General features: G+C 35.2%; 1 pseudogene; it reads left to right on the forward strand.

Annotated features, from left to right (window-relative positions):
* The first annotated feature begins 33,246 nt into the window (after nt 1-33,246).
* LOC111720657 lies at nt 33,247-37,862 on the forward strand (annotated as a pseudogene).
* Nucleotides 37,863-72,089: the final 34,227 nt, after the last annotated feature.

A 72,089-nucleotide genomic window follows, 5' to 3' on the forward strand; every position in this document is an offset into this window, starting at 1 on the left:
CTCACAGTATTGAAAAACAGAACTTAACAACTGGTTAGAAAGAAAAATTAATTATAAGAGAAGGTTTTTACATGTCAGGCTGGAGTAAAGTATTCCTCCATCCTGCTCTACTTTCCAACCAATGACTTTACACAGTTGTGTCATGGTCTCTGGATAAGCTTTCTACAACTTGCTCCTGACATCATTTGCCCAAGGTACAAAACTTCCTAGTTGTGATTTTTATAAGAGTTTCCTAATCCTCATGTTATGGTTTATCAAGGTTCTTAGATTGATTCTTTTATGAAAGCAAAAATAGTCTCAATTCTAACCTAACTTTTAATTACTGAATGGATGTTTACCCAAACAAACTGAGTGCTGGGGAAAATTTTAGTTTAAAAAGACCAGAGTCTCCCCATTGCAACTGGGGTCATCACCAATTGTCTAAAATCTAAGTTTTGTCACTGGATTCTGATGACTTTGAAGGAGAGAATGAGTTTACAAGTGGATACCTCACTTAAATCCAATTCACTTGCAAATCAAGACATCACCTTCATAACGTCATTAATCCTTTTTGAGAATGAAGTATGAACACATGGCTGCCTAGATTAGCAAGGACCAACATAGTGTATGATCGGTTGGAGCATTTTTCAAGTCAAGTAGAAAAAGAATGGGGGGGAGGGGGAGAAGAGGGGTTGGAAACAAATCCAGTCCTCTAATTCATATTTTGAATAATTCATGATATTTTTCAGCCCACAAACTTTACTATAGTCTCCCCCTTTTAACCAGTCCCTTACTCCTACTTCTTCCCTAGTTCCTTCAGAAGCACTAGATTTGTGTTAATCTAAAAGAACATATTCACTAAACCCCAGCATGAAGCAACTTAACCCAAGATTTTCTTCTCTTTTGAATTCCTTTAACCACAAAAATACGATGACTATAAATGACTGGCTTATCTCCATAACCTCTGCATGTCACTGTTTTGAATGTCTACATCTATAGCTCTTAATTCTTCAATGTATCTTCCAGAAGAATTGTTGGGTCAATTAAATATACCATAGAAAGCCAAGGTGATCCTTGGGGGAAACATGCAGTTATGTCATTTTAATGCCATAATTACCTAAAATAAATGGTTATTTTTATAGTAGTTTTGATCATACTCAAACAATATTTACAACTGCAATTCATAGGACCATATGATTTAGAACTGGAAAGGGCCTTAGAGATCACACATTCATTTCCAGAGCTTTTCATATTACAAGGCTAAGCTATCCATTCAGCAGGGTTTATTTAGGAAAACATACATGACTTATGGCACAGTTCCATAGGTCTTTCAGAACTCCAAAGGGAGTTATTTGGATGCAGAAGATATGTAATAGTGTGAAAGAAATCACCATTGGGGGTCCCATGAGCATAGAAAAAGGAAAATACACTGGCCCTATTTGCATCCCCAGTCAACATTTCAAGCTAACTTACATTATAAATTGAGTTCCTGGTTTTATTATAACCTTTCCAGGAAAACTAAGGGTTCATTTTTTTACTCCTATCTCTAATCTACTTCCCTTCCTACATACAAAAAAAAAGAAGCAATTTAATACCCCTTCCCATTTTCAAAAGAAGCTAACCATCTTTTATCCCTCAAGATGATCAATTCCCTGTGTTCACTTGCTTCCCCCCACCCCATTAAGACAGAAATGTTGGGAGACAAGCAATTGAAAATGGGTCAGACATCCTTTGCTAATTATTGGCAACTAGTTCTTCCCTGGCCTATCAGGTTTTAATAAAAATACAAACACTTCTGTTGCATGGTTTTGTGACAGCATTTTTAAGCAATGTGCCTTTTTATTTCTTTGTTTGTTTTCCCAGAGAGATTTTCCATATAAGCCTTGTGGTCATCAGTGTCGCCAATTTTATTTAACTAAAAATTTACTGAGAATCCTATGATAGACATTTAATCAAAGATAAATAGAAGTTAAACAAACAAGGGAGTCTGCCTGAAGTTTCCAAAACTTCCAATTTGAAGAGTTCCTTATTGTCTCTGACTTAAATAGGAAAAAAATAAATTGTTTCCTTAATCTCATATATACAGAGATTTTTGTTTAGTTTTCTTAACTTAAACTGAAAACAAAAACTGCTATAAAACAGTTTTAAAGAGATCAAATTAAATCCTTTGCCTGTTGTTTGAAATATTCTGTATAAGAGAAGCACAAATTTCAGATACAACCCCTACAAATTTAAACAAATAAAATACTTGCTACCTATATTATGTAAAACAAGGATCGTATTACTAGATTGTTGTAAAATCTGATGGAGATAAATTTAAAGTGCTACATAAATGTCAGCTATTAAGAATTAGTTTGGGGGCAGATAGGTGGCACAGGGGATAGAGCACCAGCCCTGAAGTCAGGAGGACCTGAATTCAGATCTGATCTCAGACACTTAACATTTCCTAGCTGTGTGACCCTGGGCAAGTCATTTAACCCCAACTGCCTCAGCAGAAAAGGAAAAAAAAGAACTAGTTAGGTAGTACAGTGACTAGAACATTAAATTTAGAGTCAGGAAGACCTGAGTTCAAATTCTGTGGGAGACCCATGCTAACTATGTGACCCCATCTCCTCTGTTTCCCACCCCCAGCAAGTCACAACCACTGTCAGCCTCAATTTTCACTTTTTTAAAAATAGAGATAATAATAGTGCCTATCTCATAGAACCTACCTCCATAAAAATAACCATTCACTTTAAATCATTATGGCTTTAAAATGATGTAACTGCATGTTTGCCCAAGGAGTCACCTTGTCTTTCTATGGAATATTTAATTGATCCAAATTTTTTTTTCTGGAAGATACTTCGAAAAATTAAGAACTATAGTTTATCTTGTAAGGATCAAGTTGGGCATCTAGGTGGCACAGTAGTTAACAGTGCTGGGCCTGGAGTTAGGAAGATTAATTTTTCTGAATTCAAATATGGCCTCAGACACTTAAATCTCTTTACTTCACTCTACTCTATAAAATGATCTGGAGAAAGAAATGACAAACTAGTATCTTTGGCAAAAAAATGTATAAATGGAGTCAAGAATTGTTGGACACAACTGAACAACTTTCTAACTCAGAGGTCAGCTTTCTAGCTGCTATGCCATGCTACCTGTCATGATAATCTAAGCAGTGGATGTCGCCTATCTCAAGAATGCTATTCCTCCTAATCTCCATCTCAAAGAATCTTCCACTTTTTTCAAGAAATAAATAAATAGCTCAATATCTACCTTCTTTATGAAGCCTTGCCAATTTCACTTAATTAGAAAATACTTTCAACTTTTCATTTTCTTCAGGATATATGGAAATAGTCTTCTTTATATCCCAATGTTATTTTCTTTTTGTTTTTACATTAAATTCCTTTTTTTTATTTTAATAGCTTTTTATTTACAAGTTATATGCATGGGTAATTTTTCAGCATTGACAATTGCCAGACCTTTTGTTCCAATTTTTCCCCTCCTTCCCCCCACTCCCTCCCCTAGATGGCAGGATGACCAAATACATGTTAAATATATTAGAGGATAAATCAAATACAAAATAAGTATACATGTCCAAACCATTATTTTGCTGTACAAGCAATGTTATTTTCTATAAGCATGGTACTATTTCTTTTCCTTCATACCAACTATTTGATACCTTCGAAATTCCCAGCTCCCCTCTACTACCATCATCCTCATCTTTGTTCCATCATTTTTCCAAGATTTAAATATTAATAAGTCCTCAACATGCCTGAAGTTAGATAAAGTCTTGGCGTTTGCATGGTATAGTAGGGAAAGTATTAGGCACTTTTAAAACAAGAGAAAGAAATGGAAATCTGGTTATATTTTTATGCATCATTACTTGTGACTACGAAATAAATATTGCTCAGTGATATATGAATGAAATGGATATGTGTCATGGGTAGGGAAAGGAAATGAATATCCATGATTAAAGTTCCATGCATCAGTGCTTCTGAGTGTGGGATAAATAGCTGTCACTTATGTGGGTGAAGGTTAAATGGGGCCACGTCAGCAGCTAGGCTAAATAAATTGATAACTATGATTAGGGACTTCTCAATCACCAATTAATGAGCAGGGAGAGAGGATAGAAAAATATAGGGAAATAACTATCAGCAATGTGATATAATAAAATAGGTATTGACAGCCATCTAAAAATTACTTGTTGGTATGCCAAGGAGTTTGCACAAACTCCCTAGATCTCCAAACCTGTATGGAATTGCTTATTCATCAGAGTGCAGAGACCCATCTAAGACTGTGGATCTAGAAATGAAACCTGGCAGGTAATTGATGACAAGTATAATACACATCAGGATAGGTAACGATCAAGTGATTATATATCCACAATCCTCTCAAAAACAGGCTTTCCAACTGCTGGGCTGGGGGCCTTGGAAGTCTGTAACTAATTTGCAATTCAATACCATGTGATCCCAGTTAGAGAAGTCCACTCCAGCACTGAATTTCTAGGAGAAAGGCCCAGATGGTCCGTGGCCTCCCAGCATATCCTTAATGAGAATTTTAAGAAACAAGACGTTATAAAAAGCCCTTAACAGTGAAAATCAGCAGGTTTTCCCAGGTGCAATTTGCTCAAAAATTTGATCAGTTCATTAATTAATTCAAGAAAAATTTATTAAACATTAACAGTGGGAAGATCTTAGATTCAGAGACATGGATTCAAGTCAGGCCTCTGACACTAGCAATGGACACATAACATAAATTCTCAGTGTCCTAATCAACTTTCCAAAAACTTAAATGAGAAGAGTTACTGTTCTGCCTTTGTAGAAGAAATTTCCATCCCAACAATTCCCCACAATGATAAAATCATAAAGCCAAATAAACAGACACTAAAAAAAAAGATTACTATAGCACACAATATTATGTAAGAAATACACTAGAGAATTATGAAGGAAGTATTAGTTAATGAGCAATATTTACTCCAGTCCCAGCCATGTAGACTTGAGCTAGTTTATCACTAGAAGGCAGAAAAATTGGTCCCAAGACTTAATAGTTACTTAAGACTTAATAGAGACAAGGGATCAAGCCAAAGATGCAACTTCTTCAGTTAAAGCATTAAAAGCCTAGCAAATTATGCGAAAAGGGTCCCTCAGACTTGACAAGTGAACCAATGATGGGACAGTCAACAAACTCTTCTAAAAATATATGTTTCTATAGGGAAATGAGGAGATTTCCATCTATACTGAAGCACTACTATATCTATGATGCTCCATAATAAATCAAGTTCCAATTTGTCTTTTTTTTCCTTTAAAATCTATCTAGAAACAGCCACCTATTAAAAATGATGATGAAACAATAATCATTACCCACAGGGGACAGTACGTTACTAAGAAAGGCCATCCAGCAGATACTTAGACACTGGGCAGAGTAATTCCCAACACCAGATGGGAAGGTTGATATAGTGGAGGAGAAAGTCTAGGAAATTCAGCTAAAGTCCAAGTCAAAGAGAATCTGGTGATTCAGTCCTGGAATACAATGGTTCCGTTTCAGTTTAGAGGTACCCTAGAAGCAGATAATTCCATCTCATGGTGTCAATGGACATCTACAGAGAAAATCAACTGTGCAAAGCTCTCTTCCAGGCATTATGGAAGCCCAGTCCTAAATATGCATTACAAATGAGGTCATATCTAAAGGGAAAAAGAATAGGGAAATGGCTGAAAAATGAATTCTATTACATTCTGTCTAATCATGAGGCCAAGATAAGACACTGAAGCAAATTAAGCATAGAGTTTTCTAGAATTTGGGTTTATAAATAATAATAATAATTTGTTATTTAGATAATTATTATTCTAGCTAGCACATTATAGTACTTTTGCTATTGTGAATTTAGACAACTAAGTAGCATAGTGATAGAGTGCTAGGTCTGGAATCTAGAATACTCATCTTGCTGAATTTGAATCCAGCCTCAGACACTTCATAGCTATATGACCCACACTGACCCTGTTTTTTTCAATTTCCTTACGCATAAAATGAGGGGGAGAAAGAAGTGGCAAATCATTACATTGTCTATGAAAAACAAAGAAATAAACAAAACCCACGGTCTGGAAGAATCAGACTTAACTGAACAACAAAATTTACAAAAGGCTTTGCAAATAATACCTCATTTTATCCTTACAATATTAGTGGAAAGAAGGAATGATTATTCCCATTTTACAAATGAAGAAACCTTAGAGAGATATTAAGTGACATGTCCAAAGTCACACAACTAGTAATTATTTTAAGACACGATTTGAACTCAGATCTTCCTAACTTCAGGTTCAGTTCTCTATCTACTACTCTAGCTAACTGCCCATGATAAATAGTTTATAACCACTACCTCAAATGGAATTGAATGGCTTGTTCATCTCCTACCTTTACCCCCAGTGCCATCTTACTCTGAAACCAGTTTCAGCATTTCCCTCTTTGATCCTCTTCAATATCTATTTCCTGGTCTATGATTCTACATTATCTCTCCCTGCAGCTTCTTAACCATCTGTTTTTAAATCTCTCTTTCACTTTGGAATTCTAATGCACAAATGGCCCCAGGAAATTTGCATGACCCCCCTTGCTACTCAGAAAATTGGAATTCCAAAGTTTCCTGAATAACCTGGAAATGGCTGATAGCTATAGCTGGAACCATTGAGAAATGAGTCCCTGTGGATCACTTAGTGAAAGAATTATAGTCTCACAATGACCTGGCCTTTTTTTCAACAAATATTTATAAAAGCACCTTCTATGTACAATGAGCAGCTCTAGAAAAGAGGAAATACAAATGTGATGTAAAACCCATGACCCAGTTTTTGGTTACACCAGCATTTAAAAGAACCAGAAATGTACAATATTTAGACTAAGAGAACTGAAAACAACCTTGTCCCATGGGCTTAGTTTACCTTGGTAATCTTTCTCCACCCATTCATTTACCTGAGCAAAAGGGAGAGATTTAGATTTTGAATAGATTTAGAATTTGAAGGGAGAGATTTCTGGGAAAGCAGAAAGTCCAGAGTAGTCCCATAATTATTAGGCAAAAAACTATTCTGTGATGTATACAGAGTAACCCATAGACTAGGGAACACCTTTCACAAAAGAGGCTCTGGATTTGTGATCAAGAAGAATTAAAATCATCCTAAAGAAGTCCAGTCCTAAAGAGGGTATTCACCCTTCTCTTGACCTCATTGTCTTGTTATAGTCTAACCCAAAAGTAGAACTGCAGAAAAATCTTTAAAACAAAGCTTAGCACAAGCCTGTATCTATTGACTAGTCAAGCTCAAGCATGGCATATTCATTCTTTGGGATTTGGGATGATTCTGTCAAAGTTTATTATCTCTCCTGAGAAGAGATACAGTTTTAAGAATCACCTCCCATTAGGTAGCCTGAAGCATCTCAAGGACCTAGCAAATCAGGGGCTTATAAAGTAGCCATCATAAATCCATCTGTCAAAATTCCTGCTTGCTGGTTATAGACCTATATTCAGTAAAGAAACATAAAAACTGAAGCAGGCATTTAGGGACTCAATCGCACCTAAATATGCATGTTATCCTACTGCCGTGTGCTAAAGCTACAAGTCAATACTAAGGAATTGGGGAGGGGGAGAGATCAATAGAATTCCTTATTCCTCACTTCCACCTTATACATGTGCAGACTTCCATACATGGAAAAAAAAAATTATATATACGTGTATATGTAATTTGTGCTTCTCCATGTGTTTCCTATGTATATCCTCTTTTCTGTTATACTTATTATGTGTATCAGTAAGAAAGTACAGTACAGATTTAAGGGGAAAATGTTTTAATTTTTTTTTATTATGGAATTTCATTATATGCCTCAGCTTTGAACTAATTGCATCATCTGTCTTACTATTAAAGATAAACACATTTGGTGAGAGTTCAGGAGCAATAATATTAGGAGATTCAGACTCAAATAAGAAAAGTAGGTAAATCATTATGAAGTAGGTCTGCAAAGTTAATTGGCAGACAAATTGTGGAGGGTCCTAAATGCCAGACTGTGGAGTCTGGAAATTATTTGGTGGGCAATGAGGTCATTGAAAGTTGATTTTGGTTTTGGTTTTTTAAAGAAAGATAATGGTATGAATAAGTAGCAGCCATAATAAAGTGGATTAAAAATGTGCACTTGAAAAATTTATATGACAGCTGCATATAAGACATATTGGTAAGAGGAGAGTAGAAGACTATTGTAATACTGCATCTCTAATAGGCTTCATTTCTATGTTCTAGCCTCAACTGATGTGAAAAAAAGTTCCAAAAAGACTGGAACAGAAATGACACAAAGTAAGTATGGTGCACAAACTTTGAGAGAAAAAAAAAGAACAAAAATTAACATCACTATGAAGAAAACCTGCTTCTGATATTCCTCTATATGTGAAGAATGTGATAAAAATAAGAATGCATTTCTAGTCAGGAGCCCATTCATAAAGTGAACAGTAAGGCAGGAGAGGTTAGAGGTCTGGTCAATGTAGAGAAGTCAGCAGCAAGAAAAAGTGGTCAGAGAAGGAATTTTTGCCCTGGGGCCCACCTCTAACCACCTTCATTAACTAGAACTTGTTAGGTGCAGTAGGTAGAATAAAACAGAAGGACTCATCTTCCTAAATTCAGATGTGGCCACAGATAGTTAACTGTATGATCCTAGACAAATCACTTACCTCTCTGTGCCTCAGTTTTTTTCATCTATAAATGATCTGGAAAAGGAAATGGAAAACCATTCCAGTATCTTTGCCAAGAAAACCCCAAATGGCATCATGAAGGGCCAGACACAACTGAAAACAATTGAACACATAGATTGCTTAGGCAGTTTGATAGCTCAGTGGATAGTGTTGAACCTGAAGTCAAGAAAAACAAAGTACAAATCCAGTCTCAGACACTTACTATTTATGTTACATTGGATAAGTCACCCAATTTCTGTTTGCCTTAATCCACTGGAAAATGGAAAATCATTATAAAACCCCATGGTTATTTAATAGATAACCCTATGGACAGCCTGGTCCATAGGGTCACAAAGAGTTAGACAGAAGGGTGGCCTAAGACTAGAAGAAATCATGGGCACACATCTCTCAGAACAATTGTTTTAATATATTTTATTCTCTTGATTTTACTTTGGTGAAAATATATCAAGCAATCTATGTACCCAAGCCATGCTTGAGTAATGATCTCCATTATGCCATAACCATATGAAGTAAAATGAAATGTAACACAATGAAGAGAAGAAAAAGTATTTTCCTAAGGGGTATCTGGGTAGAGATTGAGCCAAGAGACTAATTAAATAAATACACATTTACCCAATCCCTCTCTATTAACCCTCCTTTTCTCCAAAAATGGATTGCTCTTCACCACTATCCCTTAGGATCCCTGGCTTTCTTAAAGATTTAATTCAAGTATTGCCTTCTTCATAAGGCCTTTCCTTGTTCCTCAGCCTCCAGGCCAAAAGGTAGCACTTACCCTCCTCAAAATTTATATTTATCTTGCTTATAGTCTGCTTGTACTTGTAGGTATTCACATTGCCTCTTCTATTAAAATGTAAACTTCTTTTTGTTTAATTTAATTTAATTTTATTTTATTACAACTTTTTATTGACAGAGCCCAGGCCTGGGTAATTTTTTTACAACATTATCCCTTGCACTCATTTCTGTTCCTACTTTTCCCCTCCCTCCTTTCACTCCCTCCCCCAGATGGCAAGCAGTCCTATACAAGTTAAATATGTCACAGTGTATCCTAGATACAATATATGTGTGCAGAATTGAACAGTTCTCTTGTTGCACAGGAAGAACTGGATTCAGAAGGAGAATGTAAACTTCTTAAGGACAAAATACAAAAATAATTCCCATATACCCAGTGCCTGACACATAATGATGAGATCCTGAGGTGGGGCTGGAAAAGAAAAGCTGAAGTACTGATAAGATTAATCCCTGAAGCAAGCAGAGAAGGGCATTGATGGGGACCAGTTCAACTATAGTCCCACCTTTTGTGGAGATCTTGGGTAGCCCCATATTGCTGTGTCCAGTCAGAAATTTAAGTTACATTTCCCTATAAATTTGTTACATTAATCCCTGAAGTTATATTTCCCTATAAATCTGTCCCTGGCCCATGACACCTTTGTTGAATTCCTTTTGGGTCAGAATGCCATGACATTCTGCCTCATGGTGTCTTTCTCCTCCTGCTTCCCCCATGCCTCATCTTTCCCCATACCCTGCCTCATTCCATGCCTTTCTCCTTTTATAACTAATTACCTCTTTTATGTTGCTAAACTCCTGTTAGTCAGTAGTGTGCTCCCACCTCATTGAAGTATATCTTTTCTCCTGTTAACTGTAAGTTCCCCTAGGGAACTTGTCCTTTCCTTTGTTAATTATTATATGTTCTCCCAATTCTATTTTATATTTGCTATTCCTCATGTCTATTGTATTTCTTTGTTTCGTCTGTAATGTCTTCTCCTTATTAAGCCTGTCTTTTGCTAAAGAGAATGGCCATTGTGAATTCTTCACATGACCAAACCCCAACGTTTGGTTTCAGGTTGTTCTCTTCAATCTCATAATATGGTGCTAAACCCCAACTACATCATTTAGTGAACTAGGTTTTGCTATTCTGAACACATCAATACTACTGGTTTTATTATTCAGTCATTTCAGTTATGTCCAACATTTTGTTAACTAACTTGGGATTTGTTTTGTTTTGTTTTGTTTTTTTGTAAAGGTACTAAAGTGGTTTACCATTTTTTTTTCTCCAGCTCATTTTACAAATGAGGAAACTGAAGCAGAGTTATGTTATTTGCTTACTTATTTACATAGACAGCAAGTTTCTAAGACCCAATTTAAACTTGGGTTTTTCTGACTGCAGGGTAGGTACTTTATCTACTGCACCTCCTAAATACTTGTCAGGTAGGTGGCATATTGCATAGAGTGCTAGATTTGGAGTCAGGTTGACCTGAATTCAAATTCTGTCTCAGATATTTATTAGTTATGTAATCATGGACAGGTCACTTAATGTCTATCTGTGTCAGTTCCATGTCAAAGGTGAGGAGAGGCAACAACAACAACAAAAAACAAAACAGAGCAAACCTTGGGATATGAAATTTCATGTCTAGAAGGGACCTTAGAATATAGAACATGGAATGTCAGAACTGGGAGGAATCTCAAAACATAAGAGGCACAGAAGAGAGAGTGCTAGATGTGGAGTCAGGAAGACTTGAATTCAAACCTGACATCAGACATTTACTGGTCATATAAACCTCTGTTTGACTTAGTTTCTTCAACTGTATAATGGAAATAATAACATCCACCTTGCAGAGTTACAAGAATCCAATGAGACAATATGTATTAAGTACTTAACACAGTGCCAGGCACATAGTAGGTACAAAATAAATGCTTATTCCCTTCCCTTCTTCCCAAAGCACTTTAAAAACTTTAAAACATAGAAATTCTAGTTATTGTTACTATTGTTATTATTGGTTCAATGAATGTCAGACTAGCCATAGAATAACAAAATAAACATTACTATACACGGAACAAAACTAAAGGAAAAAAAGTTACCCACTTTCTGAGGATCACAGAGAGCTTGACGACTCTTTCAAATAACCTCTGGTGTTGGGCACAGCAAATAAACACTAGGCACAGCCAGTGTCTGGGTCCTCATCCTGAAAAGGATTTCTTAGATAACTAGCCAGCAGTACCCCCGGTCTATTAAACAGGTATGAGGTAAGGAAGGTAGAAGAGATATAAAGGACACAGGAATAGGGAAGATGGTAGACTGAATCAATAATATTTGATAAGTGATTAGAAATATAGAGAAAAAGATAAAAATCAAAATGATTCTTGGGTTATAAACAGAAATGGCTGATAACAGAAATTTTTATAATCAGACCAAACCTCCACTGGTCCCATAAAAAGTAATGTACCCATCTTTTACTTCTAAAAGGATCCTAGACTCTGGGTTTACTTGTAGCTCATGCCTTGGCCAGCCTTTACCCTAAATAGTGGTATCAGTCTCCTTTTCTCAAATTCTCTGGCTCTTATACTCCTAGAAGACATTACAAATGCCATAGTCAATGTCCAATAGACTTTAGCAGGCTAAGGATGTTGCACCAATATTTTTTTTAATAGGGATAAAGTGCAGTCTTATGTTTGAGATCCAAAATTCAAGATCAAAAATTAAATATTAAAGGAAATGAGAAAGAATGGAGATAAAATACCTGGAAAAGTTTTAGGGTTTTTAATAGATTATAAGCTCATTATGAGAAGTTATCTTTTGAACTGGGTCTTGAAAGAAGCTAAGTATGCCAAAAGGCAGTGGTCAGAAGGAAATATATATTCAGACATAAGGCACGGCCTGTTAAAGAGCTTAGAGGAAGGAAATGAAGTGCCAAGTTTGAGGAGGAGCAAATACAGTACAATATAGCAGCCAAAAAAAAGTTAATGTGTTCTTAGACTGCACTGAATAATGATAAACTATTCTTTTTTGTTCAGATGGAAAAGGACATTGATAACCTGAATATCTTTCAGAGAAGAGAAACTATAATGAGAAATGACTTCAAATGAAATGATTCCATGAGAAGATTAGATAACGAACATGGAATTTTAGCCTAAAAGAAAGATTTGGTATAGTGGAGGAAGAATATAAAAGCTCTCTCTCTCTCTTGAGGTATGAGTAGAAGAAAAAGAAGAAGAGGAAGAGGAGGAGGACAGTGAGGGTAAGAGGAGGGGAGGAGGAAGAAGAAGAGGAAGAGGAGAAAGACAAAGAGGAGGAGGAAGAGGAAAAGAAGGAAGAGGAAAAGGAGGAGGTAGAAGAAAAGGAAGAGGAGAAAGAAGAGAAGAAAGAAGAGGAGAAGGAGGAGGAGGAAGAGGAGGAGGAGGAAAAAAAGGAGAAGGAAAGGGAGGAAGAGGAGGAGAAGTTAGAAGAGAAGTTGGAAGAGGAGGAGGAGGAATAAAAGGAGAAGGAGAAAAATGAGAAGGAGAAAGAGGAGATGGAGGGGAAGTAGAAAGAGAAGGAGAAGGAGAAGAACTATCCAAGAGTGTAATAAGACAATTCAATAAATAGTAATGAGCTCACTAGAGGTCTTCAGGCAAAGGTTAAAATGACCACTAGTCAAGTATGTTATAAAGGATATTCTTATTCAGGTACAAATTAGATTATAAAATCCCTTCAGACTCTGAAATTTGGTGTTTCAACTCCTCCACAGATCCCAACACAGAGCTCTGAGCATAGTAGGAGCACAGAAAATGTTTGCTAGATGAGCAAATTCATGAATGATAGCTCCGAAACATAAGGGAACCAGTAGGAGCCTTGACAATCCATTCCTATGTGAAATCCTATAACGCAAATTGGTTCCAATGACATAACTCCCAGGAATGGGATGCAATATTATCCCCACCTTAGGTACTTTGTGACCATTTCTGGCCAAGTGAATTAGGGCTCTAAATTAGTCATTAGCTTACATGAAAATTAATTATAAACAAGTGTAGATTTATATTCATCAGCAACCTTTTCTAACAACTTCCCAACTTTTTCCTTGAATTGGATTGCTCTTTGACTGCTAATCTTGCCAGCAGGGAATAATTAGCAGCTTTGCCATAGAGTTACAAAGTGTGCTGTCTTTGAGCTGATGTTGTGCTTAATGAGCCTATTTTAAAAGTTACAAATCACTATGCTTCCCATCGCTCTCCACTTAGCTTTTCTACATATGGAGTGGTAAGAATCAGGACCTATGTCAATGAGACTAATCAGCTTTGCAGATTGCTACATGCAAAATGCCAATGCTTGTATGGATATCAGAACAGGAAAGAAATTACCTTTTTATTTTTTTAGCTTTTTAAAAAACTCTTCAGAGCATATGAGAGGACATGGACATTTCAATTCAATTTGATTCAAAAACCATTAATTAAGCACTAGGCATGATTCTAGGTACAATTATTACAAATGGGGAGAGGACAAGAAAGAAAAAAAGTCTCTTTCTCAATGACCTCACCTTCTACATGAAGATATAGTATATAAACCCAAAAACAAATAAAAAAAATTTGAGTATAGAGAGAACATTCCCTATTTAGATCAAAATCATAAAAGTCTTCCATTATGAGATAGATCCTTGAAAGAAACTAAGGATTCCAAGAGACAGAGGTCAGAGGGAAACATATCTTCAGAGATATGGCATGGCCAAAGATTGTGAAAGAGGGAAAAAAGTGCCAAGTTTGGAGAGGAGAAAATAGGCCACTTTGGAATAACAGCCAAGTAATAAAAGAGAAGTAAAGTCTAGAAAAGCAGTCTTGAAACGAGATTATAAAGGACTTTCATTGGCTAACTCTGCAGTTTGTATCTTACCCTACAAGCAATAGAAACTCATTGAAGATTTTTAATTCGTTGGCTAATAAATTAAAGAAGGAGAATGTTAAAAATGGAGACACAATTAGGAGGCTATTGCTATGGTCCAAGCAATTATCTTGAGGGTCTGAATTAGTATCAAGGATATGTGAATACAAAGGAGGAGATGAGCCCAAGAGGCTAACAAATTGAAGAGATATGTCAACTAAGTAGATATGGGGGGACTCAAAGAAGAGGGGGAAGACTGAAGTTGACTGGAAGGATGATTTCTTGACAGAAATAAGTTTGGAGGAGTTGATAGGTTGAGAGTGGAAGACAAAGAATAGTTTAGATATATTGACTTTTAATGAAGTCTCCTCTATTAGTCTCTCAGTTGCCAGTCTCTTCTATCTCCAATCCCAGACTGTATACAGCAGTTATTTTAATCTTCTAACATACCATCCTTCATGTATATATTAGTCATTATCAGCTCCCTCACTTTTTTCATACTGTTTCTTCTCCCTGAAATCACACACACACACACACACACACACACACACACACACACACACACACTTTCTACATCAATCCACTATTACATATCCTTCAAAGCTCACCTAAAGTTCCAGATATTTCTCTTCCTCCCCCTTTAACACTAAATATATAGCAAACAATCCAGAACTGAATTAAAAAGTCTTTTATTATTCTCTTGGTAACTAAGGCATAGAAATCATTTCTTTCCAACTAGATGGCAAATGATTGAGAACTCTATTCTTTTTATTATTCTCTTCTATTCTTTTGCTCTACTTGCCATTATCTCAACCCCACAGTGCCTAGAAGAGTGTTAGATACATATGTTTTCAGTAAATACTTTCTGACTATACTGGCTGTTGATGTTCACATTCACTTCTATTCCTGCATTTGCTGCATTAGATCAGAAATTCTTTGAGGTATGTACTGTTTTCCAATTATTTTATTTTAGCATTATTGAGGGAATTAGTCATAATAGTTTGTAGAGAATAGATTCACAGGTCACTGGATGTCAACAAAAATAAATTGAAAACATAATTTATAATAAGCATGCATGATTAAGCACCAGCATAGGAAGAAAATGTGGCAAAAAAAGAAGGTGGTAAAAAATAAACACTGTACTAAAAAGCAAATAAACAATATTTTTTTAAAAAGACTCAGGATAGCCAACTTTTGGGTTTCACTTTAAAAAATTGCCAATACAACTAAACAAGTTATGTAAACACATACCACCTCCACCACATACACACACACACACACACACACACCCACATATACACACACTTTTTTAAAAATCCATTTATTCATTTATTGATTTAAAGAAAAGAAAGTAGTACTTCTTGAGTTTTCTAGTCCAAGTTTTTACCTGATGACCTAATACTCTGTCAATATCAGATTCTCTTATAGTGTTTGTCAGTCTTTCCAGATAGTGTAATGTACTGGGGAAAGTTCTGGATTTTGACATGTTTATTCCCTGGCCATAGCATTTCCTACTTCTGTGACTGCAGGCAACCTCCATGAATTTTCTTTCTCACCTAAACGTAGGGAAATGCTGTAATACAGCATAACTTCTGGGGTTTTTTAGGCCTTTCTTCCTACCTGAAATTTTATTCCTTCTTGTTCTACTCTTTCCACTGGAAATTAATTAATAATAAATAATAAATAAATAAGACAATAAACTGTCTGAGAAGTGTCAGGAATCTCTCTAAAACACATGGAATAGACTTGTTACATGAATTAACCTAACCCAGAGTTCCCTGAGTTGCCTTGAATCATAGATCCAGGAGTACCAGAAAGAACTCAAATAATTCATGCGCCACATCCTAGGAGCAAAACATCATAAATATATATGCTTGTCCTCTTGTCATGGCCCAGAGGCCATAGTGCCTAAAACTCTCTGATAATATTCTTGTTTATATTCCTTTTGTTTTGTTTTTTCCCAGTCTTTCTCCAAGATGTCCACAGCAGCTACTGTGAAGGGGACTGGGCTGTCTTGGTTGATGGGTGTCAAAAAGCCCAAGTGTAAGCAGGCTAATTGGCTACCCTTCTCTCATCATCATTAAGCCCCTCTCTGTGATGATCCCTTCTACACTGCTTAAACTGTGATTTTCCCACAACATAATATCATTGGTATGTTTCATCATTGACTGATCCATTTGATTCGTCTTCAAAACATCTTCAATCCTAACAGCAGACTCAGACAAAAGACCAAAAAAAAATTTGTTCTGAACAAAACACAGAGGATGAATCAAGAAGTTTGTTCCTGTTATATATGCATAATAAAGGAACAAAAGTGTCCTGCTTGCTTTACCTGCCCTCATTTACACTTCAGACAAAAAGGATCTTATAAAGTGAAATTCACTATGCTTTACAACCTTCCCCACTCCAGTCCTCACAATTGAGACACAGGATCATAATAACTAATATAACAGAATTCAGAAAGAATTTTCTATCCCAAAGTAAAATACTTGTCTGAGATTGTTCTCCGAGAGGACCATGACTTCAGGGAGAGGCCGCCATGCCATGTAAGTGAATTGGATTTAAATGAGGAAGGGCTGTGCAAGGTTACCTGCCTCTCTTTCCCCTCCAGTGGCAAGATATAGACTAAGGTATCTGGAGAAGGCCCTGGATTAAATAGGAGACCTGGGCATGGACTTTGAATCAGCACCAAACAAAAGCAATTAAAAGAAGAGATTTAATCTCAACCTGAGGCATTAGTTTTTTTGTAAGCTTCTTGGCTAGGTGTTATAATTCATAGCTTTGGTTAAGACTGTCCTAGTTAAAAAGAGGCTTTTTACATTTTGTACATTAATATATGGGAGCAGAGAACAACAGAGAGTTCTGAAAAGCTGAAGCCCAGCAAATAGAAGAAGAGATCTGTGAAAATGACATCAGTAGAAATCCCTACAAGGCATGAATCAATGCAGTTTTCCAATGTTACAACCACCAAATGTTGCATGATATTCAATGAAGATGTGATTCTCAAGAGAGAAATCTTCATTAGTTTATCAAACATCTATAATGTGTTAGGCACTATGATAAGCCCTGGGGATACAAAAAGGAGCAAAAAATATTATTCCCTGATCTCAAGAAACTCACAGCCTAATAAGAAAGGTGACATGAAAACAATTATGTGTGTACAGAATTAATTTGAGGACATCATCAGCTCTGCAGTATTGAACATGATTTTTTCTAACTACTTTTTAGTCCTGAATATACAGGTTCCTGATTGGGGCCATCCATACATGTACCCTGACTACAAGGGTTCCTGCTTTGTGACTCGTTACATGTTCCCTAGTTATAGATTTCCTGGTGATTCATTTTTCTCTCTATAAATTCCCTCCTCACTAACCAATGATATACCAATTTGTATAAAAGAGCCTAAGAGAAACTTTTTAATGTTACTTTATTTGCTGTGTGAGTAAATATCTTTTGTTTTGAATTAGTATTTCATCTTAGTGGCTAATTAAAGTAAACACATTGGCAGAGGCTTATAAGTTATAGTTTTAAGTGGATGCTGATCCAAAGAGTACCTCTAACCTGGGGGAGATTTTCTAGGAGTCCAGACATGAGAGAAAGTCCCAGGTGCTATGTGGAAAATGGAGATAATAACATAGACACTACCTACCTCACAGGATTACTGTTTAGAAAAATTTCCATAAGCCTTAAATGATTATTTAAATATGTTATTTTTGTTTTCCTAAAAACCACAGGGAAAGCATAAATAGATTTTAAAGAATTAGCTGTTTCTAATCTCAAAATGGTACTTTCCTTTAAGCAAGGAGAAATTTAAATGAAAACTAGGTCAAAAATTGATCATAAACTCACTTTTAAATACATTTTTTATAATTAGTATTTTTATCACATTCACTGATAATAAATTTCTAAGAGATATATGGTGAACCTGACTTCCCCTAAAGAAAATCCGAACACACATACATACCACACATATACAAGTGCATATACATTCATTAAATGCATACAGTTTTGTGAGTATATGTGGGTGTGTTTATATATATATATATATATATATAAACATATATTATATATAGTTATAGGTATAGGTATAGATATAGCTGTCTCATTTATATTAGATATACCAGTGAAGGGGGAAGCCAGAGAATAGTTCCCTGTATATGTACCCATTTAGGTGTTGAATTTGGTTGTGGTACTGATAATTTTTTTGCTCCTACAAAGTAGAGGTAAAACCAAAATAAAGGAAAACCTGGTAGAATCCTGGGGATTTTTTTTTTTTTAGGGAGTTGATTAATAGCTTGTTCTATTCCTTTTCTGAAATGGGAGTATTTAAGCAATTTACTTCCTCCTCTGATAATCTGGGAAGCCTATATTTTTGGAGGTAGTCATCCATTTTGCTCAGGTTATCAAATTTATTGGCATAAAGTTGGGCAAAGTAACCCCTTATTATTTCTTTTATTTCCTCTTCATTGGTGGAAAGTTCTCCCTTTTCATTTTTTTTTAATTTAATAGCCTTTTATTTACAGGATATATGCATGGGTAACTTTACAGCATTAACAATTGCCAAACCTCTTGTTCCAATTTTTCACCTCTTACCCCCCCACCCCCTCCCCTAGATGGCAGGATGACCAGTAGATGTTAAATATATTAAAATATAAATTAGATACACAATAAGTATACATGACCAAAACGTTATTTTGCTGTACAAAAAGAATCAGACTCTGAAATATTGTACAATTAGCTTGTGAAGGAAATCAAAAATGCAGGTGTGCATAAATATAGGGATTGGGAATTCAATGTAATGGTTTTTAGTCATCTCCCAGAGTTCTTTTTCTGGGCATAGCTGGTTCAGTTCATTACTGCTCCATTTGAAATGATTTGGTTGATCTCGTTGCTGAGGATGGCCTGGTCCATCAGAACTGGTCATCATATAGTATTGTTGTTGAAGTATATAATGATCTCCTGGTCCTGCTCATTTCACTCAGCATCAGTTCGTGAAAGTCTCTCCAGGCCTTTCTGAAATCATCCTGTTGGTCATTTCTTACAGAACAGTAATATTCCATAATATTCATATACCACAATTTATTCAGCCATTCTCCAACTGATGGACATCCATTCAGTTTCCAGTTTTTAGCCACTACAAAAACTCCCTTTTCATTTTTAAGACAACTAATTTGATTTTCCTCTCTCCTTTTTCTAATCAGATTTACCAAAGATTTATCAATTTTATTGGTGAAAACCTGGTAGAATCCAAGAAACCCCTGGGTCAAAAAATATACTAGTCAGTAGAGTGTAAGGAATAAGACTTCTCTTATGAAAATAAAACCCATTCTTCAAAATTTACCCTTCTGCCAGATACTGCTCAGACCCAAGAAAACTTTTACTGGATAGATTAATTAGGTCAAAGCCCAACTGAAGGTAAAACTGTTACAGGGAGAAAGGACACACATAGGAAACTGTTCTCTTGCTCAGCCCTATCACAAATATTTTTTTTCCTATAATGAAAAGAATGACAATATTTCCATATAGTATATATATACATATACATAAATATACATATATATGTGCACATATACATATAGACATATGCATTGTATAATGTACATATAATACCTGTGTGCATAGCATTACATATATCTGTGTATTATATGTATGTGTACAAAGTATTTCTGTATTTTGTATATATGCATATAATTATATAACTATATAGAGATATGTATATATGTGTATATGTGCTTATAATATGTTCTGTTTATCTATGTGTGTACATATCATTTGTATATACATGGACACACACACACACAAACACACATATATATAGCCCTGGGGCTAGAAAATTTGTATAGTGAGCATAGGGCTAGTAAAAGGAAAGATTAAAAAAACAGCTTTCAGAGAAACAGAATAAGAAACTCAGGAGGCATTTTGCCTACCTAACAGCATCTCATATATTGTAGGTGCTTAATGAATATGTTTTGAATAGTGATGAAGCTTACATAAGAACGAGGCATCACAAAATGAAAAGTCCCTGTAGAAACTTACTTTGTTTTATTTTGAGAACCTGAAAATTGGGTGGCTGACTGTGCTATGAAGTCATGAGGCTGGCAAGAAGAGAGAAGAAAGGAGAGAAGGAAATAATGAGAAAATTGTGGAAAGGACTTTTATCAGAGGGATCCTCAATCTTAGAGTTAAAAGTGACTTTGAGGACTTTAAAATCCCATTAGTTTGAACAGTCTCATGATAATAATAATTCTTTTGCCTTTCTCCTTTTAATAAATTTTCATAGTTTGTAAGCTAGCCTCAGTGTTGTAGGGGCTATTATCCAAACACATCCCCTGGTTTCCCAGGTGGGGTATTCAAAGCCAAAAATGTGACATAAGCCTCCAGGGCAGACCTGGCCTCTTTGTTTTTATGGGAAAGTTTTAACATAAGAACTACATATTAGAGTGCTAAACATCCCTACTTATACTGAAAGCTACTTTAACCATGTGACTATACGATGAGAAACAAGCATTTTCCAACATACATTTCAGGGTCATGATAAAATACAATCATTTAAATTTCCAAGGTATTTTCCTTACAACTTTAATGAACTGTAAATATTGCATTTGCACTAGATTTATAATATTTTATTTTCATCAACTTTTGCAAAATTGCACAATATGTTACATATGACTACTGGTCTAAAAATTTAATGGCCATAGGTTTTCAAGACTATTTAATGCTTTACAATACATAAGAAATGAGAATGAACGTTTAAATAATTTGATAACCTCTTACTTGGCAATGGATTGCTCTTGAAGAAATGCAATAGCTCCATAATCACTGCTCAGAATTGCAAGATTCTGTTTCTATGAACAAATGTTATAATAAAAACCATAAAATGAATTGACAAATAAGTCTAATGTTTTCCCTGCCTGAATTTGTGTTTTTAAATTACTTAGTAACAAAATGTTTAATCTAATTCCTTTCCCATTCACTTGCAAGGAATATATGGTAACCAAAGATTAAAAAGCAATTTTTTTCCATTTAGTAAAATTATAGTAAAGAAAAGGTAAATCAATTTAAAAAGGAGCTTTGTAGAAGCAACTAATTAAATTATTTTCACCCAGACAAAAATTGTCAGCAGCCAATGTGATCATAATAAGCATGTATCATGTACCCAAAATGTGCCAAACACTGTGCTTAATGCTAAGGATACAAAACCAATGGTCAGAATGAACAGAACGGAATAGTGGACAGTGCTTTGGACCTGGAGTCATTATGATCTCGGTTCAATTTCCAAATCAGACACTTAGTGGCTAGGTGTCCTCCATTAAACTAATTCATTCGGTCCTCAGTTTCCTTAATACTAACATGAAGTTGTAGTACTTTCCTTCTAGGCTGTTCAAAGATTCAAATGAAATAAAATAACATGTTACATGGTTCCTATATGTCAATTACTATTTAAGTCCAATGCAGATATGTAGTGCCCTAACAACATATGCATCTTTATTCAGGTAATTAATTAAGGAATATATGATAAATATATATATATATATAAAATGAAGAATATTAAATCTTAGCATAAGGACATCACATACTATCAATGAAAAATTACTAGTTCTAGCATGAGGACCTAGTTCTGAATCCTGTCACTGGTGCTTACAAACATTCTAACCTTAAGCAAGTCACTTCACCATGGAAAGCAAAATAATGGGGGAAGGGGGAGAGATTAAAATTCTAGCAACTATTATTAATTGCTACTTTGAATGCCGGATTTACATATGTTTAAATAAATCCAAGTGGCAGAACTGACCATTAAGCGTTTTTATACAAGGATGGAAAATTAATTATGTCCTTTATCTTAAAAAAAAAATTTTAGTATTCAGAGCACTTGTTTTATTGCCAAAGATAACAAATTTGATTAAGCTTACATAAATTATACTGTACAAAACAGCATAATTCAACGATTCATGAAATAAAGCTGATCCTCTTTATTTCATCACTTCTGCATTTGAGCACAATGTCAAGTATATATTTATATATATATTTTTTTCCCTCTAGGTCTATTTTTAAAACTGTTTTACATGATCAAGTTCAGTAGCATATTTTTAAAAATAAATTACTAAATGCTACATTCTGGTCTGACTATCTGATCAAATTAAGGGGACAAAATTAAGGCCAACGGGCTGAAGCTTTGTTGCTACCACTTCAAAAGCTAAAAACATATGACAGCATTCAAAGAATGACCAGAGGACATTCCAGGATACCCCATCTAAAGTCACTCATTTGACTTCTACCAATCAGTCAATTAACATTAATACATGCCTAATAGGAGCCAGGCAAAATGATAAACACTGGGGATAAAAAAGAGGCAAATGATACTCCTTGCTCTCAAGAAGCATACAGTCTATTGGGGCAAGATAACATACAAAAAGTATATACAAAGAAAGCTAGATAAAGAATAAGTAGAAAATAATAAAGGGAAGGCACTAGAGATGAGGGAAGGCTTCCAATAAAAGATAGGATTTTACTTGAGACTTAAAGGAAGTCAAAGAGGTCATTAGGTTAAGAGGAGAAGAAAAAGCATTCAAGGCAAAGTGACAGAGACAATTGCCTGAGCCAAGAGAAGGAGAGTATTGCTTGTGGAACACTCAGGAAGCCAGTGTCACTAGATCAAAAATTACGTGTTGCACACATTTATAATCTTTAGGTATTTCTTGCCCTACAGGGACTCTTGACCTTGAGTTCATTGTTTCTGGAACAGGGGAAAAACAACATAAAGAGATGATAGATTACCAGCTAGGTCTTGTTAGTCCTTTTTACTAAGTATCATTACATCTATTATTTCCTTTTGTGTTTTCAGTAAGATATCTGGTGAGTCAAAATTGCTCACAAATCCACAGGATTCAAATCAAAGCATCATCTGCTCTGATTCTCTCTCCTCTGGGAACAATCACATTCTATATGAGTAGTATGAGTAGAACTAATTTCTTTCACATACATACACATATGCACATTGGGGAGAGATTAATATCAATCTCCAAAGGTTTAGATGCTGGCTATGGGTACCTTGTCATAGAAGAAAAGGTGATGCATTACTCAAAATCATTGATGACAATTATTGCTCAAACTCACCATTAAGCTATGGGTAACAAAATCTTTTCAGTTCCCAAAATTTATCAGAACCTGCACTTGCCTCAGGCTTCCAGCTCATGATCAGAAGAAAAAAATGTTTCTGTGCCCTTTGGACTGTCCTTTCTGTAGCTAGCAAGATATTTCCATCCCACTCTCCTCCATCTTGGTTGCCATTAAATCTCCCAGGACAGGTACTGAAGCTATCATATTAAAAGGCAGGTCCTATAGCAATACTTGGTATATAGAAGCCTCAGACTAAAATTTAGGATCAAGATCCTCCTCCCTCCCTAATCTTATCAATCTAGACTTGGGATTCCCTGGCACCACCAGGGTAGACAATCTGGAGCACTTTACCAGGAGTACAAGTTATTCTAGGTGATATTTTTAATCTGTAGTAACTTGCAATCTCCATTTAACAAATAGCTTCATAGATTTTGCCAATCCACAGTCTCCCCTTAACCTATCAGGAATCTGAGATCATGCCATATTGCATATTCAATGTGGTAGACATTCAATGGTATCAACACTCAACAACAGATGCCCCCTTAGTCTTGAAATATCTTATTTATCTCTTTTCAGGATTTCATACATACCTTTTCTTTCTATCCCCAAATGGAAAAGTCACCAAAATCCATTAATATATTCAAGAGCAATGTGGCCCTGATTTTATATGTTGGTTATTGGAATTCCAGCACAAGAGAAAGGCTTATGCACTCTCCAAGGTCATTATTCACTGTAATTACAACCTTCTCTTCTATATATGACAAGACCACAATAGAAAGAGCACAGATTCTGAATACTGGATTTGAATCCTCACTTTGTTGGTTACTATCTGTGTGACCTTGTGTAAATGTCTTACATTCCCTAGACCTTTATTTCTTTATCTAATAAACAAGATTGAACTAGATGGCTTCTGAGAACTTTTTCAGCTCAAGAGATATAATCTGTAATCCTATTTTTCCATCATGATTATAGCAACATCATATAAATACTAAGGATATCTGAAGACAACTAAGAATTCCATCTTGAGTTATTGATAATTCACCAATAAGGAAAACTCCCTACTCCAAACCTTACAAGAAAAAAAAAATCTGCACTATATAGAATGGTTGCAAAAGTAAAGAAATAAGTCTTAAATGACAGACCATACTCATCTAAGACAGTCAGTGTTTGCTCCCACTCTTCCAGAATTATGAAGATACAGTGGTGAGTTTAATTGCTAGCAAAGTCACGTGATGTCAGGCATGATCTTTGTGCTGCCCCATAATTTGAGCAGCCATCCCTATAATCAAGTCAAGTCAGTTAGAGTTTATTAAAACTTGTTATGTGCCAGACACTGTACTAAGCACTAAAAATACAAATACCAACAGAAAAAAAGAAAATACCTATCTGCAAGGTGCTTACTTTCTAATGTGGATAGCCAACACATAAAAGAAAGTTTAAAATAGCAAGGAAAAATATGAATAAGAAAGACTAGTAAGTCAGGAATGCATCAAGGGAAAGGAATAGAGACATAACTGGTTTGAGAATTTTCCTAAAATGGAGACTTTGAAAAGAACTAACAAATCACACAGAGTCCACTCTGTGTGGAACTAACAAAGTCCACAGAGGCAAAACTTTCTTCCTATGCGAGAAGAACAGGAGTGAGGTACTATCAATTTGAGAAGGTCAACAGTTGTGTGGATTTCCAGAATGAGAAGATTGCTGTTATCATTTTAAAATTCCAGAAAGTCAAGAGTGGATCTCAGAGAGGAATGAAGACATGGCTGGCCTGTGTTTTCTTAAAACGGAGGTTCAGGAAGGAACTAAGGAAGAAATTACAAGGGTAGAGTGTATTTACAACGAGGGAAGTCCAAGGGTTGAGTGAACTTCCAGGATGAGAATGCTGTTGGACATAGTGGAGAAAGTTTAGAAAATCATAAGTGGAGTCTAGAAAAGAATGAATGGAGTTCCTGTGTCTATTTATCCAAACTTTGCATAACCTCAATTAACCTCTAAGTAAGTGACTGTGGAAACTTAGACACTTAATCAGTTTCCTTATCTGTAAAGTGAAGAGGCTAAAATAGAAGACTTCTGTGATCCCTTCCTACTCTAATATTCAGTTATTCTGTGACATTAAGAATTTGGACAGGAGTAACATTGAAATAATGATGATGGCAGAATTTTTATGAGAGTTCTTTGAGCTCTATCACTGAAATATGGTATTAAAATAGATAGAATGGCTTGTGGCTTTGGTTTATCATAGCCATAGTCTTTTGGTGTTTGTGCTGTTTGACCAAGAAGCTAAGTATGATCTCATCTAGAAAACTTCTCATGTGAACAATCTTTTTTTTTGTTTGTTTCATGGGGGAAAAACATCCAAAGACACCACAGAAAAGAAACCCAGAATTATCAGATCCATGCTCTACTGCAGTGAGGTTCCATTAAGTAATACTATATTCTACATGGGTAGTATGACTGGGTCACAGACACCAACAGACAGAAAACTCTAGTTCTTCCTGATTTTATATATGAGATAAAAATAACCCTAACTTAGAAAAAGAAGTAGATGAACTCTAAGAGACTATTGAACACAGCTCTTACCTCCCTCCCTCTCACAACTCAGCTAAACTGAATTCTTTGTTGCACTGAAAGCAGTCATTCCTTTGGAAAAACTTTCATGGTCCCTCAGCTGCGAACTTTCCCCTGTAGGGTTACTTACCATTCACCTGGGATGTATCATTTATGTATCTATTTTTACACATGATGTTTCCTTCTCTCCCCATTAAAAAATAAGCTCTTTGAAGGTAAGAATTATTTTTAACTTTCTTTGTATCCTCTGAGATTAACATAATACCTGACACATAGTAATCAATCAACAAACATTTAAGGAAGTCTACTATTAATAGATTTTTTTTTTTTGCTGAGGCAATTGGGGTTAAGTGACTTGCCCAGGGTCACATAGCCAGGAAGTATTAAGTATCTGAGATTATATTTGAACTCAGGTTCTCCTGACTTCAGGGCTGGTGCTCTATCCACTATACCAATTAGCCGCCTCTAGTAGACTTAATAAATGTTTAAAATTAGTAGATTAATAAATGGTTGGTTGATTGAAAATGTAGAAATTTATTTCCATAATATTAAAAAACATTTCTGGAAGTTTTACTTAGATAAGAAATGTGTTTAGGCTAATAGCTAAGAGAGAGGAGAGAAAGAAAGAGAAAGAGAAAGACAGAGAGAGACAGAGAAAGTACTGACATAAACTTATTGATACCCCAATATTTCAATACTTCTAAGATGTCTGATTTTCTTAGTATGAGAATTTTCCTCACTGATGCAGATAACACTTCCTTGAGAGTTACTATATCCCCAAACCTAACCATTTTGTAGCCTGTCTAGATTCTCTACTATCACTGGATCTTTATTCAAAGTCCTTCCAGCTTTGTAGGACCTGCAAGGGCTTAGCCTTCCCTGCTATCTAACCTTCAAGAACTCAGTTACTTCATGATAAGACATCAAAAAAGGACTTTAGAAAAAGCTTTTTTTTAATATTCATTTTTTTTCTTTTTCTTTTAAAATCTCATATAATTATAAGTAAAGTTTTGCAGAAAGATTGCAACAAATGTTGATGCACTAACAGTAACTGCCTTATCACCTCTCAACATAAGTATTTAAAGGTGACATAACCAAGTGTCCCATGAAATACTGATAACTGAGGGAGAGAAGCAAGACTAAAAAATAAAGATATACACCACATTTAGATTTTGCATAATAATTAAAATTTACATAATTATTATCTCTAAATGCAATGAGATATAATGGGTAAAAGATGGCCTCAAAATCAGGAAACTCTGAGCTCACAATCTGCTTTTTACATATACTGACAATGTGAAACTGGGTAAATCACTTCTCATTGAATCAGGCAGATCTCTAAGGCTATTAGTTGTAGGGAAAATGCCAGTCCATTTTAGTAGAAGTTTCCTCCACAGAGAGTTCCCTCAGAAAGCCGGATAACTATCCTTATCCCTAATTATTACCCCACCTAGTACTTTCCATTCTGTAAATGCCAATTCTTATCTTCCATTCTTTATTCAATTCAATACAGCAAATGGCTAATTTTTAACCTACTTAGTCCTTTGCTTTCTTGATTACTGGGGCATGTCTGAATTTTTACTATGGAATAAATCTGATTAATGCTACAGATTACTAAGAAAATTAAGGGCTTGACATTTTGTTGAGTTTCATGAAATAACAGAACTTATTTTTTTTTATACATGTCCAAACCATTACTTTGCTGTACAAAAAGAATCGGACTCTGAAATATTGTACAATTAGCCTGTGAAGGAAATTAAAAAAAAAAAAAATGCAGACAGGCAAAAATATAGGGATTGGGAATTCAATGTAATGGTTCTTAGTCATCTCCCAGAGTTCTTTCGCTGGGTATAACTGGTTCAGTTCATTACTGCTCCATTGGAACTGATTTGGTTCATCTTATTGCTGAAGATGGCCAGATCCATCAGAATTGATCATCATATATTGTTGTTGAAGTATATAATGATCTCCTGGTCCTGCTCATTTCACTCAGCATCAGTTCGTGTAAGTCTCTCCAGGCCTTTCTGAAATCATCCTACTGGTCATTTCTTACCGAACAATGATATTCCATAATATTCATATACCACAATTTATTCAGCCATTCTCCAATTGATGGGCATCCACTCAGTTTCCAGTTTCTGGCCACTACAAAGAGGGCTGCCACACACATTCTTGCATATACAGGTCCCTTTCCCTTCTTTAAGATCTCTTTGAGATATAAGCCCAGTAGTAACACTGCTGGCTCAAAGGGTATGCACAGTTTGATAACTTTTTGAGCATAGTTCCAAATTGCTTTCCAGAATGGCTAGATGTATTCACAATTCCACCAACAATGAATTAATATCCCTGTTTTCCCACATCCCCTCCAACATTCCGCATTATCTTTCCCTGTCATTCTAGCCAGTCTAACAGGTGTGTAATCTCAGGGTTGTCTTAATTTGCATTTCTATGATTAATAATGACTTGGAGAATCTTTTCATATGGTTAGAAATAGTTTCAATTTCTTCATCTGAGAATTGTCTGCAGAACTTACTTTTTTAAAATTTACGCTCATTGTTTCTTCTTTCCCTCACAGAATAAATAGTACCTTCTAGTGATCTCTTATTTGGTGAAGAGAGGGATTTAATCCTCTGTTTTATTTTTGGAGCTATCATTGTGTTGGAGAATATGTAATAAGGAAGGAACAGAAGGAGGAATCATCCTCCAATTAACACATTATCCATTCATTCATAAGCAGACATATATGAAGCATGGACTGGATAAGCATCTATAGTCTATAAATACTGGTTTTTTATCTGTGGTGAGAGAAAGAGACATATACATACAGTCAGAGATAGAGGCAGATAGAGAGAAGTAGAGATGATCCTTTAATAATGTATGTCTAGCACCAGGCAACTCAACCCTTATTTTATGTATGTCTATGATTCTATTCTAAACTTTAAATTGTGTTTTATATATGCAGGAGAATCTATCAGAAAAGTGTGCAGGATCCTCAAAATACTTTCATTATAACCCTAAACTTAACTTTACTGGAAAAGAAGAAAGTAGACATTAGTAATGATCTTTCTGACACACTTTTCTCTCCTCTTTATTTGTATTTTCCCATTTTACATGGATCACTTTCTCTTGTTTTCTGTTCAAATGTCTTATCTATTTTCCTTTCCTGTTCCATTGAAGCCTTTTACCAAAGTCTTGTTTATGGTGTAATATTACATGACAAGGAGATGACAATAACTCTAGAAGACTATGCCAATGAAGCACAAGTTCTGGCAACCAAAATAGAAATGTTTGAGTGTAGGTCTGGGAAGAGTCTCCCTAAGTTTAAAGAACTTAATTGTCAAAAGGTTTACTAGCAACTGATTTTTTTAACCACAATATTTCATGGAAATCATCTGCTGAGGCATGGAAAGTTCAAATTATTGTTTATAGAAAGGGCACCTAAACTGATTTAAAAAACACACACATACATTTTCTTGAAGAACTGGAATATCTAATCCTTTTAGCCCTTATAAGAGAGTCTTGGAAGTCAAATGATTTTTGGTTTTGGTCTTGGTTTTGTTTTTTGGAGGTTTGGGTTTTTTTTTGGTGTGTGTGTGTGTGTGTATGTGTGTGTCCAGCAATCCATCTCAATAGTTTGGTCAGGTTTTATTTCTAAAGGAAAACAGTTCCAATACTGAATTTAACCAATAATCCTTTCTCCTATATTCTCAGTTCTAAGAGGTTTATCAAGATAAGAGGAAGATATTCCTTAGGTTAGTGTAGACAACTAGGTTATACAGTGGGTAGATCACTGGTCCTTGGCATCCAGAAAACCTGAGTTCAAATCTTGCCTCAGACATTATCTGTATGACTTTGGATAAGTCACTTACCTGCTGCTTGTCTCCATTTCCTTATCAGTAAAGTAGAGAACATACTTGTTGCTGTTGTTGTTATTGTTGATCCTTCATTCTCAAAGGGGACCATGACATCATGGAGGTGGTACCGTGACATGCAAGTGAATTGGATTTGAGTGAGGGAGAGCTATAAAGGGTTACCTGCCTCACTTTCCCCTCCAGAGACATCTAGATCCAATGGCGAGATATAGATAATACCAGCATCTACTTCACAGAGTTGTAGGAATAAAATGTTAATATTTGTAAAGTATTTTGTAAGCCTTTGTAAACTTATTTCTATTATTATTCTACTTGCTCATGATTATTCACATCATTTTACTCTGCTACCTTGCCTAGAATAAGACTACTCTAGAAGACAGATCACGGTTTTCATTTCAAACAGGGTTTCTTGTTTTGAGCCAGAACTTGAAACAAGGTGATAACTCAAAAGAATTGATAGAAACAATGCTTAAGTTAACACCTTTGAGAATTCACACATTAGCTCACACATTAGTTCACACATTTGGGAGATTTCAGGGTTCAGCATGAGATATCCAATTTCACACCTCCCATAATTCCACTCTCAGAGGAGGAGTCAACCTTTGAGTTTACACCTCTAAAAGAGCATAAAAACAGCTGAGCTCAGTCAGGAGAATTGAGTAGAAAAGATTGAGAGGGGAGTGTCCATTGGAGATTGAGAAGCCACAAGTCGGAGTTGAGATAGAGGCAGAAGCTGGAAGAGCTAAAAGACAAGCTGCAAGAGCTCTTGGAACCAAGGAGGGAGATAGACCACCAAGAAAACTAACCGGGCTATTTTGGAGGAAGCAATAAAAGATCTGAACTTTTAACACCTGGCTGCATTTGGAGTGAATTATTACTTGGAACTGAAACTAAGGCTGCCTCCAGAAAACCTCCCTTGAGAAACCTGCTCACAGAGGACCATCATATATTATAGAAAAAGAAGAGAACACCACAGTTTCTCTCTCTGGGGTTAGCTGTATTCCCATAAGCACTACTAGGAGGGAATGATCTTAAAACAAAAATAAGGAACCTTTTCCTTCTTTAAATAGAAATCTTAACAACTAGATAAAACTTTTTTCTTAAATGGAATGTCTAATTACTCTGGCCCTGAGACAGTGTTCAGTAGAAAATATGAATAATTCAAATAACAAACTTTGATTTAAAATCAATGTTAAAGAAGGAAATTTTCCCTTTTCTAAATGACCTTGAAGTTGGATAGGTACCAATTATAAAATTTTAGTTCATATAAAGAAGCACCCATTTGAAGATAAGCATATGCTATAAAACAACACACATTAATACTTGATGACCTTGGTGCAAAAATGGAACCAAGGAAGGATGGCCAAAAATATGTTGAAAAACCTGGTTCAGAAAAAAAGGGGCATGGAAATGAATAAAAAGATTTGTAATCTGTACAGAAGTCTCCCATCTATGTATCATAGACACTTTATTCAAGGAAAGAGTCTAGAAGATCTGGACCTGGTCATCGCTAAATGAAATCATCTAAAAGAAGAAAAGGAAGAAAGAAAGAAAAAAAAAAAGACTTTTTTTTTACATTCTAAAAAGAAGGAAACCAAAAAAAAAAAAAAATCCCTCTGCTTAATGATGTGTTATTTCCAAATTAGTTGTATAGACTCAGAAACTTGTGAAAGTAAAGGCTAAAATCAATACCAAATTAGACATGAAAAATATATGATTTTGTTAGTGCTATAAAATCCATATATGCGTGTATGTATAAATGACCTTCTATTGTCAACTTTCTCAAATGACTTCACCTCAGTCATTTCCAGGATTAGTCATATTTAATTTCACCATCACCTATAACCAGACTATTTCTATGGTCTAAGGAAATGAAATTCCTTTATTTAATCACAATCTACTTCCATTTCTCCCTTTTCCTCACTCCTCCTGAACCTATTCTTCATCCTCATTATTACTTTCTTTCCTTCTATCCCTCCTTTGTTTTTTTATTACTCCATTTATATGGTCTATAATCAGAGTAGTGTATTATCTGTTTTCTGAACATGCCATCCCCTTTCTCTCTGGGTAACAACAGTTTCTCCCTCCCAAAATTACTTTGAATTTACTATTTGTGTTCATAGGATGATACATCATAAGATCATAAATTTAAAAAAAAAAACACAAAGTTGTACAGTTTACCTGTCATTACATATGAAATAACTGAATACCAGGTAAGATAAATGATTAGTCTTAAATCACACAGAGGCTGGGTAAATTCTAAGCTAGATCCTCTAATCCAGTATTCCTTTCAGTGTATCCTACATTTGCCATTTTGGATCCTTAAATGTTGAAAAAGTTATACATTAATTTTTGAATTCCCAAATGTTTATGGCAGTGTCTTCTTTCATATAGCGAGTAATTTATATTTGTTGAATTGAGTTGTGTTGAATTAACCAAAGATTAAGAGCTACTTTTATTTATTTATTTTATTTTATATTTGTAATTGGGTTTAAATGACTTGCCCAGGGTCACACAGCTAGAAGTGTTAAGTGTCTGAGGCCAGATTTGAACTCAGCTCCTCCTGACTTCAGGGCTGGTGCAAAAGCTATTTCTTAATAAACAAGTAGTCAAAGTATACAGGGAGTTTTCAAAAGAAGAAAAACAAATTTATAGTGTACACCTGAAAAAGTTCATAATTGCTAATAAACACAGAAATTAAGTTAAAGCTACTGTGGGACATCAACTTAAATCTGTCAAGCTGGCAAAGATAAGAAAACCTTAGATTGAGCAAAAGAAACAAACCTGCCCAAATGGCAAGTAAATTCTCTGCCTATAAAAGCCATCAAATCAATATCTCACATGTACAACTCATGGCTCAGAACCAAAGGCTGAATTAATGTTGGAGATTTCTCTCAGTTCATTGCTGCTGTTTTCCATCCTGTCTAAACTCTCTCAAATCAGTCTTTAGCTCATTCCCCCATTTAGCATTTGCCCTTGTAAATATTATGTGATGACTTTCTCAACCAGGATTTTCTCTAAGAATAAATTACTATTCCACAAAAAGGTGAAGAACCCTAAAAACACCAAACATAGGATAAACTTTGCCACCTATCAGAAATTCAAAGTAGAAGAGTACTTAGCATTCATGAGATCATATAAATATATAAGATCGATATGTATTGATACACATAAGATCAATAAATAGTCAAAATCATGTTCCTTCCCTTTTCTCTCTGTAATACTTACTACCTACATTTATTTTAGGCAAATCATTTAACTACTGGACCTTAACTTCAGTATCTACATAATGAGAAAGCTGTAATAAATGGTCTCTAATATTCTTTACAACTCTCTATGTATGATCCTATTATTTGTGAACCTTACTTAAGAAAGATTAATACCATAGTAATATGCAGGGTGACATCAACATAGAGGTGCAAGACACCAGAAGCCAAAAGACCAATGAAGACAGTGTTGTAATATATTTAACTATAGCATGAGGAATAAGAGCCTGACCTAGGATGGTAGAATTTAGAATGCAAAGAAAGGAGTATATGCAAAATATTATGAAAGAAAAAGAGGTTATATAACTCCAAAATTTCAAGCCTACCTATCTGTAAGCCTGTGAGTCTCTGAGACTTTCAATTTTTTTCTAATGGAAATAGGGAAATCAAGATACTTCCAGTTTTAAGCTAACTATGAAGAATAGTTTTTTTTTTTTTATCATGTTGAATTTCAGATGATATTAGATCTTCTGAGTGGAAATGTTCATAAATGGTAGATAAAATATTGTGCCATAACCTGGGAGATATCAAGTCCAGATACATTTAATTGTGATACTCATAGAGATGATAGTCATTAAATTCACTAGCATTGTCAAATGAAATTTCTGAAAGAGAGACTTTAAGAAAGAGAAGAGACAATGAGTAAAGGAACAAAATTCTAAAAACTATTTTCTTTGCTTAGACAATGTTATCCATATATCCTTCCAAAATCTTGCAAATCTTAGGGGTGGCAATCTAGGAAATAGAAATGATCTAAAAGAAGTATCATTAATTCCCTTTGAAATATGTAACCTGTATAATTTTCAGCATGGCTTCCTTTTCTATAAAATGAAAGGACTGGACTACATAAGTTCTAATTTCCCTTTCCATTCTGACATGTTATGACAAAATTATTTTCATGGCCTAATCTCAAATTCTGTGATTCTCTGATCTACTTTTGGCAAAAATGACAAATGTTCCTGTAAGAGGAACATTTTAGAATTTGCCAAACAGCTTAGTTTATCTCAGCAGTTTTCCCCATTTCAGGGGAGTGCAACAGTTTCACTGGATGCCACCAACAGGTGTGTAATTAAGTCTGATCCTTTTTTCTAGCATAGTCCCTTTACATTGATGGGTCTACAATTAAAACAACTCCCTCCCTTGAGGAGAATACATCAGTGTTATACTTTTCATCTTTAATTACACTGGTTGAAGATGAGTAAATGCACCAGAGATCCCAATTGGAAGGGAGCAAACTCATTAGGTAGTTGATAATCTGCTATCCAGCCTGCATTCAGATCACTGTCTCCACACAATGAAGATGGCCTTCGACATTTCTGCTGCAGTAGTCCAGTGATTAACTCAACCAGCCACTGGCTGACTTTGTGTTAGGAACATGATTGAGTATTATTAAAGAACTGGACCTTTATAGGAAGCAGAGTCAGTATCAAAGCCTTGATTAATTTACTATCTCAGTGCTTCTGAGCAAAAGAACAAACTTTGCTTGTTAGCACTGTTTTTTAGAAGAAAAGAGGGAACTCTTGAGCTTCCATAATAGCATAGCCTAGCTCATTCTAATAATTAAAAGAAAAAAGGTCAAACAAACTATTTCAGTGTATAAATTACAAATTTCTGAATAGAGAGGAATTCTTGCAATTAGAACACCTATATTTAAGTGACTTTTTAATTAAATCTGAAGAGTAGTTTCCAAATGGATGCCTTGTATTTTCTTGAAAAAAAAATTTTCTGAATTGGTAACTTTACCAATGTAAAAAACTCTATTGATTCAGACTGGGAACTAAAATGGAATCTATAATATTAGAGAGATTCTGGGGGTATTGAGAGAGTTAAATGATCTGCCCAGAATCAAACCAGTATCAGTTACTGGAAGGACATGAATTCAGGTCTTCCTGATTCAAACGAAGGCACTCTAATCACTTCTCAATAATTAGCATAAATGCTGGAAAATAATTAAGGAAGAGTCCAAGCAGAAATAATTTGAATTTACCATTGATTATTGACAGACATCAACTATTTACTGCTTCCAAAAGAGAGAAAAGAAAGTCAGTGCACCAATATTTCTAGGATTCTTTACCATCTAGATAAGACAACTATCTTATGGTGGCAAAGATTAAAAAGGTTCATGAGCTATAACAATTTAAAAAATTATTATGGCTATAAAACTTGTTATTTATAGCTATAAAATAAAAAATTATTAGGGATAGAGACTAGAGCTATGATTTCATTGATATATGGACTCTTTGGTAAAGAAACTGTTCTCCCAATACAGGTCATCACCTTCTCTACCATTGACAGTCTTAGACAGTTAACTTGTAGAAGTCCAAAATGGTCTAATCTGCAAGAAAAACTACAGAGGCACAGCTCTGAGCCAAGAGTATTTTATTAAAAGGTCTATGATCCCCTCTAATGAAATAGACTTCAGATTTTCCTCAAGATCTGAGATACTCCCTAGTCCCCAGGACATTATTTTATAGGCTTGATACCCAGGCACTTGGGAAAGGCAAAATTAAACACAAAACCTCATTGGTTGATAAACCTTGCTCTTGATTTTTCAGGAGGGCCAGAAATGATACCTTAGCATAGGTGGTCACAAATGGGAAAGGCAAGGATCATCTCTGCTAAGTAGTCAAAAAAGGGACAAATTAATAGTCATAACCAAGGACTAAGTGATCATAAAATGGTCACCTGATTGTGTAGGACAAGAGAGGATGGTCTGCAGGTACAAAACTAAGTTGGGGACTTCATATTACAACAAAGTTTTCCACCCATGCTAGGTCTGGACATGGAATTTGAGTAAGTCTTTGTCAATAATTTGTGGTTGTACAAGTGAGCTTCATAACTAGTAAATAAATGATGAATATAAAGGCTTACTATAAAAACCTATCTTATCTGATTATCCCTATATGATTCATGTAAAATATGTATTAGCATATGCTAATTCTTCTACTATTATTTGATGACTGACTAAATACTATAAATGTGTATATTAAAGTATATCAGAACAATTTTTAAATAGTAATAACTTTTTATTTTTTAAAATACATGCAAAGATAGTTTTCAGCATTCACCCTTGTAAAAACTTGTGTTCCAAATTTTTCTCCCTCCTTCCCCACTTTCCCCTTCCGTAGACAGCAAGTAATCCAATATAGTTAAACATAAATATCACTTAGCAATTGCATACAATCATTATCCCTTATGGAGTAACACTGAACTGATTAATACTGATTAGAATGGAATAGGGGTCCAAATGAAACATTTCTTATAGCCGAAAGCACCAAAAACTTAAATGACTTGTTCAGAATCATACAACCAATATGTGTCCAAAGCAAGACTTGAACTTAGGTACTTTGAATTTGAGGCCAAATGTATCTATTCACTATAACATGCTCCTTCTCTCATATTTACAAAATTAATTTTAAATAAACATTTTCCTTGTTCATCTTCAAACCTTTGCATTGACTAATACTCAGGCTTTCCCTTCCTACTTTCTTCTTCTTGCGAAACTCAGTTTAAGCCCCATCTTGTGATGGAGATTCCTACTATCCTCACCTGCTAGTGTACCTTTAAGGCTAATTTTCTATCTACCCTATCTGTATCTGAATTTTCTACCTCCTTTCTTTTACTGACTGGTAATCTAGCTTCCTTAAGACTAAGATCAAAAATCACTTTCTAAAGAGGCTATTCCCATTCTGAAGAGGTATTTCATACTAGAAATACTTTCTCTCTGAGATTAATTCCTATTTATTCTACTTTGTATATATCTTGTATGTAATAGTTGTTTGCATATTTTCTCTCCTGTTGAGAATGTGAGCACCTTAAAGTCTGGAAACATATTTTTTACATTCTTTGAATCCCCAGTGCTTATCATGTACTGAGTGCATTAAAAATATTTGTTGATGGCAGGCCTTCAAGGTCCTCATTACTGGACAGTACAGTGAGAGCTGTCCACACCTGCCCACTTCCACTTTGGTCAGACCAACTGTATCCCCAAATACCTGTGAAAATTTCCTGCTGGCAAGGTTCCAGTATTTTAGAGTGATGAAGGTTTTCATGTGTTTGAAAGCAGTCATAAAAGCACACTGTGTGAGTAATGAAGATCTTGGAGTTTCTACTCCAGAGGCAGCTGCTCAAGTGATCCAGTGGGTGAGTTTTGCCAACAGTGACACTGTTCCTCTGGCTAGTACCTGGGTGTTCCCCACCCTTATCATCATGCACCACAACAAGCAGGCCACAGAGAACCAAAAGAAGAGATGAGGTGAGTAATGAGGCTCCTGGACACCCACCTGAAAACTCAGACTGTGTGACTCCGGCTGTATAACTATATACTAGAGCCATCTTATGGGTAAGTCTTTCCCAACATCAACAGCTGATTCCTCACCTGCATTCACCAGTCCCCATTCTGAGATGTCTTGGAAGAGGTAAAGCTCTGTGAGAAAGTAGCACAGTTTGATGCTAAAAAGTTTGCTGAGAGTCAACCTAAGAAGAAGACCCCCTGAAAAGAGAAGGAACAATGAGAAGAGAAGCAGAAGACCTGGGCAGAGTGGAAAGAAGAGAAGAAGGTGCCCCCAGCCCCTAGCCCTGAGGAAGAGATAAATGAGTGAGAGCAGGTGCTGGCTGCATCTCCCAAGACCAAGAATCCCTTTGCCCACCTAACCAAGAGCACCTTAATATTGGATGAATTTAAGCAAAAGTACTCCAATGAGGAACCTCCTCTCCTTGCTATAAATCAACTTGTCTGCTAGTCAACTAAGTAGCCCATTCCATTTTTAGACTCTAATTGTTTCGAAGTTTTCCCCTTCCATCAAACCAAAATCTGTCTTTTGGCCTTTCTCATTATTTAATGCTAGCTCTGGATTTCTAGTTTCTCCAATTGATTATCCTTTAGCAGGGGATTAGGACGCTCATAATTATTCTCTTTTTGAGTTCACTCAGCTTTGTTAATGTCTTTTTTTAAAATATGATTTTCAGAACTGAAAACAATATTTAAGTGTGTTCTGAGCAGAGGAGAGTATGGCTAGACTTTCACCTTCTTCTTTCCAGACACTGAATTTTCTTAATGTGGCCTAAAATCATGACAGCTGTTCTGGCTTCCATATTATATTGATGTCTCATACTGAGTTCATAGTTAATTAAATTCCTCTTTTTTTTTAATCTCTCAAATACATAGCCTTTCCTCATCCATACTACACTTATGTCATAGGACTTCACTTTTATCTTTAGTAAATTTATTCTTGTTGATTCAACTCATTTTTCTAACCCGTTAAAATACTTTATGATTTTGATAGTTATCCAAGTTATTGTTCCTACTTTTATATTATCTGAAAATTGCATAAGCATGCTATATATGTTATCATTCAATGCATTGATAAAATTGTTAAAAAGAACAACCCGAGATTTCTGGGACATTCTAAGTTGAAATGATCAGGTAATAAAAGACTTTAAAAGAGAGGAAAAGGAGGTTGATATCATACCCTACAAGCAATGATGAATTAGTGGGTTTTATTGAGTAGTACAGTAACATGGCCAGATCTGCCTGTAAAGAAAATCCCTTTGCCAGTGATGGAGGATGAATTTGAAAAAGGAGATACTTGAGACAAAACAGTCAATTTGGAGATGCTTCCCACCATCCAAAATAAAGATAATAAGAATTTAAGACTAAGATTGTGATTCTATAAGTAACAGGAGGGGCATGGATGAGAGACATGGTACAGAGACAGAAATGGCAAACATTACTAATTGGTTCCATGTATCCTAGATATATGTAGTTCTAAATATTTACATGCATCCATCTCAGGGACTAGTCTTCTAGCTAAATATGGTTGGTTGGTTGTTCTTCATTCTCAAAGAGTACCAAAATGACATCACTGTGTTAGAGTTGAGTTACAATGTGCATGACCATAGCTGATCAGACAAATACAAGCTTGGAATGCTCTGCCACAAGGCAGAAACAAATAGTTCCAATGAACATTTGGGGTGTACTCTCTAACTTTGTGCATCTCATATTTCTCCTAAGTTCTTTTTTTAATGGTTAAATTTATTTATTTATTTAATATTTTCCCCCAGTTACATTCAATTTTTTTTTACATTTGTTTTCAATATTTTTTAATTCTAGGTTTTATCCCTTATTCCCACACACAACTAAGAAACCACATGTGAAGTTATGCAAAATGTTTCCATAAAAGTCAAGTTATGAAAGAAAGCATAGATCTCCCACCCTAATGAAAATAAAAACCCTATAGAAAAATAAAATTAAAAATAGAGAGATAGAGAAATAGAGAATGCTTTGATCTGTGTATGGATAGGATTTTTCACCATAAATCCTTCAGAGTAGTTATGGATGATTGTACTATTGAAAACAACAAAGTCATTTACAGCTGATCATCCCAGAACATTGCTATTACTTCATATACAATATATTTCACTCTATTCGTGGAGGACTTTCCAGGGTTTTTTGTTTGTTTGTTTTGAGAGCACTCTGCTCATCATTTCCCAGAGAACAATAATATTCCATCAGGGAAACTTGCTTTGAAATTTTTTTTTACAATTACTATTATTAATTGTATCTCCCCATTTATTCTATCTCTACTTTAACTCTGTTCCTCTTCAAAAGTGTTTTGCTACTGACCACTCCCTTCCCCAACATGCCCTCTCTTTTATCACCCTTCCCCTCTTCTTATATCCCATCTCCCTCCTATTTTCCTGTAGGCTAAGAGAGATTTCTATATGCCTATTGGGTATGCATATTATTTCCTATTTGAGTCAATTCTGATGAGAGTTCACTCACTCCCCCTCTCCTCCTCTTCTTCCCTTCAATTGTAAAAGCTTTTTCTTGTCTTTTTTATTATGGCAAATAATATGTACCATTTCACTTTTCCCTTTCCTTTTCTCCCAGTACATTTCTCTCTCACCCTTTAATTTCATTATTTTAAAAAAAGATATTATCCCTTAATATTCAATTCACACCCATGCCCTCTGTCAATTTATACTCCTTCTAACTGTCATTATAATGAGAACATTCTGACTAGTTACAAGTATCATCCCTCATGTAGGATTGTAAACAGATAAACCTTATTAAGTCCCTTATGATATCACTTTCCTAATTATGGTCCTCATGGTTCTCCAGAGTCATATATTTGAAAATCAAATTTTCAATTCAGCTCTGGTCTTTTCATCACAATGCTTAAAAATCCTCTATTTCATTAAATAACCATCTTTTCCTCTGAAGAATTATTGTTATGGGCCAGAACTTGAAACAAGGTGCTAAGTCAATTATCTAATTTAGCATGGTATTTAACAGTTCTCTAGTTCAGTACATGTACTTAATACTTACTAAGAATTCTACAAGATTCACACCTTTAAGAGAGCACATATAAGCTAGGAGCCTCAACCAGGATTCAGTCCAGGCGATACAGAAGCCAGAGAAGGTGGTCAGGCAGAACTAAGGAAGACAGAGAAGTGGTGACAGGCTGTCCTGTGGAGAACACTGAAAGCAAGATCTGGAAGGCCTTCAGAAAGCTAGCTGAGCCCCAAGTGAAGGAGACGAGACTTTGAAGGAGACAATAAAGAATTTGGACTTTAATCCCTGACTGCATTTGGGGTGATTACTGAACTGAAACAAAGGCTGCTCCCAGAAGCCCCCCAAGAAACCTGCTCCCAGAGAATATTACAAATTATACTCAGTTTTTCTGAATAGGTGATTCTTGATTGTAATCCTAGCTCCATTGCTCTCTGGAATATCATATCCCAAGTCCTCCAGGGCTTTAAAGTAGAAACTGCTAAATCTTGTGTTATCCTGACTGTGACTTCACTATACTTGTATTTTCTCTTTCTAGACACTTGAAGTATTTTCTCCTTGCTGGGAGTCCTGGAATGTGGCTATGATATTCCTGGGAGTTTTTATTTTGAGATCTCTTTTAGAAGGTGATGGGTGGATTCTTTAGATTTCTATTTTGCCCTTTGGTTCTCAATTCTAAAGTTCTTAAGAGAGACTTTGAGATTGTCTTTGTATCACTTTTTCTGACCACCTTATGAACACTTACAATGTGAAAGTTCTCCATAAAAGTCTTTTTGGCAAAAGTATGTGTTGCAATCAATGTGGCCAGTCCAACAAAGTTGTGCTCTCTGTAGTAGAGTTGGAATATTTGACAGTTTGGTTCAAGAAAGGACCTTAGTGTCTGGTGTCTTATCAATGTGGACATCCCCGGAAAATACACTGCCAAGGTAAGCAAACTTATCTACAACATTCAAAACTTCACCATTTGTTGTAACTAATAGTTCCACACATGGATGGTGTGGTATTGGCTAATAGAGGATCTATGTTTCTTGGTATTCATTGTTGGCCAAAGTTAGCACAAGCAGCAAAGAATTGATCCATAATTTGTTGCATCTCAGCTTCAGAGGCTGCATTGAGTGCACAATCATCTGCAAACAAAAAATCATGCAGCAGCACTCCCTCTTTAGTTATGGCTTGTAGCCTTTTTAAATTGAAGAATTTACCATCAGTGTTGTAGCTGACCTTGATTCTATGTTTGTCTTCATTGAAGATGTTTGAGAGCATGCTAAAAAGCATGGGAGCAAGCACACAGTCTTGTTTCATTCCATTGGTGACTGGGAAAGCTTGTCCAGAACCCAGGCAGGCCTATCATCATGAAATTGATGTACTATACTGATGAACTTCTCCAGACAACCTAATTTTGACATAATTTTTCATAAGCCCTTATGATCAACAGTATCAAAGGCCTTGCTCAGATCTACAAATGTTGTATAGATCTGTTTTTTCCTGGAGTTGTTGGGCAGTAAACACCATACCAACTGTTCCTTAGCCCCTTCTGAAGACACACTGCTTTCACTAAGGTAGATGACCTTTTTCCAGGTATAGGGCCAGTAATGATAAAGAGAAACCTTCCTGTGATTGTCACAAAACAACTTATTCCCTTTATTACAAAACATCTATTGCCTTTACCTTTATAGAGATGGACAATGGAAGAGGCATCCTTGAACTCCTGGAACATTAACTCCTCTTGCCATATAATTTGGAAAATTTCAGTCAATTTTTGTATGGAACCCCCAACTAAAGTGAAGTAGAATCAGCACCCCTGCACATAGCTAATTTTTCTATCCAATCTATTTTTCCTACAATGATTTTTAGGTCAACCTCTTTCAGATAATTGTAGATCTCTTTGAGAAACCTCTATGATAATAAACTTTACATTAATTTTCATCACAATAGATTTGATTCATCTATCTAGACTTAATAGGATAAGTTTTTAGATCTTGACTGAAATATATTAGCTCTAATCCTAGCTTTGTGTTATTTACAAATCTGATAAGTGTGACATCAAAGTCTTTGTAAAAGTCACTGATTAAGAAAACTTTGGGCAGCATCTAACCAGTTGGAGATTCTTGAGGGGTTTTACTAAGTATCCCCTTCCAAATTGATATCGGCCCATTAATCACTACTCTTTGGATGCTAGGAATTAACCTATACATTTTATTATCATTTCTACCCTCTCCACCTGGATTTCAAAGATATCATCTACTAATGGTACTGATGATGCTAGAAACATAGCTACACAGTGCAACCTTCTTTGACTATTCATTCTCATGATATAACCATCTCATCTCTGCCAGTGCCTACACAGTGCTCTATACACAATATGTACTTAATAATCACCTTTTCAGTTGAATTAAAAGTAAATAACTGCTCATTTCAGTCAAAATATCAGTCACTCATTTTGAGACTATAACTGATAGGATTTTTTCACTTTTTAGCAACTTTTTCTGGCTTTGGGAAGATAACACCAGCCCTATTTTAATAAATGTCCACAAGTAAAATCTCTGAACTATTAGTTTTTATCTTCTTTGTAGAAGATTAATCAATTTTTAAAGGAACAATGGGTGATGATAGATTTCCCTTTTATTCATAAAGTTGCTATGAAGATTAAAGTTGTGATATTTGGGATGTCAAAAATGTCTTTCAAGACAATCTTGGAACAAGCCTTTCTACCTACTCCTCTTCTTATCTAGAGTGTAGAAAAAGCTGATAGATAAGTTATATTTTAATATATTTAACATCTACTGGTCATCCTGCCATTTAGGGGAGGGGGTGGGGGGGGTAAGAGGTGAAAAATTGGAACAAGAGGTTTGGCAATTGTTAATGCTGTAAAGTTACCCATGTATATATCCTGTAAATAAAAGGCTATTAAATAAAAAAAAAAAGACGAGTTGCCTTGAATAGAAGTAAAGGGAGGACAAATGAAGAATTAAAGAACAGGAAAACTATCTTGAAGTGAAAGATACTTGGTTTAGCTAGCACTTGCTGAATATTATAATGTTGTGGCACTTTCTTACTTTAAAAAACAAATAAAAGCACTTCCATTCAATAAAAAAAAAAAAGAAAAAAGAAAAAGCTGATAGAAAACAAGATTAAGTCTTACTAAGATAGAAAAAAATTTAAATTTTTTTAAAATATAGTCTGAATGACAGACTGAAGATGCAGTCCAAGGACTAGCCTAGTTAAATATTGAAAGGCTCAACACTAGAAGATTGATACCTAAATGATTAATTATTTTGACTGATGGATTGGTGATTATATAGAAATATATATGTATATGTATATATATATATATATATGTGCATTGTGTGTATTTGTTTTTGTATGCACATGTGTGTATGTATGTATATGATAATTTTCAGTTTTCGTATGTTGTGAAAACATCTTCATTCCTGTATGGTGCTCCCTCTACATCACTATACTACTTGTATAGTGACAGTGATGAAATGACAAAAAAAAATTCACAGCTTTTAGACAGTAATTAATATTATTTTAACTATTGACCTACATATAAAGTCTTTATAAGTTATTAATAAATTGATATTTTCCTGAAGAACTTCACCACATCAATATAAAAATTCTTGCTTAAGGAGGCAGCTAAGTGACCCAGTGGATACATCACCAATCCTGAAGTCAGGAAGATATGAGTTCAAATTTGATCTCAAACCATCTACCAGCTGTATGAGCCTGATTGAGTCATTTAACCCCAATTTCCTTACTAAAAAAATCTTGCTACAAACAAAATTGTATTTTAAAAAGAAATTAATAAGGAAATTGATGCTAAATGGAAGAAAAAAATTAGGAACAACTAGACATGATGATCACTAAAGAAATTTTGCCCCTTTATTCCCCTCCAGTAAACTATTTAAACAGATATTAAATAGCTGGCTTTTGCCATGGAAATCATTTCCAAATTAGTTCTCTGTTTTCAGTAAGATTATCAACTAGTTAGAGAAAAGTACAATGTTAAAACCAAATTAAAAGATGAAGCAAACATGAAAAGAAGGCAGGATAGGCATTTATCTTAGTTCCAACCAGGCCAATTCAAATAAGCTGCTGAAGTTGAAGAATGACACAAATGAACAAAGGTAAAGAATTGGACTCTGATAATCAAAGACAATTACTCTGAGTTTCTAGCTCTTACAGAAATTCAATTGATATAAAAAGCCACCAAAATGATAAAGCCTAAAAGTCATCCACCCCACAGAAAGGATAGAAGAAGGAAAGAAAAAGAAGGAAGGAAGGAAGGAAGGAAGGAAGGAAGGAAGGAAGGAAGGAAGGAAGGAAGGAGAGAAAAAGGGAAGGAGGAAAGAAGGGAAAGAGGGAGGGAGGGAAGGAGGAAGAACAGCTTATTAACAATTCACATTCTATCAGAAATTAACTTGTCAGAAAAAAATTCCTATAAGACAAGCTAACAGGCAACAAGATAATAAAGAAGAGGTCAGTCCTGAAAGATTTACTGCCTCACAGTGGGTATGAGGTGGGAAAGATACCAAAACGGAATAAGGCACCAAAGAAAGGGAAGGTGGGAGAATAGATTTACTTGGGGCCACTTCAAAACATGCTTAGGATGCATGCAAATGTTATTATACCAATACCTGCCTTAAGTAAATGATTATTTATTTAGGCTAAAAAATATTAAAAATAGACCTCCTTTAAAACAAGTGTAACTTCCCAAAATGAACTATCTTCTTTTATAAGGTTTACCTGGGCATGTAGCTAGCACAATGGAGAAAGTGCCAGGTCTAGAGGTAAGAAGATTTCTCTGAGTTCAAATCCAGTCTCAGATAGTTACTTGCTGTGTGAACGTGGGCAAATCATATAACCTATTTGTCTCAGTTTTCTCATCTATAAAATTATCTGGAGAAGGAATTAGCAATCCATTCTAATATCTTTTCCAAGAAAACACCAAATAGGGTCACAGAGAGTCAGACCTGACAGAAAAATGACTAAACAACAAATCACATAAAATTAAGTACAAATTGGTATTTGTAATTGCTTTCTTAGTTTAGACTTCATGTTTTCTACTACTAAAGCAGCATAAAGTAGGGAAAGGGCAAAGAACAAAGGAAGTGACAAAATTTCTGATGAGATTGGTGAGTCTCTTAGGAAAGCAATTGGTATGATGAAAGGTCATTAAATTCTATCTGTTGTTGCGCAGCCTGCAAATCATGATGTATATGGAACAGAATCACAAACTCCATAAATTATATCTTTAGCTTATGGCTGGGGGTCACAGGAGAAATTTGAGAATATGTAGATGGTAATTCATGTGTCATGATTCACAGAGGACCCATAAGTTAGGTTTTTGAAAAAGATGAATCAAAAATTACATGTATTATTAATCTGGAAAGCTTATTCAAGGTCTTGACTATGAGAAGTTAATCTTGCTTCAATTAGTACTCCCAAAAGACTGTCAGAAGAGTTGTTAGGTCACTTAAACGAATTAGGAGAAAGCTTCAATTTGGGCAACATATTTTTCTGAAAACTTCACATTTTGTTCCTTCTGGAAATCAGAGTCATTTGGCTCTTTTTCTGTGTTTTTTTTCCTTTTTGAATGTCATTTTTTCTTGTATTCTTATTCACCTCATTTTAGCTTGTCTATCACCTGTCACCCTCAACCTACTCATTGTTCTTAGCACATAAAGGCTATTTAACCTCTTAGTCATCTACATCTTTCAAGTCATACAGTATTCTCCTCTACAATTTCTCTGTAAAATTTACATAGAAACTGACCTTACTGGAGGCTTGAGACTGGTTCCTCAAACAGAATCTAGTTTTGACAGTTTTGCCTTAATTGACAGATCAATCAAAAATCACCCAACTGAGCTGTGGCTATCAATGCCACCTGGCTTTCATTAAGAGAACGGTATATCTGCTTGAATCTCTATTTGTCTGCTTAGAACTTTGACAAGAATCTTGATTGAGAGGAGAGGGGTGGTTTCATTGAATAGCTGTGGAAGGCTGTTTCAGGTGTAATAATAATACCTTACATTTGATTAGTTCTTAACTTTTCAAAACACTTTCACATCTATTATCTCATTTTTTTCTATTATCTCAGTTGGTATATGTGTCAGTGCAAAAGAACGAAAGGAGGCAGAAATGAAAGGAATGAAGGGAAAGGGAAACTAAAGAGACCCCAGAGAGGCATGCTTGACTCGAGTAAAGGAAACGAGATTTGGAGATGAGGGAAAGTGGGCAAGGATGCAGTGATGGGAAACCCACACAGTGAAGGAAAAATGCCTTAAATTGGATATGGAAGACAATGAGGAGCAACTGTATTAGACATTGTATCATATAATGAGTGTTCATGTTTTATGTAGTATGTTCCAACTGAAAAGCACATCCCAGTTTTCTTTACAGTAGTCATCTCTAATGAGAATGAGGGAAGGCATGAATAAATGAGGTCTGTAGGTAGTACAGAGTCTCATTGTATTCTAAAGCTGGTGACAGAAATCATCATTTTTTTGGAGCATCTGAAGAGTAGCAAAATGGGATAATTTGAATTTCACCACTCTTGCCTACCTCTGCCCACTCTATCATGGAAGTGCTAACATACAGTAAAATGCCCACAAAATAAAAAGTGAAAAAGTGGAGGTGGAGTGGGAGGATACATATAATCATGAGTTGGCTATATATTCAAATATAAAAAAGCAGATCCCACCTAAAAGCACTTCCTTAGACATATCTGCAACTATTCAATGTACAGGTGAGATCATTGTTGTATATGTACAACTCTTCATGACACTATTTGGGTTTTCTTGGAAAAGATATTTGAGTAGTTTGCCATTTCTTTTTCCAATTTATTTTACAGATGACAAAATTGAGGCAAACAGAGTTAAATGCCTTGCTCAAAGTCATAATGTATGTGTCTAAGGCAAGATTTGAACTCAGGAAGATGAATTATGCAGACTCTAGACCCAGCACTCTATCTACTCACTGTATCACTTAGTGATATAGGAAGAAGCAAAGATCCTCAATTTCTCTCAATATAACATCAAAACTAAATCCTAAGTCAAGAAAGACATTTTTTAAACTAACAATTTAGGACTCTGTCCTAGGGGGCATCTCTACACTAATAAGAAACTGCCTCTTCCTTTTCTTCCCTTTAATTAGTAAATTTAATTTTTCAACATTACCTCCTTCTGTTACTTGGGTTTCTTGAGTAACTTTGAGACAAGTCATCAATCTGTTACAGTTGAAACTGTGCTTGATAGCCCACTGTTCAGCCTCAGAAGTTCCTTTTAGAAAATAAGATACTGGCCTGTGGAACATTTAATGGGTTTTTATTGCATATATCAATCATGGATGATTACAAAAAGTTAAGCCCTTCCTCCAGCAAACTGCTTGATTTTAGTCCTATCTTCCTTCTTAGGAGATAGACTTTACGATACAGAAGATCTTAAATATAGTACAGGGTCAGCTTCACTCTCTGTTTCTGTTCTGTTCTGTTCACACTCTGACTTTTAGGATTCATTGACTTGCTTTTTCATTTTAATAAAAAAAGATTTCAAGTAGATTGGTTATACTGGATTCCTCTCAGCTACAGGAGTCCAGTGCTAAGAGAAAAAAAAATCTAGTAGAGTATTTAAACTTCTTATATCTCTTATGTAGACCATAAACAATAACACACATTGGTCTCTCTGCCACAAATCTCTCCTCACTGCAATCCATCCTCCACTCAGCTACCAAAGTGACTTTCCTAAAGTTCAGGTCTGACCATATCACTTCATACTCAATTAGCTCTAGTGGCACCTTTAGAATAATATGTTAAATTATCTGTTAAGTATTCAAATTCCTTCATAATCTGCTCCTCTCTTCCCAGTCTTCTTGCACCTTACTCCTCCCATCACCCCACAGGCTTGTCAATCCAGTTCATCTATCAACTCTGGGCATTTTACTAGCTGTCACCCATTCTTGGAATGTTCTACCTCCTTATGTTTCTGCCTCTTTAACTCTCTGACTTCCTTCGAGTTCCAGCTAAAATCCTACATTCTAAAAGAAGCCTTTTCCAATTCCCCTTAATTCTAGAGTCTCTGTTGATTATTTCAAATTTATCCTGCATATAATTCATGCATAGTTGTTTACATATTGTCTCCATTAGACTGTGAACTCTTGGGGAACAGAAATTATTCTTTGCTTTTCTTTGCATCCCCAGAATTTAAGTAGCAGAGTTAGAATTTGGACCAAGGTCTTCTAACTTGAAATACAGTGTCCTTTCCACTACATCAGACTCCTCATGTGAAAACTTTGAGCCTCAGATTTAAAATCACAAGCACAATGTGTGGTACATAGTCAATGCTTACTAAATATTTATTGACTAACTATGTAGCACTTAAAAGTTTTCAAAATATTTTCCTCCTATTTAAATAGTACCCGTGAAGTAAATGTAGACCTCAATTTTCTAATCTGTAATATTGTGATTGAAATAGATGTCTTCTGAGCTTTCTTCCATCTCAAAATCTATGATCCTATAATGAAAATCCTTCAAGTTAAGCAATATAAACTGAAACTGATGCCCCCAAAAGTCAAGTAATTCACTCTTGCTCGCACAGCTAGTAAATGAGGCAGTATTGACATCTAGAGTCTAAACCTTTGGTTTGCTAAACTCCAACTTGGCAAATCTTCTAAGTTCACATATTCCTGATTTACATTTATTTACATGTATAAGATTGAGCTTTGACAGATTTTGTTCCTAGTAATTTCATTTCATACAAATAAATACTATTCCCTCAAGCACACTTTGGCCTCTTAAAACATTCTAAGAGTTATGGAATGCATCACTGATAGGAGGAGGAAGGAAATAAACAACTTCTGAAACAGGATTAAATTTTGGACAACTCATAACATAATGTGAATCTAGCTATAATTCTTACTTTTACCTCCTTAAAGGAAGGGTGTCAGTTTAGGATCATAGAAGAAAAGGCTTTAAAGTTAGAGTTCCTCAAGCCCATCTTCTTCATTTTACTGTGTTTAGGAGGGGAAATTATTTGTTCAAAATCACACAAAGAATAAATAAGTAGCAGTACCAGAGGTCAGATCTTCTGATTGATTCTAGGTCATTTTCAGTTCACCAAAACCAAAATGAGGAAATTTTCAAGTATGCTCATGCTATCATTGTTTGCATGACACCCCTCCTCTCTATTCATACAGCTACCATCTTAGTTCAGGTTCTCATCCCCCCTCACCTAGATTACTAAAATGGCCTCTTAACTGGTCTTTCTGACTCAGATCTCTCATCCATTCCCTCCTATACACTTCTCCAAAACACTTTTCCTCTAAGTTTACAACCTAGCACAGTGCCTCTCACATAATAGGTATTGTTGATCAAGTTACATTACATAAACAATCGGACAAATGCACACAATTTGATGTATTATGTTGAAATTAATGACTTCTCTACTCAAGCAACCTCACTGACTTCCTTTATACATCTTGGATAGAATGCAGACTCCTTTATTTCTCAAGCCCTAGACAACAGGCCTCAAACTGTCTTTTCCTACTTAATAGACATAATTCCTTTTCTTTCACTTTGTGATCCAGTCAAACTGACTTTTTTTTACATCCCCAAATATTAAACACTCTCTCCCATTCCCTTGTCCTTAAATGGCACGCACCATCCATGATACCTGAAATGTACTCCCTCCTTCCTCATGAAGTTCCTTTCATCTTTTAAATATGCAATTGGGTACCATCTTTTTTGCATGAAGCCATTCTTAATCCCCCAAATGATAGAGCCTTTCCTCTTAAACTACTTTGTATTGAACTTCCTCGAATATATTTGTATTTATTAACATTATACCAGGTACATATTTGTATGTACATTCAATCCTCAATATTTGAGCATTTAACTGTCCTAACTTCACATATTCATGTGATTTTATTAGTAAGGAACTTCATTATCACTTTTGCATTGGGAAGTGGGCACATTCATGCCTATGAGCAAGAGAGGAGAAAAAAGAGAGAAACAAAAATTTGTGGAGCAACTGGTATTCAACAAGGTGCTTCACTGATCTTGTTCACTTTATTGTAAAGAGCTCCCTATACGATCTTGAATATTTTCATTGCCTTCAAAACTCAATTTTTGTGATGCAATTATGCTCCCTAAGCATAATGCAAATCCTTCAGGTTCTAAGCTGATGATAAGACCTTGCCAGTCTTGGCTCCTTCAGATACAGCAACTAAAGTCCCAATAACTTCTCCCTTGTTTTTCAGAGGAAAGCCAAGCAGTAAAAAAAAATATACTACAATGCCCTCATACTACCATCTCACATGATGGAAGGTAAGATTTAGGTTAAAAATGTGTTAATCTTAGGAATTTTATTTGTTATATAGAATTTATGGCATTTTAGATTTCATGTGTTATAAATATTGTCTGAAATCAATGTGTTTATTTTTATTTGAGACATTAGCACTAATGGTCATAGATTTCTAGGGAATTACTAGTAAGAAAAAATGTTTTGCCTATTACCAATTTTAATTTTTGTTGTACATTTTAAGAGTTATTTCATGGTTACTGTTTTAGAGAAAATACAATCACAATCATTTGGTATAAAGAATTGTATACAGAAATTATAAAGTGCTCTAGAAACATCTCATTTAATCCTCACTACAACCCTGATAACAATCTGTTACCTTTACTTAATAGATGAAGAAATTGAGGCAGACAGAAGTTAAATGATGTGGTCAGGATCACACAGCCTAGTAAGTGTCCTAGGTGGAATTTGAATTCAGATCTTCCTGACTCCAAGTCCATTGTTCAACTTACTTCCATTTAGCTGCACTTAATAAAATGTATTTATTTATTGTTTAATATAACATAGTATCACATTGTCAGTCCCTACACATCTATATACACCCAAAAAGCATTTGATTTATTATGTTGCACTTAGTTTCAAATAGATTCCAGTCAAAATTTGTATGTGTGTGTATGTATGTGTATATATCTAAATGTTTCTGTGTCTATGTATAAGGAAAAACCAAATGTATAGATGATTTCATCTTCAGTGGGCCTATCTATATCCTAGCTGGTAGATAAGTCTATCTCAGATATAATCAAGTGTTTTAGGTTTCTTTATCCCTAAAACAGTGTATGTCATATAGCACCTCAGTCCAACTGTGTCACAGTTTGTAGTGAGGTTAGACCTGCTATGGAATTGTGAAGGTAGGGAAGAAGGTCAGATGAGGTATGGAGGTAAGCCCTGCCTCCTTACTTAGGAGTCTAAAATAAGTAAGTTTATAATATAATCTATCAAATAGAATTCTAAAACTCCTAATGAATGTCTTGCAGAAAGGGTTGAATAATCTATTTGTTTAATGTATCAATCAAGGATCAAGTGATAATTTTGATTCCAATATGAGAATGGGAGGCGAGATTTGCCTAAATTACTTTAAAAGAATTTCATTTGAATATTGTCCAATAAAAAAAGATAGAAAGACAGAACCCTTTAATTTCTTACAAGTCATTTAGTATGCATTTTCACAAAGAGCTTCAAAGAAATGTTTAATTACACAGAAAAGAAAGGCTTGTAATAAAATGATTTACAGGTCTCCTCCTGCCCTTCAAACTGTGGGGAATTAAAAAAAGAAAGTAGAAGAAGGAAACAGCCTAGAGGGAAATGGGAGAATGGTGGGGAACAGAGTTGGGGATAAGAAGTTTAAAAATTGCTGTTGGACAGCTGGAAGTCAGTATTGATTTAGATTTAGAAACAAACTAAAAATTGGGGGGGGGGAAGAGAGAGAGAACAGAATTCAAGTGCAAGAAGAGAGAGGTGAAAGGATTAAGATGTTTATAGGAACACGGGATTTAGAGGCAGAAAGGACCTTAGATATCATTTAGTCTCATCCCTTCTTTATATAGATGAGGAAATAGAGGCTGAAAGAAAAGAAGTGGTTTATCCAAAATCACACAGTAGGGCAACAAACCCAAAACTTCCAACCTTAAATTCAGCATTTTTTCCAAACAGTGCACCACCCCTCATATTTCCTGAGAACACAAAAATTATAACAAAGGCTTATAAATTATGTAGTAGACTGGTTTCCAGACAAAAAACAGTCAAACAATAATACACATGTGCTAGATGTCAAGTGAATGGTTAACATAGTCTTTTTGTTTTTCATTATCAAAGAGGTCCATGACATTAGGAAGACAATGCCATCATTTCCCAGCTCTCAGTTTGACTGAGACAGTGCCCAAATAAAGAATGATTTTATTTACCTAGCCAAAAAAAAAAAAAACAAAAACAAGATGGGAAGGGAAGATCCTCAGGGTTTCTGATCAAAACATACATAAATGCTATTTATACTCACTATGAGTCTTCAGTATCCAAACAATAACCACTTGAAGCCTGGGCTGTAACCATTGATCAATCTATGAGAGCCAAAGTGGTTTGGGTTTAAGACATGGTCCTTAAGAAAGAAATCTAGTCCATTAAGATAATAAGAATTATACAAAAGAAGATAGTGATCTAGTAAGCCCTGATACAATAAGAGAAGATTTTGTGGAAGAACTGTAATTTGAACTCAATTGTGAAGGCAAAATAATAGGATTTAAGCAAAGAAAAAGAAGAAAGTTTTAAGCAAATATAATTGATTGAAAATAGCTATGGGAGTTGTCTATATGGATCATAGAATCACAATTCTTAAGCTAGAAGAAACCTCAGACACCAATAAGTTCAGTCCAACTTTTTTTTGTTTCTTGTTTTTTCTGAAGAGGAAATGGAAGCCTAAGAGGTTCTATCACGAGATAAGAGAAAGAGAAAGCTCGTGGTAGGAGGGTTCACCCTCTGGAAGTTTAATAAATAACCTTTCTGCTTTCTATTTTGAATTATCTCTGAGTAGTCATGTTGGGTAAGGGTCTTCTACATCCCACACATTCCTGTGTGAATGAATAAAGGAGATAGAAGAAGGAAAAACAGAAGGGGATATTTAGAGCTCAGTCATGGACATATTGGAATAGTGGTATGAAGATGTCTAGCAGGCAGCTAAAAATAAAAAGCTTGGGAGTCAGGCGAGAAGCCAAGCCTAAAATGTAAATTCAGAGTCCTTCCTCTATCTTTTACTTGTTTCCTAACTTTGACCATGTACTTCACCTCTCTGTTCTCAAGTTATATATATATATATATATATATAATTAATTCTTTTAATCCCCATTCTTGGGGCAGATTAAGTTTCCAGAGGGTGAACACTTGCATCTTTTCTCAGAGTTCTAGAGGTAGCCATGAGGTTTTGAAGGTTCATTTTCTTAATGCTACATGGCTTATTAGCTTCAAGTACCAGTTCCAAGTAGTACCAGTACCAGTAGTTCAAGAGTACCAGTACTCTTTCCCTTGTTTTATTATTATTGATATCATTTTTATTGATATCAATTTGTCATCCAGATTTAACTGAGGTTCTATAGAAAGAATAATTAGTATATATCTCCTAAAAAAATCTGTGATATATTATCCCACCAGTGTGTACAATCAAAGAAAAAATGGTTTAGAGTACATGTGATAAATGGGTAGCCTCTTAGGTGATGAAGGTTCTTTTCTCATCTTTGTAAGTGCCTCAAGAATATCATCATCATTGTCATCATTATAATCTTTATATTGTGCTTTAAGGTTTGCAAAGAGCTTTGTAAATATTATCTCCTTTGATCCTAATAACACCCAAGAGAATATGGAGTACTTTATCCCCATTTTACAGATGGAGAAATCGAAGTAAAAGAGATTAAACAATTTGCTGATGATTAAATGAGCAGTAAATGTGTGAGGCCATATTTGAATTTAGGTCTTTCCAACTCTATCCATTACACAACTTAGATGTCAATTTCCTTATTGACATAGCTTATTCTCTGCTGGGTTCTATGAATTAACTAAGTGAAGACACTCTCATGGGAAAAATAGCCTTAATTGTGATTTGAGACTTTATAATAACAAACAGAGCTTTAGCTAAAAATGTATGTGATTATCTCCTCCTGGTTTCCCACCACCTCTTAATTAGCATTTAAGTACTTATTTTAAAGATGATGATGGCTTTAAATTCTCTTATGGGAGGAGTTTATTTATTATTGACTTGTATTCTTTTGTTTCTGGATTAGATTTCAGTGATTAAAATCTAAACCCTTCTCCTCCAAACTATGGGTGAAAAGGTCAGGCTGGAGAGTGGGGTTTCAGGGGTTTCTGCTTTCAGAGACCTATTTAATCTTGTGTTTCGGCAAGTTATGTTTTGCCCTTTTTTTCTGACAAACACCTTGTCAAATGGAAGTTGCCATTTCTCACAAGATCATAATAAAACTCTTTGCTTTTTCTTACTCTGAGAGTTTCTGATTGCTTTTGTGTATACTACTGTCCCACATAGTTCTTTGTAAAATGTTGAAGCTACCTATCCAAAGTTTGTCTAGTTTGTCTTTGACTCTTAGTGCAAACCCTGGGTAAGCTATTATAAAAGCACTGCAAAAACTAAAATATAGACAAGAAAAATCATGATCTTCTTGTTGAGGTTGGGAAGGGGGAGCCCAAAAGTCCCAACCCAATGTTAAAAGGTGCCTCAAAAGAATTTGTAGGCTTGAGCCCATCTCCCAATCAAGAGGCAAAGTTTTATTGAAAGTAATGGTATGCCATTACAAAGCAGAATGAATTGTAAAGGAATTCAGTAAAGAAACAAAAACAAGGAGATACAGTTATACGGCTTCAATCATAGATATGCTAATTCTATGGATCAAGAGTAGGGCTAGAGAGTAGTCTCAAGATGAATTGAGGGTAGTCTTCAAAATTTGATTATCACTGACCAAATTATCCGTCAGCAATGAACTGAGAAGTAGTCACTCAGAATCAGACAAAGCAGACATAGATTTTCCTTAGGCAGACCCCAAAACCAAAAGTTTTAGGATTTCATATTACATCACTCTGACTCTCCAAAGTTTAGTGTTCACGTCTAGTCAAGGGGAAAGAGAAAAGCGATCGAGACCAAGACCAAAGCTGGTCTCTTAAATCCTTACTTTTTCAGTGTCTTGATTAGAATGGTTCCTATCAGTAAACTGCTAGACATTTAAGTACTCAGTTCTTCAGCAGTTTGCTGGTTTATCCAAGTGCCACAAAGTATAATTAGGTCTCTTCAACTATTTATTCTTAGATGATTCCTTGTCACAATTACTTGAAATGCCCTTGATTAATTGATTTAGTTGGGATTTTTAATGTTCAGTTTTTTTCAACTGTGCCCAATTTTTCATGACCCCATTTGGGGTTTTCTTGGCAAAGATACTCAAGTGATTTGCCAGTTCCTTCCCCAACTTATTTTACAGATGAGGAAGCGGAGACAAACAGGGTTAAGTTTTTTGCCCAGAGTCACACAGGTAAAAGTTGTCTGAGGTCAGATATGATGCCAGAAAAAATTTTCCTGACTCTAGACAGCATATCCACTGTGCCACTTAGCTGCCTTTCAGTTAGAATGTCTCAGCCTTATTCACACTTAGTTCATAATTTTCCTTGATTTGATTGAGATACAATGTTCTCACTTGGTAAATATACAAGGCATAGTGCCTCCTTAGTTATTTTAATTGGGACAAGATAGCTTTAATGTTCCCTCCACTCTTTCATATATACAATTTATATAATGTTGCTTTGCCATTTATATTTTTAAAATTGTTGCAAGGTCTAGATGAAATAATGTAGGCAGATGCTATAAGCCACATCTTCTCATGCTGATGTTGTTATGACAATAATTTGGAGGGATAAGGACTAAACCTCAGATTACATTGATATAGAACTCCCTATACCAATGAAGATCAGAACCTTCTTTGCAAAGTAAGTAGTCTTAAGGAATTACCTTGAGCATTGTTGTTATTATGGATATTTGTCCTTCATTCTCAGAAGAGGACCATGACATCAGGGAGGTGATGCCATGACATACAAGTGAATTGAGTTTAAGTAAGGAGAGTTGTGCAAGATCACCTACCTCACTTTCCCCTCCAGAGCAATCTGGGTCCAATGGCAAAATATAAATCAAGACTACTAGAAATGGCCCTGGATGAAATGGGTGATCTTGACCTTTTTAAGCTAAGGTCTTCAACAGGTTTCAATTTCACTGAGGCTGCACCTATTCAGTGATTAAGGCTAGCTAGCAATTGAGGCAAATAATCTCTTTCATCTAGTTTAAAAAATCTAAATGAATGAGTGAATGAATGAATGAATCTGGGAGGGGAAGACCTTCAGGGTTTCTAGCTAAAGCAGAAATGATTGCTATTTACATGCAATCTGAGTCAATCAAGACCCAAACAACGACCAAATGGAGCTTAATTTAGGACTTATTAGTGGCCAATGAGAATCAGATTGTTTTTGGTTTAAGGCATGGTCCTTAAGAAGGAAACCTTACCAGTAAATCCCAAGATAGCTTGGGAAAGTGCAAAAAAAAAAAAAAAAATAAGGGTATGATACCATGTAGACAGGGGAGGAAGGGAGGAAGGGAGGAAGGGAGGAAGGGAGGAAAGGAGGAAGGGAGTAAGGGAAGAAGGGAGATTGAGAGGCTGGCAGGCTAGGAAGAAGGAAGGGAGGAAGGGTCTTCCAACTGATCAGTTCCAGTTTGTGGGCCAGCTTTACTCATAGAGTATAAAAGGAGCAACCTACTAGGGGCTGGAGAATGGCTTGGTTTCTTATAAATTAGAGTCAGTTCTCTATATATTTTGGAAATGAGACCTTTATCAGAACCTTTAATTGTGAAGATGTTTTCCCATTTTGTTGCTTCCCTGATAATCTTGTTTGCATTAGTTTTGTTTGTACAAAAGCTTTTTAATTTGATATAATCAAAATTTTCTATTTTGTGTTCAATAATGGTCTCTAGTTCATCTTTGGTCACAAATTTCTTGAGGATCTAATTCTGACTAGAAAAATAGATCTCTTCATGTGAGAGTATGATAACAATACAAGGAGGTTGAGAGGCAGTTGCATTCTCTGACCTCTCTTCTCTTCTCTCTTGCCTCCACTCATTCCCAATTCACAAACAACATCTTTGTGAATAAAAGCTGATTTTCAATTCCTTCAAGTATATTATGATTCACAACTGTGGGGGGCTTTCAGAGAATCTATCTGCCCCTTCACACTTAGGCGTGGTCCTCAACAACAGAGGCTGTTGTTTATCCTTTATTCTTGAAGAGGACCATAACATCAGGGAAATGATGCTGTTACATGCAAGTGAATTGGATTTAATCGAGGGCTCTGCAAAATCACCTGCCTCATTTTCCCCTCCAGAGCCATCTGAGTCCAGTGGCAAGATATATACGAAGACAACTGGAGATGACCCTGAATAAAACATTGGCTGAGAAATTAAGTGACTTACCCAGTGTCACAGAATCAATGACATAAATCCATCTTCCTTAACTTAGAGGGCAACTCTTTATCTTCTACATCACACCACTTCTCATCATCATTATTATCTATATGTATTTTTTTATTGTCTGATACTTGAAATCTTCAGAGATAATACCAGAAAAGGAAAAAATATATAACAGCAGTTCTCAAATATTTTGTTTTTATAAATGACATAGCATTTTTTTTTTTGCCATTAAGAATTATAGGTGACAGAGCACAGGTGATAGGGAAGACTTGTATATGTCCATGCAACTGCAAATATAAGTTCCTGGCAGACCCAGCCAAAACTTGGAATTCACAGATGTGCCATGACATATGCATATCAGTTCCTTATGTAGAGCAAGAAAAAAAGAAAACACAGAGTTGAGCCTATCTAGAAGATAAGTGGAACTAATAAATGACACTGAAAAAGAACAGTGCAAGTAGCAGAAATACAACAAGGGAAATATCCTGTCATAAAAGATGATAGAGCATTTCAAGAAGGGATTTATTAAGAAATGAGAACCAGATTTCCTAACTTCAATCCTCCCACACTCCACCCCTAATGATAACAATAAGAAAAAAAAGGAAAATAAAAACTCTAAAAATTACAAAACATATATCACAAGGAAGGAGAGACATCCTACATACACACATACACACACAGAGAGAGTAAATATGACATTAGCTTTTTAAAACTAGACTTTGGGGTGAAATGATGCATATTATGATTTATGAAAAATAGTTTAAATTTGAATAGAAACAATAACAAAAAGCATGAAGGAACAAAAGAAGTTGACAATCTCAAAAGCAAAGCTCTTTTGTTAAATAAAAATGAAGACAAGTCACTTGATCTTCCTATTATATCAGTGGCTTCAAGGGCAGGAATTTAGTTTCTTTCTTTAATTAGTTTTAGTCCTGTGCATCTAAAATGTACCAGAAACTGATAAAATATTCAAGGGACATGCTGACTCCCTAATTGGATAAATGGGCAAGAGATATAAACAAACATTTCACAAAAGGAGTTATATAAAATGTAATCATTTTTAAAATGTCTGATTGTCCTAAAATATCTGAGAAATGCAAAAAGTGTCTCCTAAAGTTTGAGGGTTTTTTTCCTCATAATGCAGTATTTCTTCTCTTGAATACTCCACTACCATCCCCAACTTAAAATCACACTTATAGGTGCTGTCCAGAGAGGACAGATGCTGCCTTGAATTCCAGCAGTAACTGTGTGAGGCTATATTCTTCTAATACTGTAATTCAGGAACCCACACTGCAGTGTTTACTATTAGTAAACAGGAGATACAATTAACCCTTAGCAAAGACATTTACTTTAAAATAGCATAATAAGAACAATAGATACAAAACGTGACCTACATAAAGCTGGAGCAAATTCTTCCACAAATAAACAGAGCAATCAAGGGAAGGGTGCTGAAACAAAGTACAAACTGAAAGAACAACGTAGTCTGAAGCACACATATAGGATACTTTTGTGTTAAATGGCAAATGGCAAATAATTTCTTTTCCTACAGGATCTAGAAGTCCTTTTTTCTTTCAACATGAAATCTCTAAGGAGATCTACCTAGCTTTACTCATTTCTTTGCTGCTAGAATTCAGTTTCATAATGTAACAGCCTGTATCTTTCTTCTCTGCATTAGAGCCCACAGATCTTGTAGTTCCAATAATATGGTCTGTGGTGAAGGGAAAGGTATGGCAGAAAATCTCCCCTCTACCCTTCTTAAGTGTAGGTGTACAGGACTTCCTCCACAATCATTCCCAACTCTCAAAAGCTTAATACCTTCCTATCTAGAATACCTGGAGCTCCTTAGGGCTTAGCTATTTAAAGTTCACAGAGATGTAACTCATTTTCTCAGTCAATTTCGTTGTTCCTTTCCTGATTCAATCATAGAGTTATTCATGCCATCAAAAGGGATCAGGGCACAGAAAACATTTAAGTTCATCTAGCACCTTAATTATATGTTATTATTACATTCTGGGTCATCTGTGACTGTACTAATAGAAATGGCATGTGAGTATGTAGGAAAGACTGTTTTACATTGGTGTTTGAAAAATTTATATGACAAATAGAAGTTTACACACACACACACACATACACACACATATATACATATATAGTTGTTACTCTAATATTTATTGAGGAGGCAAAACCTTTTATTTCTTGACTTGATTAAAACATTCCACTCTTGCTTGAACATTCTCTAAATTAGACATTCTGGAATGAAAATGAATAAATGTCCATCCACTATGCAAAAGTACCACTACCAATTAACCAGTTTAGTCATCTCCTCTTATATGTAAATGGAGTTTCTCAGTCTTGATTTAGTCATCCCATACCTTGGAGAAAATGTTCAGAAACTCTGCCATAGCTTCCAGCTTATCTACATTTATAAATTCTATATAAGGTAGCATGTTAGATTCTTTGTGGTAGCTAAGAAAATATTCTCTACCCATTGCTGGTAGCAAAGAACTGGAGACAAAGTGCTTGCTCACAGAGTGGCAACTGGCTGAGAAAATTACAGCACATAATATATATGAATATAATGAAATTATATCTTGCAGTAAGAAATGAATATTAGGAATTCAGAGAAATATGGGAATATTTGCATTAATTTATGATGAATGAAATTAATGGAACCAAGAGAAAAAATCCATACAATGACTATAACAATGTAAATGGAAATATTACAAAAAAGGAAATCAGGTTTTCAGTAAACTGAAAAACCAGTGAACAGATAACAAAAAATACCTACCCCTTCACTTCAAAGAGATAATGCTAGGATAAAGTACTGTCTAGCGAGTCAAATGTAAACAAGATGTTTTAGTTTCATTTTTTTGTCACAAGGAAGATGTTGAAATGTTTGTGACAAAGACAAAAAACATGAATAAAAAGTATCTTTTAATGTGTTAGTGAGTATATTTTAAAATCCTATTTGAATTAACATACTTCCTTACACTGGGAGCTAAGAGATCCATATTTTTCCGGTATGTCCTGAAATACCAGCAGCTTTGTTAAACTTCTTTTCAGAGGTCACCACTTTGCATTCATCTTGTAACTCACCTTCTTTTGTCTGCCTATAACTTTAAAGTGACTTTCAGGTTTCCTGGGTCTATTTACAGAGTGGAAGTCACGCTTCTTTTTGTGCTGTATCTTTTGTATTTTAATTTGGGAAACATTTAGGTTATTTCCACACTGGCAAAGAGGAGCATAAAAATTTAAGTCAAGCAGAGTGTTTTCTAAATTGGCACAAGAATAAAAAAAATTAATTGAAAGAAAATACTAGATAGATTTCATCCTACCAAAGTATTTTCTGGCAATTTTTCAAATTATCATCATACTGTTATAGAAAGCACCAAGATTTGAAAAAAAAAAAAAGTATACTTCTTTCCTCTATCAGTAGAGAAAATAACCTCATTCTTTTTTTAAAAAAATATTTATTTATTTTTAGCTTTTTATTTACAAGACATATGCAAGAGTAATTGACCCTTGCAAAATCTTCTGTTCCAACTTTTCCCCTCCTTCCCTCCCACCCCCTCCCCTAGATGGCAGGTAGACCAATACATGTTAAATATATTGAAGTATATGAAGAAGCTCGTTCTTAAGAGATCACATAGTTTCAGCATTTTTTTTCCCCAAAATTCTTTATTCTGTCCCATATTATTCAGGGACAACTTCAAAAAGGGATCAGGACATAGACAACATTTAATTTATTTTAAATATTAAAATCATAATTATTTTTGAAAGCATTCCACATAATCCATAATTCTTCAATAAAATGTAGGTAAATTTAATTAACCTATATGCTAAGAACTTCAAGATAAAAGCAACAAGACAACTAATACAAAAGGAGTCCTGCTTGAAGAAGGATGACTACTTGACAAATATATGATAGGGGAATCAGTTCTGAAAAAGATCTAGTGGAAACTGCAAGTAAAATATGAGTTGACTGATATTACAGCAAGAAAATAAATATATTCCAATGCTGCATTAAGAGAGGCACTATGTCCAGGATTGAAGAGAAGATAATCTTGCCCTATTCTGCTATGGTAAAAGCACATCTAGACTGTTGTATTCAATGCTGAGTGTATTATTTTAGGAAGTTCAAGAAGATACTCTGGGTGGTAATAGAACTAGCAGGCTTGCCCTAAAAAGGTTAGTTGAAGGTAATGGGAATGTTTTCTGGAAAAAGAAAAGATTTAAAGAATAAATTATAGTAACCTCTAAATTTTTGAAAGGCTGTCTTGTGGAGAAAGATCATACTTGTCCTTAGCTTTAAGGGAGGAAGTAAGAACAATGAATAGAAGTTACAGTGAGGCAGATTTAGGATTAATATAAAGAAATATGCCAAAATCTTTTTATTTTGAGTCTAATATACTGTAGTGGTTTTCCATTCCTTTCTCCAGTTCATTTTACAAATAAGATAACTGAGGCCAATAGGGCTAACTGACTTGCCCAAGGTCAAATAGCTAGGAAGTGTCTGAGGCTAGATTTAGGCTCAGCAATCTACCACCACCCCATCTAATTGCTCTGCCTTAACTATCCAAAAGTGGAAGGAGCTGTCTTACAAGACAGGATTCTCCCTCACTGTAGATCTTCAGTCTAAGGCTGAATAATCACCTATTATAAGTTTTGGAGAAAGGATTCTTGTTTAGGTATTTGCTAGATCATATACCTTGTTAGGTCCCTTTCAACTCTGAATCCTACAATTCTGTGATTCGTAATTTTAAAAATACCATTTTAGACATTTACAATATATTTCTTAACAAATGATCAACTTCTACATGTGTGTTAGAGAAAAAAGTCACTTGAGACTTTCATGCACATATATTTGCTTCTATATTTATTTTTTTTCCTATTCATTTCTCAGGTAAATAAATTAACATTTGCCTCAAACTTACCATGCACCCTTGAAATAATTACATGTCAGTAGCTTGTTTTTTAACTCTTGTCTTTGAGCATCAACTCCTGATTTCCAACAACCTTTCAAATCCAATTCATTGTTTGAACATCAAATGCAATTCCAACTATTTTAAATTTCTTTATTCTAAATGTGCTCATGTTGCAATTGTTGTAATCCTATTGCACCTTGGTAACATCAACCCCTATCACACAAGGATCAAATTTCAATTTGCAAATATAAATGTTTTAGCATCATTTTAACTCTGAATAGCCCCTTATTGGCAAGGAGGTAAGGAGGGGGATGGGAAGTGTAGTTTCTTCCAGTTAGAAAAAGGGAACTGAAGGCACATAGGAGGCAGGAGGGGAAGAAATAGTGAGAGGTGGGATTGGGGAGAAAAATCTGGCATCTTTTAACTTTGTAGGTTTGTCATTCCACAAAGTGCATCTATATAAATAAGAATACCAATGCACAATTAGTAAGGATTATAGATAATTTCTAAGCACAGTAAAATTCCATTAATTTAAAATAATAAAATAGAGAAATATTCTGAATTATCTATGTATGGAAATTTTTTAAATATGAGCCTCATGTTTCAAGAATAAGACATTTAGTTTGGGTGCTAAAAAGCATTTGCTTTACCTTGAAAGTTCTTTTGAATAAATCCTTTAATATTTTCATTATGTCTTTACACACCACCTAGCACAGGGCTCTTACTAAATGTTTTTGACAACTGACTTGTGAGCAAATATCACTATGTGAAAGCTGCATCATCAAATTAATACACTTGGTAAAGGGGATGTTGTTTCTCGTTAACCCAGCTCATTAACAATCACTCAATATTCAATGAAATGAGAGGAGGGCACACTCCGAATGGTGCAGCTTTGCAGTGTAATTAGATACTACACAAAGACCATAACCGTATTACTCTTTCCTTAGTTTTTCATCCCTGAAGTGGCTGTTTAGCCTAATTAAGAGTTTGAAATATACATGAATGTCATTCTTGTAAAAATGAGATGCAATCATAAGTCTCTTTTGTTATTTTAAATGGAGTCTCAGCCTGAAGAATAACACAAAGACTCCAGATACAATTGTGCTTTAAAATGAGACTATCTAAAGCTATTTGAAAATGTAGACATTTAAGCATCCCTTTGACTACTCATCTAGTTGAAAAGATCAAAGTAAGGTCTTAAATTATCATTGCATTTGTTTCAGTCATCCCGGTTTCACAGTGTCCAGTCATTCTGTGTTTTCTATATTCAGAGCAGCTGTTGTTGTGACTCCCAAGATGTTGGACTCCCTAACAAGTTATTTTCCAGTTTTTTGGCAAGAACTGGCTTTAGAATCATGATGGTTTGCCTCGATGCATTCCAGCTGGCAGGAACTGTTTTCTTCCATCAAAAAACAGGTCATTGCCCAGAGGATCTCAACTTTTACCCAGCTAAGCATAGAATTAGTAGTTGCTAAGGAGTCCAAGAATTATATCTGATTTAAGGAAACCCAGTGACCTAGTGATCCAGACACCACACAAAAGGTTAAGAACTTTTAACTTCCATTCCAGACTTCCTGTCAATGCACTTTATAACCTTGGAGACATCATTTAACCTTCAGCTATCTTTCCACAGCTACGATCCTAATTATTTTATATTTATTGAGCCACAAAGAACAAGCACCCAAAGAGGACATAAAGCAAAAGTATTGCTTCCTTCTACTAAAGAGTTTATATTAGAACAGATTCTTAGCCAACATTTCAACCTACATCATGGAAATATATTATGGGCTGAGCCATTATTATGAAATATTTACAGAATATCCATCAGGATTGTTTGCTCATTCTGCAAGAAGCAATCAGTGGAATTCTCCCTTCCTTTGTTATTTCTCAACTTAGAATTCTAATCTAATGTCACCTCAAGTCCAAGTATACAATACCAAGTGGTCTTTTGCTTGTGTAATATATTAGAAGGTAGTAGTTTCTGTTGGAGTCACAAAAGCCCCAGAAGTGACCCCTAACAGGAAGCCATCATAGGTGCTGAATCTCTCAAGAACATCTGACCACAACAAATATACAATAAGGGTTTGTGTCCTTTAACTTGATTTTTTGTGCATAAGTTTTCTTCTGTTGTTTAAAGGAAGTTGCTGTTGGTTTTTGCTATTATTCAATCATGTCTGATTCTTCTTGATCCCATTTGGGGTTTCCGTGGCAAAGATAGTGAAGTGGTTTGCCATTTCTTTCCCTAGCCTATTTTACAGATAAGGAAATTAAGCAACAGGAAAGTGACTTGCTCAGGGTCATATAGCTATAGTGTGTCAAAGATCAGATTTGAAATCAGAAAGATGTCTTCCTAATTCCAGGCCCAAGACTTTATCCACTGTGCCACCTAGCTGCCCAAAGTATGATTAAACTGAAAAATAACAGTGCTTTTATTATACAGATGCTCAATTATAACATCCTTCTCCACCAATATTACAGAACTTGTCTTTTCAGTTCCTGACCTTCAACAAAGGTACTTTGTTTTAGAACATGATACTGAGTATAATGTTTTGGTTTATTGGTTTTTTTTTTTTTTCCCTTCCTGGAACACCAACCTGAATAAAAGTTCTTTGGAATCCATAATAGGGAAGGCTCACTTACTTACAGACTACTCAATATGCTGCTCCAGCATTATGCAGGAATGTATGTGACCAATTGGTTTTCTCTGCAATGAGTGACCATTTTCAGTGATGAAATCATATGTCCAAAGACTTTCAAAACAGTTTTGTCTGATACAAGTTTTTTTCCACCAATGTTTTTCCCTTAGTCCAATAAAAATGACAACAAAAAGTACCATTTCCCCCCAAAAAAATAGGTGTTCAGGTTTTTTTTTTATTATTATTTTCCTCAGTAACCACATTTGATAGTGGTGTTTGAAATAATTTAGCTACCAAAAGAGAATCATTTTCATTCTATTCTAACATTCTACATGTAAATCTCTCCTATAATCTTGCACTAAAATATTTTTTCTCCCACTTCTGGGAATTTTTTAGAATTTCTTAAGGGAATTTTTTGATACTACATATTAAAAAAGAGAAGCATAGAAAAAAGTTGGAATGTAGAAGGGAACTGAACTGCTTTTTTGCCTTTTAACTTCTGTAGACAACAAAAGCTCATTTATCCAGGTTCTATGGCTCCAGAATTTATTTTAATTGGGGTAAAAGCTGGGCTCGAATTTACCTCTGAACTATGAAGAAAAAGTTTACTAAGCAAATTAAATGCAATAACACAGCATGCAATAACAGATAGAGAGCTCTGAAAGAGGAAGAGCTAGGTTTAAATTTTGCTTCCTGCACATACTGGTTGTATGTCAGTGGGCAAATCAATTAAACTAATAGTGTGCTAAGCAATTTGACTATAAGTTGCAGAAAAGGTGCCAAACCACACTAGTAAAGGGAGTTTTCTCACTTAGAAATTCCTATGCCAGAAAAATCACAGGTTCTCTAATGTCCTCCTTTTACAGGATATCTGAGGAATAAGGTGTTCTGTCACTTATTTGTATGTGTCATATTCTCCCACTAAAATGAATGAGACATGTGGAAACTCAAGCACTATCAAATTTAAACTTTATGTCTGCTCCAGCACCTGGCAGAACGCTCTGCACACAATTTTGTTGTTGTTGTTCAGTCATTTCAGTCATGTCTAACTCTTTGTGATCCCATGTGGTGTTTTCTTGGCAAAAATACTGAAATGGTTGGTTTCCTTTTCCAGGTCATTTTACAAAAAAGGAAACAGGCAAAAAGGGTAAGGAGACTTGCCCAGGGTCACATATCTAGTAAGTGCCTGAGGCCAGATTTAAATTCGTGAAGATGAGTATTCCTGACTCCAGTCCCAGCACTCTATCCACTGGGTCACTTAGCTATCCATATACACAATTGTTCTTAATAAATATTTGTATAATTAAACTGAATTCCACATAAATTTTGCCCCTGAATTAAGAATTCAATTTTAAACATTTTTAATACCAAAAAAAAAAAAAACTTTTTAAAATTCCCTACCTTGAAAAGCTAAGTTACTCACAAAAGTTCTCCCCAGAGCTTTATTACGGTATGAAGGTGATCCTGAGTTCTTTATGGAAGCTGGAAAGTAACCAAAGACAAATCTGGTAACAGACCGATTATCTTTCATTCAAGGACCAGCTTAACTACATTTAGAAAAACTCGTTGCCAGACTAGCTGAAAGGTGATAAATTTTTCAACTACAACAATCCTCAAGGATCATCTACCAAGTAGTAGAAGGCTTTGTAATGTGTGTTGGGAAAAGGCACACCCACTCTAATGAAATCATGGATCCTTAAAATAAATTATTAAACAGAACCTATTGAATATAACTTCCACTTAATTTGATATTTATGTTTAATCATCATGAAAATGCTATGAGTGTGTTTTTATTTTCAGAGGTTTTTGATGTATGTATTTTGTCCCTCTTCTAAATGCCTCCAAACACCTTTTTCTTTTTGGTCATTCTATTGCCTCAGCAGTTTCCTTCCTTGCTGTTAGGGAGGCAGTGTTTAATAATGGTTAGAGCAGCAGATAATGAAGTGAGGAAAAACCTTTATTATAATCTCTCCTCAAACATGTACTAACTGTGTGACTCTAGACAAATCATTTAATCTATTCTGGTCTCAGTTTCCTCATGTAATTCTTTTCAGCATTTAAAAAGTATTTAAAATGCTTTTCAGACTTAAAAGTGCTCCAAAGTTCTTGACTATTATTATTAGCAGATATTTCTCAAAGATAAATATCTTATCATCTGATAAAAATCTTTTATTTTATCAAGTTTCCTTTCTTCTGAATCTGCCTCTTTGCTTCTAATCTGCTAACTATGTAACCTAAAAGAAAAGGAGAAAATCAAGCTTAATAAATTAATGGCTTAATTTTACACATATCAGGATTTTTTTCTGATTCTTTTACTTATATGTGTGAATAACATATATATGTGTGTATACAAGTTTTTAATCCTTTATCAAGACCTTTTTTTCCTCTTTATTTCTGATTTAAAAGCAATGTTTCACATGTTTGAAGACACTAAGGATCTAACCATTGGAGAAGTAGAGTACTGACACACTTTGAGAAAAAGCTCTTTTCAAGGACCATCAGTATTTTAGGATTGTATATACTTAAAAGACATTGATGTATTAATTACAGATCATCTTAGTTTTTTATGCAACATTTTGCTGGCCTACTTCCTTTTATTATTATTAATAACAAGAAATATAATAATGACTCATTTTATATAGTACTTACAATTTCCAAGACCTTTGCCTTAAAACCAGCTCATGATATAGGTAGAGTGACCTACATTTTACAGATGAGGAACCTGAGGCTTAAAGACTTTAAATGCAAATCTTGGTCACAAGGTTAATAAGCAGAAGAGTCAGAAATCATGCTCAGTTTTTCATATTCTAAATAACTTTCCACAAATTATATTTTGTTTTCAAATTTCTACAATTCAGACTTTCAACTAATTAACACTGACTTTACTCCCAACAAGCTCAAATGAACCCTTGTAGTTTTGCAGGAGTACATATTGTTTGTGTATGTTGGCCATGTATGTATACATTGACATATAGCCTTTAGGCCAATAGCACAGTTTTTAGCCTTTCAATGACCTATGTGGTTCTTTCTAGGCTTCTTAAGATTTTCCATCTCTTTTTTATTAACTTATGAATGAATATCCTTTAAGTATGTGCCAGATACTGTGCTAAACATTAGGGATACAAAATAAAAATAAGACAATCTCTATCCTCAAGAATATTATATTATAATACAAAGAAACAATTGATATAAGGAAGCGATGGTCAGTGCAATTCATTGACACATTATTCCAAAAGCAATGGTAGTATTGGTTTGATTACTATTCTGAGAACAAGAGATCAAAAAGTGGTGTTTAGTGGCAAGATGTGAGGGGAAAAAAATAAGGTTTGCATAACTATTTTAATGTTATTTGAGTAAGATTCCAAGGTACAGTACAAGGCATGGCAATCTCCTTTTTTTTTTTTTTAATTTAATAGCCTTTTATTTACAGGATATATACATGGGTAACTTTACAGCATTAACAATTGCCAAACCTCTTGTTCCAATTTTTCACCTCTTACCCCCCACCCTCCCTAGATGGCAGGATGACCAGTAGATGTTAAATATATTAAAATATAACTTAGATACACAATAAATATACATGACCAAAACGTTATTTTGCTGTACAAAAAGAATCAGACTCTGAAATATTGTACAATTAGCTTGTGAAGGAAATCAAAAATGCATGTGTGCATAAATATAGGGATTGGGAATTCAATGTAATGGTTTTTAGTCATCTCCCAGAGTTCTTTTTCTGGGCATAGCTAGTTAAGTTCATTACTGCTCCATTAGAAATGATTTGGTTGATCTCGTTGCTGAGGATGGCCTGGTCCATCAGAACTGGTCATCATATAGTATTGTTGTTGAAGTATATAATGATCTCCTGGTCCTGCTCATTTCACTCAGCATCAGTTCGTGTAAGTCTCTCCAGGCCTTTCTGAAATCATCCTGTTGGTCATTTCTTACAGAACAGTAATATTCCATAATATTCATATACCACAATTTATTCAGCCATTCTCCAACTGATGGACATCCATTCAGTTTCCAGTTTTAGCCACTACAAAAGGGCTGCCACAAACATTCATGCACATACAGGTCCCTTTCCCTTCTTTATAATCTCTTTGGGATATAATCCTAGTAGTAACACTGCTGGATCAAAGGGTATGCACAGTTTGATAACTTTTGAGCATAGTTCCAAACTACTTCTCCAAAAAGGTTGGATCTGTCACAACTCCACCAACAATGCATCAATGTCCCAGTTTTCCGCATCCCTCCAACAATCATCATTATTTTTCCTGTCATCTTAGCCAATCTGACAGGTGTGTAGTGGTATCTTAGAGTTGTCTTAATTTGCATTTCTCTGATTAATAATGACTTGGAGCATCTTTTCATATGACAAGAAATAGTTTCAATTTCTTCATCTGAGAATTGTCTGTTCATATCCTTTGACCATTTTTCAATTGGAGAATGGCTTGATTTTTTATAAATTAGAGTTAATTCTCTATATATTTTGGAAATGAGGCCTTTATCAGAACCTTTGACTGTAAAAATATTTTCCCAATTTAGGCAGTCTCCCTTATAAGGAACTTATCTTGACAGAGTAAAGAGCCATAGAGATGTGGTTGAGGGGTAGACCCTTAGCACTGGTTTTTAGGAGAAGTGGGCAAGTCTTATCATTAGGACACAGTAATGCTTGGAAGTAGGGATAGATTTCAAGATCATTATTCCCAATTCTAGATAATAAATGATGTTTCTAAAGGAGAAAACTGGCATGACTGGGAGGGGAGCATCACAAGTCAGAACATAGTACAATATGGGAACTACAGAGAGCAAATAAAGCTAATAATCTTTATTAAGGATAAATATTCACAATACTAAAGTACAGTAATGGAGGATGGATAAACAGGTCCACTGGGATCTCTGAAGGAATAGGGCATAAAAATGAATAAAATCTGGAGGGATCATTATCTGAGACAAGCAGTATCAGACATTGAGAGAGGTAACAAGTAGCCTGGTCCTGGAATGCAGATCAAGGTTTTGAGATGCCAGGATAAAACAACCAGAAAATTAGCAGTCTATTAATATTCAAACCCTCTACCCGAAGATGGCAGACTAAAGGCAGGAACTCAGTCTCAGTGCAGGCTGAGCCAGCATAGTCCCTGGCTCTGTTCCCAGTCTCAACCTTAGCTACAATCCTGGCCCTTTGGTGTCAACTAAGCAGGACCTCTGAATTAGCGGCAGTACTGGTGACTTCTGAACCTCTCAGCCCAAAAACACTAGAAAGGACTTGTAAAGTCAGCAGAAAAATCTGTGGAACCAGGGTAGAGTCTAGTGAACAGTCCAGTGCAGACAGCACCAGTGCAGCCCCAACCCTAGCGCCAGCAAAGCAGGAACAAGACCAAGGACCTTTGAATTAACAGCAGGACTGGTGATTTCTATAGCTCTCAGCCCAGAGAACCAAAGATGATTTGGAACGTCAACTGGTAAAGTTTGTCAGTAGGGTGAGATAGTCTTGGGAAATCAGGAGTGAGTTTGGGAAGAAATGGCAGCCTCAATTCACAGAAGGTCTTTTTAGTAGCACTGAGGAAGAATTCTGTTGCTTTAGCACACTAGATATTACAGGTACAATGACGCAGTAACACTTCTAACAATTCCAGGGCAGAAAAGAGGGCTTGTGATCAGGTTCCTAAAAGGATCTCTGAAAACAGCTGCACAAAATCCCTGAAGCTTGGTAAAGTGCACCCTTCACTCTGGAAAAAGAATCCTATTTTAACAAAAAAATTTAAAGTCATGTAATAGGCTAGGAAATTGAACAAACAACAGAAAAAGTTTCTGATTATTGAAAGTTACTATGGTGACAAGGAAGATCAAAACACACACTTAGAACATGATAACAAAGTCAAAGCTCTGATACCCAAAGCCTCAAAGAAAAATAAGAATTAGACTCAGGCTATGGAAGAGCTCAAAAGTGATTTTGAAAATCAAGTAAAAGAGATAGAGGGAAAATAGGAAAAGAATTGAGTGGTGCAAAAGGAAATATGAAAAGCTAATGAGGAGAAGAGTGCCTGGCAAAATTGGCCATTTGGAAAAAGAGGTATACGAGCCCATTGAGGAAAATAATTTCAAATTCTCTGCTCATAGGAAAAAATGCTGCATTTGGCTGTTACCACAGACTTTACCTATGTAGGTGATTTAGAACATTTGGGTTTTCCTTTTCATTCCTTTCCTTTCATTAGCAGGGCAGGGAGACTACTGAGATCCTTACAACAATAACACTAGGTCAGATAACAAGACAGCAAGGTGTCTAGATGGCTAAATTCATTTATCAACTAGAATACTTCAGCCCCAGAATGGGGTGAAGGGGAGGATCTAAAGCTGAGTAAATTTGCTTCACTAGATTAGAGTCTCCAAAAATCTGAGTTTGGTGCCTAGGATAAGTGGCAATATGGTACCTAATATTGGTCTTTGGTCTCTATGAAGTATTTGATCAGAATGCCATATATAAGAATTTTCTAAGCTCTACTTCTTTCCCTTTAATTAGCAACTACTATGGAGAAGGGGCCAGCTACCCCCAACAACTATCAACCAGCATACCTAGCTAAAGCATAATCACTCTGAGGGAGTGGCAGGAGACAGTGTATGACAGGCAAAAATGTGCAAGTCAGACCTTGACCACCATCTTCCTTTAGACCCTGCTGGCAACCGCTGAGGAATCTGAATCCAAGAGTCTTAGAAAGAAGAGTGCCTCCAGCCCAGATGTCCTCAGAAATCCTACTGGAAAGCAAC

This window comes from Sarcophilus harrisii, chromosome 4 (assembly GCF_902635505.1).
Source record: "Sarcophilus harrisii chromosome 4, mSarHar1.11, whole genome shotgun sequence".
NCBI lineage: Eukaryota > Metazoa > Chordata > Mammalia > Dasyuromorphia > Dasyuridae > Sarcophilus > Sarcophilus harrisii.